Source organism: Vigna angularis, chromosome 5, assembly GCF_016808095.1.
Source record: "Vigna angularis cultivar LongXiaoDou No.4 chromosome 5, ASM1680809v1, whole genome shotgun sequence".
NCBI classification, from domain to species: Eukaryota; Viridiplantae; Streptophyta; class Magnoliopsida; order Fabales; family Fabaceae; genus Vigna; species Vigna angularis.
Window position 1 is genome coordinate 32072646 of NC_068974.1, and position 54909 is coordinate 32127554.

Consider the following 54909-nt stretch of genomic DNA (forward strand, 5'->3'; position numbering starts at 1 on the left):
GTTTAGTAGACGTCCGTCCCCCTTCCACGGACGTCTATAATATTATAAACGTCCAGTTCGACCAAGGACGGACGTCTCGAGTTTCACTTATTTACGAATATGCCACCGATCAATTATATACGTTGGGGCTTTTGTGGACGGACGTCTATGGGGGGACGTTAAAAGCCAATTCTGCACTAGTGGACAAAGATGGAGGATCACTTGTTTCAAGACATAATAATGTTTTCAGAAATTATATTTTCAACAATAAAAATTGTACAACATGGTCACTTGATCAGTCACGAATTGAGCTGTCCAAGTAATTTTGAATTCAATATGAAATGAATAATAAACCGATTGATTAGGCCACAAACAAAATTAGCAATAAAAAAAATTATGTTAATCCTAAGTCAGATTATTATTGTGTGAATCGGTAACTAGATTAGTATTAATTAGAAGCTCATTCTAAAATTTATAAATACAAGTTTAATATTCATGTAGTTGGTTACTTTTATTACATATTTATTATTAAAGTATTCGGACAAACACTAACTTTAACATCAGAGTGCTTTTTGTAGGTAGCTTCCAACCCAACCGGTGGAAAGAAAATTGTCGACTAAATTTAACCTAAACTTAAAGTTTAGAAATTATCTGTGTAAGAAAATCTATCCTCTATCCATAAACCGAAACAAAAATTATATAATTTTTGAGTATTTATGAAAACATATTTGATTAAATAAAATTGATCGAAAATATGATAAAAAGACATAATAGAAAAGAAACATTTTCTTTTAATTTCTAATACTCTAAACATCTGTTACATAAAGTATTTTCCATTTACTCGTGGTATTCTTAGAGATGATGATGAACAACTTAAACCAAACGTTCCTTTATGATTAAAAAAAGAGAGAGGAATGATTCAAAGCAAAAATATAGTGATGGGTGTGACTTTAGGGTTAACTTTAATTAGCTGAAGAAAGGTGTGTGTTAATTGTAGTAATTAATCTGTGCAAGATTAGATTGAAAACTCTTGATAATCATTACGTGGTTGAAGAAGAAAATGTTTGAAGATTTTCTAGTCGAGGCTACACACTTTCTTTGTATCTCACCTCCATTATAAGACTATGTTCTACCCTTTGATTGCGGACAACTATTTTGAACAAACCAACAATACCTTACACACTTCAATCAACTGTCACGAAACAACAAGGCTTCTTCATCGTTTTCGATTTCTAGAATGTGAGTGTTTTTGTGTGTGTGTGTGTGAGTTATTCAAATATTTGGAATTCAAAAATTTCGGCTTAAGAAGCTAAGAATGAATGTTAATGATGTGCTTGGTGACTCTTGAAGAAGAAAACGTTAGGGATGATTGTGCGCGTGGACTGATCAGTTCTATGGGCTACGTTATAATACTGACAAGTCGTCCATCAACATTATTTCTTCCTTTTACATTGATATCCTTTTATTAGTTTGGATTCATTCTTTGCTATACTAATGCAAACATTCCATACCAATAAATTATAAATAAACGTATATTATGATATTTTTTCAAAGATTTTATATAAGACAAAGTTACAATATCCAAGTAGATATAAATCTCACGTTAGTTTTATTTAAATTGATTTACGTTGAAGTTTATTTTAATATAATCTTATAATCATTTAAAAATATATAATAACGAAATTTGTTTTTTAATAGATCTATTAGGTAAATTATTATGGAATCATTCATAAAAATCTACTTTTATATTAAAGACGTGCGTAAGAGACATGTTGAAAATTAACTAGATAAAATCAACTTTATGAATGAAATTAAACTTTACTTTACGTATCGATTTAGTTGGATTGAGTTAAAGTTAAATTACATTTCTTAATGTTTTCAACCAAAATATTAATTTCTTTAAATATTATTATTATTGAAATCTTAATTGTACTTAAGTTTCTTACTTAATAGTATTGTATATATCCTTGAGCGAAATTACCTTAAAAAAAAGTAAGTTAGAAAAAAAATGTAATAAATTTATTTTATTCTAATTTTATAAATAAATATATCATTAGTAAAAATTGTGATGTATTAAAAGGTGTCAATTTGACCTTTTTATGAAAATGAGTTCATTATAAAAATTTGTTTAATTAACAAAGAAATTATATCAGTAATTAATTTGTCGATAAAATTATTAATAATTTATAATTTATAATGTTTATTACTAGTGAATATTTTTGTCAGTAAAATAAGTGTTAAAGTTTTCGGTTTGGACTATGATCATTTTATGGTTAAATTAGTTTATAATAAATTTTTTTAACTCATTGATACTTATGTTTTTGAAAATAAGTTGATAAATTCATCGATGATTTAATTTTTTAAAATTTATTAATATCTTAATTTTTTAAAATCTGTCAATAAATTTGTTGGTGATAGATTTTTTAAAATTTATTGATAAATCCATTAATACATTCGTTTGTAAGATGAGTGTCAAATTTTTTTTCTAATTTAACTAAATGTGTTTACAAATTAATTAAAGACGAGTGAGAAGAAAAGAAAAAGAATGAGAAGGACCAGGAAGAGGAAAAGAAGAAGGTGAAGGCAAGGGGGATAAGAAGACCTAATTACATATTTATGAATGAATTTTACCAATGATTAAAATGTTTTGGTCATTGCTAACGAATATTTATGGACAAATAATTATCAATAGGTTTGTACCAGTTGGTAATTAGTGACAAATTTTTTATTTTTCAATAAAATATATCAATAAGTATACTATCAACAAGTTTTTTTACCGTCTAGTAATTTTTATTTAGCGACTAATTTTTATAATTATTTATGAATTTTATCAATTGATAATTCTAAATTTTTGTTAGTAATTATACAACTTATGAATAATTAATTAACGAAGTTTTCTATAAATAATTATCTTTTTATATTATAATTAGTAAAGATTGTCTTGATAAAAGGTGAATGTCCTTTATCTTAAACAATAAAATCAAATACATTTTAAATATAACTAAATACACTGAAAAAAACATTTTTAACAATGGCTAGATAAAGCTTTTAAAGACGATTTTTTAATTGTAGTTAGATTAGACGCTGTTAAAGAGTTGGGTAATCCAAAAGGTGTTGAACCATCAAATTTTAAAAATGAAGACAATTTTAGATTCTAATCATTGTTAAAAATTTAGGGTTTAAAGTGCAGTGATTGCGTAATTTTCTTGTGGACGATTTATAAAGAATGTATCGGGTTTCACATGACTGCTCATAGAGGTTTGGTGTTGTAAAAGGTCACTGGTGAAGGTACAATGGTACAGTGTGGTGAGAGGAGTTATGAGAAGTGTCTCACATGGTACGAAGGAGCTTTGCAGGATGCAGAGGTTGCACAACGCTATACATCGAAGCTTTGTGAGTTGTAGAATGCGCAATGTGGTATGTAGGGCTTCGCAAGTTGAAAAGGTTCATGTTTGTTTGGTGCGGACACAAACTAATGGTGACAAAAGTGGGCGCTCAGACAAATGGTGACATAAGTAGAATGTGTAGCAGTGGCAACATGACTAGAACATGTAACAACAGGGCACGTGAATACAAACAGTGGCACATTTGGAGGCATGATTCACGACAAAACGAGTGATGACGTTGGATTAGGAAACAATGATAATGTGAACATTGAGGAGAATGGATAACACTACAAACGAGAGAGAAGTTTAAAATGAGAGAAAAAAAGAGAGCATGTAGTTGTAGGAAGAGAAAATATAATTTGAAAAGTTACGCAAGCTTTTTAGTGACAGTTGGAGTAGGGAATCATCATTGTTTCTCAATTGTGCCACTTTTAATGACAGTTGTGTAAAACCATCATTGTTATTTATCTGCTACGGCACTTTTAACAACAGTTGCAAATAAATCGATGTTAAAAAGTTTGTTAGAATTACAAAAATTTCACTACCTTTCATTTGACAGCATTTATTTTTTAACCGTTGTTATTTGACATCGTGGAAGATACTTTTTACACTAGTGATATAATTAATTATAATCAAATTATAACAAATAAGATTAAGTAAATAATAAACAAATAACACAATTTTATAATATAAAATTCAATTTTAAATAATATAAATAAATATTGTTATTATATATTTTTTTATTTGAGATAATTTTATATTATACACTCCTGCCCCTAAAAAAACATGACTTTGGTGGGAGACAGCTCAATCGAAAAATATCTAGGTCACATTTAATCCTCGAAAAGAAAATATATTTTCACATAAAAAAAACGTTACTTGACCTTATAGTTCATAACAATTGTTGTATAAAACGTAAGTTTTAAAATTATTGTAATATTCTTTTTCAAGGTATTATTATTATTTTCATCTGCACCCTTAATAATTTTCCAAATGTTATTGTTCTCTTGTTTATTTTGGAAAACAAGTTAATTCTCTTAAAAAGATACCCAAATTAAGTTTAAGGTTAATTTTGTAAATTTTTATTCTCTTTTACCTAGGGCTGGGCACAGTTAAGTTAAGAAACTTAAATTATAGTTTATCTGTACTGTTTTAAACTTAAAAAACTTAAAACTACTTTTACTAAAAACTAATTATACTGGTTAACAGTTCAGTTTAAAAATACTGAACTATTTCATTTTAAGTACAATTAACTATGGTTTCAGTTTTCCTGTTTCCTTTCTCAATCGTAGGTGTTTCTATTTCCTTTTTCCATCACAATTTCCTGCTGCCGCCATTGTTGTCGAAGACTCGGGTTCTGAGAACACTTCTCGTTGGAAAGAGAAGCAAATATGCAAACCCACGTTTTTCCCTTTCCCTTTCAAAAGAGATTGAAAAACCTTGGCATGGTAGCAGTGGAAGAACGAAGGAGAAGAAGGGGAGCAAAACGATGCCGTTGAGACGGGAGCCGGAGGAGGACGCACCTAAGTTTCAGAAGGAGTCGATGGAGTTGCCGGCGGGGGGAGAGGGTGAGGGCGGGAGGCCGTCACCGAAGAGAGAGTAGTCGAGGAAGGACTGGACGCCGGCGAGGGAGGAGGCGGAGAAGAGGTCGGGGTGGGTGAAGGGGGTGTGGTCGAGGGAGAAGTTGGTAGGGAAGTTGTCAGTGACGAAGATGGTTTTGGCGGCGAGGAGCGTAGGGAGGCAGGCGCGGCGGGGGAGGAGGAGGTGGTCGGAGAAGGGGAGGCGCTGGGAGACCACGTGACAGGGAAACAAGAGAGGATCCAGAGGAGGACAGTCCAGGAAGGCATTGCGTGTGATAAAAAGTGTGGCTTTGAACTTAAGCAGTTTACTAGATTGTACTGCACTAAGTGCACTAAAATTAAGTTCAGATCAGTTTTTCTTAACTACTTTTTAGTTCAATTCAGTTTCTTTGAATTATTATATAGTTAATTATAGTTTGGTTATAATACAGTACATATATTACAATTTGCCCACCCCTACTTTTACCTACTTATTAATGAAATGGATGGAGCATATTACAAACAATATATGCATTTTGGAAAGTAAACTAATTTTAAGTAATTTAATATATTAACTATGTATAATTTCTTTATTTATGTGTCATTTTATATCATGTGGTGAACTTGATAATATTTTTTTATATACTAAAGTAAATGTGTAAAAAGTTACTTTCTATTAAGATGTTGGTAGAACTATGTCATAGTAGATATCATGGTGGGATATTACTGCCGGACATACTATATTAGTTTAATACTACTTGTGCATAATCATATATTGATTATGATTAATTAAATAGTTAGCTCACCCTTTAACTTTTGTTTCTAATTGTCATCCTTATATCACCACATTTTAACTCATATAATTCTACAACTTCTGAAGCTAGAAAAATATTTATAGATAGTTCAAAATATTTTCTTTTTATATATTTTATTTTCGATACATACATATTCGCATTACGTAATATAAATATAGTTATGAACGTAGAGAACTATATATATATACACATACACACACATCATGTTGTAATAGAATTAAATGGTTGAATAAGGTGATAATTTTTTAATGGATTGGAGGGAGAAAAACGTCAACATAATCTTGATTATAAATTATTCTACTTTAGTTTCCAATTGATTCCACATTTAATATATATTATTTTGATTATTTTTAGACATTACAATCATATTATACAAATCTTATTAAAATCAAGTAAAATTATTATGGATATCAAGGCTATTTTTGTGAATATTTATTATAACTACTAGTTAAAATGCAACAACATCATACCAAATAATTTATAGTCGACGTTATTATTGATTAAATTAAAATAAGTTTACACAACTGACATCATCATAACTTTTATGATGTCAATAATAACATAAACAATAATCAGCATGACATATTTCACAGACTACGATTAAAACTCACCATATAACGTTTATTATTTTCTTAAACCCCATAAACGTACCATTTTATGATGTAATAATTTCTTTACATCTAATTTTTTGCAAACAAATTAAGAAAATAAGGATTCTTAAAACATTATGAGAATAATTACAAAGCGAAAGTTGATCTTAATTTTTGAATTTATTTTTATCTCATTGCTAATTAGTTGGGCGGTAGAGAGATTAGGTAAAAACTCTTAAAAAAATGTATCTTTTTGGCATTAGTGGAAGAGTTAGGTAAATAAAGTTGAAATGACTGTGTTGGGGTTCATGACTTGCCAATGAAACCTCTTTGATGATTATAGGGCAAAGGATGAAAAGAAAAAAAGTGAGATATTTTGGCACTTGTTTTCTTTATTTTGTCTTTGTGAAAGTTGAAAATTGAGTTGAAAGGAAAGGTGGACGAGGGTTGATGAATAAGATGAAGGATGATAAGAAGAAGAAGAAAAAATGAAAATAAAAAAAGGTAAATTTGGATATATCATAATCTGCAAAAAGCTTGTCTTCCACTATCACTACCCTTCAAATAAACTAAAAAAATTTGAAAAAGGTGAGAAATGATTCAAAAGGTGGTGTTGTCACGGGAGTGTCACTGGAACATATATAGCCACAAAAAACATAAAGGAAAAAAACAACAACGAAAAGAAACGAAGAAAGAAAGAAAAGAGAGGTATCAAGGTAACCTATTACCGTGCCTAGTATGCGTATTCATCCAACACTTCCTTGTCAGAATCTTCCCACAGTCATAACAATAATAATAACTTTAATAACAAACCCAATTACACACTCTCCTACATATATATATATATATATATATATATATATATATATATATATATATATATATACATATTACCTATTTCTTTTCTTCTCATTTAATTATTCCTTCAATTCTTATTCTTTAAGCTTCTTGGTTGCTTTCTTAGACCATTTATATAAATTTAAAGGTTAAAATGCATTTTTATTTTTTCCCTGTTATAAAGATATTTAGTGTTTTTCTTATTAATAATGAATATAATTTAAAAGGGTGAGTTTGAATAGTATTTTAAAAACTTTTTGTAAATAGTATTTAATATTATTTTATAAGAATTAGATGGTCTTCAACAATTGTTAAATATTTAGGTTTATAGAAAATATTGAATGAAAAACTTGTTTAAAATAAAATGTAGTAAAAAAAATATTTTGTTTTTATATCGATTTAATCTAAATTAAGTTAAGTCTACTTTTTTTCTTAAAATTTTTTATAAAATTTTATTAAAAATGAGTTTAATTATTCATGGTTTACAAATTAATCAACTGGTTAAACAAGTTTTATCATTTCTAATAGGGTTAAATATGTTTTTGATCCCTTAACTTTTAGCGAAAATTGGAATTAATCCCTCTTCAAAACTTTGGCCTAATTTAGTCCCCAAATTTTAGAAATGTGTGAATTTAGTCCTTTTAACTAAATTTTGTTAGGTTTATTTGATGTTTCAAGTGCGTTTCATGATAGTATTTGAGTTGTTTACACCGTTTGACACATTTTTGCTTTAATGTTCACTGAAAAATGCGTTTAAAACCTCAAATAAAGTTAACAAAATTTGGTTAAAAGGACTAAATTCACACATTTCTAAAGTTTGGGGACTAAATTAGTCCAAAGTTTTGAAGAGAGACTAATTCCAATTTTCGCTAAAAGTTAAGGGATCAAAAACATATTTAACCCTTCCTAATATCAACATTAATCCAATTAACTAGAATATTTAACTCCGTTAAGTTAAATTTTACAAACATTTAAATCACTTGTGAATTTAAAATAGCAAAATATTTTTGAAAACTTAAAAGACAAAAGATTATTGTAAAAAAATAAAAATATTTTAAAAAATCTCTTCAAAAATAGATCTTAAAGAATTTAGAAAAAGAAAAATAAATATATATATATATATATATATATATATATATATATATAACTAAAATAATACTAATAATTTGTTGAAATTGCACTTTAAAATTGAAGTAATTTATCGTATTAACTACTCCTATAAGGTATAATTTGAAATGCTAATTCTTGTCATTATCATACAAAAATTGTTTCATAATGCAGAATAAGTGTTTGAAATTCTAAAACAGTCAAAGATTTGTAAGAAAAGAAAAAAGAGGTTAAAAAATAACACGAATTTATGAATAATATATCACCCTAATTCAAACGGTTGATGTTGAATAATATACATACCTGCACATCCATACGACAAATCTGTGGTGAAATTTTGATTAATTAGTATTGATGTTTATGTATGTTTTATAAGCCCCTAATTTCTGGAATTGTTTTATTTTAAATATTTTACTGATCTTAGTTTCTAAACTTTTTGTTCTGTTAATATATTTAGTCTTATTAAAGTGATGACATAACTTATGTGGATTATCATGGTACTATGAGACATGACATCCTTATACGTAGATTTTTTATTTTAGTCTCTTAACTTTTGGTAAAAGTTACTTTAATACTTTAACATTTTGCTAATTTAGTCTTCCACCAAATTTTTAATTATTGCATTTACTCAAGTTTTATGTTTTTCATAAATTTATATATTTTTAATTGAATTTTTATTAAAAAATTTGATTGATCAAGTATTTAAAATTTTTATATTTTTCAACTAAATTTAAATTTCTGTTGTATAATTTTTTTAACTTATGTTGTTATTTTCTTTAAATTTTAAAAAAATGTGAGATTTTGTAATTAATTAATGATCTTGTTATAAATAGTAATAAGAGTCACTTGTCTTCTTAAATTAATTATATTTGTGATTTAAATTAGTTATAAAATTTCACCTTTTTTGTCCTCCTCACTCCATTCAATATTTTTATACATGTATAAATTAATATATACATTTGTTTAATTTTAATATATTAAACATATTTGGCATCCCAACATTTTTACACACTTACAAAATATATTTTAACACTTCAAAATTTTGTTTTGAAGATCCGTCGGGAAGATAAGTAAATAGAATGATAAAATAAAAATTATTGGGTAAACAAAAAAAATTAAATGAAAGAAATTCATTTAAAAATATAAAAAAATTCTAAGTATTTGATTAAAGAATATTTAATTGAAAATATCTAAATTGATGAAACACTAAAACGTAATTAGATCTCTTTATACATGTAATTATTTTAACTAGGTTTTTACTCGTTTATGTAATATTTGGAAGAACGTAGAAGCTTATTGATGAAAGTGAGAGACTGAAATAACATAAAAATGTGAGAAAAAGTTAGAAATAAAGATTGAAAATAGTGGAAAAGAAAAAAAAAAAGATAAGAATGATGATAATGATAGAAGATGAGAATGACGATATGCTTGGATCATAAAACAAAAAGGAGTTATAAAATGAGAGGTAAGCATAAAGATATGCATTATATGGATGTGTGAGGATTTTGTCTAACAAAGATGCTCTTGCAAATCTTGTCGGTAAAAATCATTCAATTGCCTCCACACACACATAATCACTATTAAGTTCTTCCGTTTCGCTTTAAAATACAAATTACGTACAAATTTCCTGTTTTTTTTTGTACGTTTCTTGATAGCTATAGATTTGAATTTTGTACAACGGAATATTCGCCAAGTGTCTTCATACGTAGTCATACGCAACTCTTATACATATTACCTAGAGAGTCAAACATTATAAGTATGAAAACATTCAATCTTTTCGTATATCATTATTGACTTCATATTTAATTATTATTATTATGAAAACATTAAATGTTATATAGCATTATTTACTAAAATAAATATAATTTATTTAAAGAAATCTAGTTTAATTTATTAAATACACATTAAGTTTTGTTATATTTTTTTACAATCTTTTCAAGAGAAATTTATTTAGGAGACAAAATACTAATAAGACATTAATTTAATTTACATAAGAAATTGACATAATTTTGAATAAAATAAGTTTATGAGTTATCTTTCTTTTAACACATTTAACTTATTCTTTTTTTCACTTAGTTAACTTAGACACATACTTAAATTCTAAAAATTTCCTTATATTTTTGGTTATTTTAGGAATAAATAAACAAATTATTAATTCATTCATTCACCATTGAAATAAAATAATTTGAACTTTATTATAGCTTATCCATACAAGTCCTATTGAAACTGTCTTTGTGACATTTTTTACAAGCCAAATAGATCAAATAACGTTGTGCCAACAAATATAATGAAAATTTTCCAACTCTCTTATCTCTAAGGTATTATAAGGCATTAGTTATCGTGTTATGTTGATAATAAACTTGTCCATCATAAGGTAGATTAACACGAAAAAGTTGATCCAACCATAAATTTTAGATTTTAATAAATTTTAACAAATAGTTATGTCTTCTCGTATATATTACAGATTAAAGAAAACAGCATTTGATCTTCTGAAGCTTTGTTTATTATATAAGGAGTCCCCAAATTTTAATTTTATCTTAATTATTCTTAGACTTTGGCATATTTACAAATCTAAGACATTAGACTTTTAGACAGATCAAACTTTTATCTATGTCAAATTAAATTAAAAAAGAGAACCTACCATAACTAAATAAATTGATTTATATTTATTTTTTACTAAACATCACATTCAAATTTATTAAGGTTAAATTTAACTTGTTTCCAACTAGTATAAACGTTTTTTTATCCTTATCTCTATCACATAACTTGTACCAAATTTAACTTGTTTCAAATATTAATTAAAGATTATTTAATAAAAGAAATAAAAATTACGATAAAAAATATGTGATTTCATTAAGGATTTAACGCCGAAATGATATACATTTAAATGTTTATGCGGTTGAAAACTTGAAATTGAGAATTATTTTATGTAAAAAAATAAATAATAAATAAAAATATTAAAAAGAGTTGAAATAATCATAAATGTTTCTTAAGAACTATTTAATTTGATTTAATTGGTTTCTTTATCCCTAGTTTCGTTGCAGTGTGTTAAGTTGGTCCAACCTCTTAAAAAAGTTTTAATTTCATCGGTAAAATTTAACTCAATCAAGTCTCTTCCGTTAAATACGCAGAAATGACATTAATTTTTTTTTCTTTCTCCTTTGCTCTTTTATGCAACACAGCATACCCTCGTTTTTTTGTTTAAAACATGTAAGGATATATTGAAGATAACACTAACAAAAAGAGGAAGGTCTGTTGCGTTGCACAGAGGAATAAATGAAAGAAAAAAAAATTAATGTCGTTTCTGCATATTTAACGAAAGAGATTTGATTGAGACAAATTTTACTAGGTGTGGACAAAATTGAAACTTTTTTAAGAGATTGGACTAACTTGACACACTACAGCAAAACTAGGAACAAAGAAACCAATTAAACCATTTAATTCAATGAAATTGAGGTTTGTATATTTCTTAATATATATATAATACATTATTTGAATGAAATCACACAGAGGAAAAAAAAAACAAACGAAAAAAAATGTGTAATTAAAATTGTGATAAAATAGAAAATACTTTGAAAATTTGAGTGAACTTTATAAATATTGAATAAGTCAAACAATAATTGATAACAAGAATGAAAAATTATGTGAAAAAAAAATAGAAGAAGAAATAAGAGTTTACAAATGAAATAAATAGGTAAAAAAAGGAATCAATGAAAATAAGTTTTTTAGGTTGTCTAATAAACATTGAGTTTTTTAATAATTTAAAACAATGAAAAATACGAGGACAGAGACAGACAAATATATAAATACTCATGTCCATCATTATACCAAGTTTTAAAAAGTCAAGTATTATTCATATCTATATCCATCTCTGGTTAATGTAGAGAATTTGTATCAAAATTGAGACAAATTAGGAAATACATATAGGAATGAATGGTTACAAAACTACAATAACGGTAATTGCTACAAGGACATAAGTCACAATAACAATTACAAAGGAAAATAAAAATTAAAGAAAAGAGAGGAGAACTAGAAAATAGAAAATGTGAAAACTAAATGTTTATTGCAACTATATTTTATATAGTATAAAAATATATGATAATAACTAATTTTGAATTTTCATTACATTTATCCTATCATAACCCCCAAAAGAATTTTCTTAGTTATCAATTAAATTTTACCGATGAAAATTAATTTGTTGGTAAAATAAGATTTATCAACAAATATTACAAATGAATTTTAGAATTTTAATTATGATATATCGATAATTTAGAATTTTAATTATCAATGAAATTTTTTGTCAGTATAGATTTATCAATAAAATTCGTTGATAAATTATAATTTTTATTATTGGCAAATTTTTCTGATAAAATGAGTGTTAAAGTTTTCATTTTGACTTTGTTGATAATTTAACTTTTTTTCAAAATATTTGTTAGTAACTCAACTTTTTAAAATAGATATCAAATTTTCCAGAGGAAGAAATAATGAAGAGGAGAATGAGAATGAGGAGAAGTTAGAGTTGAAGGAGGAAGAGTCATAATTGGAGGAGTGAGAAGGAGGAAAGATGATAGAAAAAGAATAATAATAGTTATACAATAATAATAATAAGAGGATAATTTTAGTTTTGTTTTACAGTAAAGTATCACATAATATAATGTATACAAATGTTACTAATAATATATTTACTAAATAAAACAGTATCATAACATTTTTTAATGATAATTTCGTATGATGATTTGTAAAGAATATTGTTGCAATATCTCTAGTATCGTAATTCAATACAACATTCAATGGTTCTATATCCTGTTAGTTTTTTAATTAGAGGTGTGGTTTTAGTAAGATATATCCAAAAATAAGCTTTTGATTTCCTTTTAATTAGAAGATGGTAGCTAAACGTTGGAAACTGTTTGTAATTGAAAAAAAAACTAAGAATTAAAAGAAAACAATACAAGTAATATATATGAAAAAAATGTTTATAAAATATTAATTTATGGATTGAAAAATATTTGTAAGTTGGTGCAGCCATGATGAATTAGGCACCATATTTTCTCTCCTTAAATTATTGACTTATTGAAGTTAAGGAACACGATGCACATATTTATAAGCACTAGATAACATTATGTCAAGGTCTTTCTTTCCTTTTGTTCGTCATTTATAGTATTTTTCTTTGTTTAGGTATTGACCACTTAATGCCGTCTTAAGGTCAATGTTTCACAAACTCTATGCATACCATCTTAACACTTTGCACAAAAATCTTTCATCAACACAAATACCCTTCACATTATACCAATCGGATTTCAATACATAAACCAATTCATATAAAAAAGTTTTTTTTTTAATTTTTACGAAAAATAATTTTAGTTTGTAGAAAAATCAATTCCATTTTTTTAACTCCTACACAGTCTTTATACATACAAAGAAAAGTTAAATACACGATACATGTATATAAAAGCCTATGCCTTCATGATGAAAAGAATCAAAGTTCAAAGCCTGTAATAAATAAATAAATAAATAAATGGAATATTACTAGTTCTAGAAAATATGACAATATCGTATCCCAAAATTTCATTTGAGTAATTTTTTTTTATAAACTAAACATTTTTTTAGTAGAAAACATATTTACTCGTTATTTATTGAAAGTAACACTCGTTATTTTGGAAATTTTACAAGGTCTACCTTATTGATTGAATTCCTTGTTTAAGATTCAATTTTCTCTCCTTATATTGATTTATTAAGTTTAAATAGTTACTTGGAAGTGCATTTATTGAAGGAATTAAATGTTATTGGAATTTTTTTTAGTTAATTTAATTCCTTGCTAAACTTATTGAAGAGGTTATATATGAATATGATGTTTCTAAAATTGATGACCAAGGCGAATCTTTCCCAATCTGACGACTAGCATTGATTAGAATTCAAAGTTGAGACTATTATAGGATTCTTTCCAATAAATGAGTGAGTTTTAATTTTGCATGTCATTTTCATACCCTCCCATTAGTCTCTCCCTAAAAGAAACAAACAATAAAAGGACAAGAAGGGAAAAAAAAAAGAAAAAGAAAAGAAAAGTAAGGGTTAAAAAATAAAGAAAAAAAGAAAAGGTCCATAAAGACAAACAAAGCCTCCATTCCTTAATCAAACCATATTATAAGTGCAGGCTTTCTACCATAAAGTCTGAACATACACACACATATACATAACATAACATAACCCTTTTCTGAGGAAGAGAGAAGATAATTCTCTAAATCCAACAAGGGTTTGATGGAGTGCAATGTGGAGAACAATAAGAATCTATACCTTCATGCTCCTACTTTCATTGAGTGGCTCAAACCATGTTCTTCTCCTTCATATCTAAATTCCAACACAATATCTACTTCTTCTTCTTCTTCTTCTTCATCTTTTTTTTCTTCTTTTTCCTTCACCCAGCATGACCTTGTTCATGAAACCATCCAATTCTTGCCCATTGAGGCCTCAAAAGATGAAGCCCACCATCAAAGTTTTGAGGTGAAAGAGGAAAAGCTTGAACAAGTCACTGTGGCTTTGCACATTGGTTTGCCTGACAGTGCTAAAAGGCATCATGAGGTTGTTGATGATGATGATGAGAAGATGATTTTCCATGTCAAGGAAGAAGAAGCTTCCTCCAAGAGAAGCTTCCATGGCTGCTCCTTTAACCAAGAGAGAAGGTTCTGGATTCCAACCCCAGCTCAGATCCTCGTTGGACCGATGCAGTTTGCTTGCTCCATATGCAGCAAAACCTTCAATAGGTATAACAACATGCAGGTTAGTTAAATTGCTTCTCAACTTCTCACATATCTTAATTTTGAAACTTGATTTGCCAAGAAAAGTAGAAAAATATTGTTGAAGAAAGTTGCAACTGTGAATTAATTAGAGACAAAAGATCATAATGATGTCTAAGTAAAGTTAACAGATGTTTATGAAGAAGACAAATGAAGAAGCTTTATTATAAAGATGAAGTATGAACAGTACAGGTTGAAAGTTTGATCCATTTTAATTTTTTCATATCTGTGGAGAATTTCTTTGTAGCAGAAGTTAGGAGCTGATCATGTTGATAAGATCACCACCACTATGAGGGAATATAGTTGTTGCACATGCCTGATCTACCTTTGAAACATGATCACAATAATTAATTACGATTTGTTTCAATTAAAACTAAACATACTGATTAACTTATGTGATTCCTCTAATGAGATTTCAAGATTCATTGGGTGGAGAAATGCAAGCTTATTAGTACTATCATGTACTCACTCAAAGACTTTGCACCCCACTTGCGACAAACTTTGTTTCAGATTTTATCATCACCTCAGAAATTGCCTCCAGTTTTATTTCAGAAAAAAAGCACAATACAATTAATTATTACGTCCTTTGCTACTAAAAGACAAAATTTTATTATGTGTAGCATTTCAATGGTGAGTTTAGCTACCTAGCTAGGTATATTCAGAAAAAAGAAGTTATGATGAAGGAGTTCTTTCTGTTCTATAAATAATTGCTGCAACTATGATCATGTTATCATACTTAAAATACAACGATCACTTTCAGAAGAAATTTCTTGTAACATATACATGCATTTCATCGAAACCAAACTCATGAGCAGAGTCAATAATTGTTTTGTTTTCCACAACTACTCTTTAACTTTGTACAGCATTGAGTAGTTTTCCATGGCTTGTGTGCATATATATACCTACTGAATTTGAATTCGCTGCATTTTATCCATACCAAACTGAAGTAGATGCTTTACATGATAATGACAATGATGATAATCATTAAAAAGAGATTAAATAGTCACATAATTTAACTTTAATTAGCATGCTTTAAGAAAAAAATGCACTAGGTGGCGCGTACGTGATGTCCCTCAAGCCTTTCCCCGTCACTTTTAAATTAAAAGCTTCTTTTTCATCAATTCATCTCAAAGGGGAATATTGTAATTATCTTCATATGCATGCATGCTTTTACTTCCTTTCCAATGCATAATCTTCATCCATATATAAGCCAAGGTTGAGAAAGAAATTAACTACTTAAACCTTTGAATTTTTAGTTTTAATTACATTGTATATGTGTGTTTCTATATATATATGTAGAATTTCTGATTTCAAATAGATAGATACAAAAAAATGTTAGACCCATCACTTAAGATTAATGATTATTTGCAGCAATGGCCACAGTTAGGCCACAAAAAGGACTAAAGGACTATACTTGGTCAAATATAGTAGGCTTCATTGTTTTTTGAAACAAGAAATATAAATGTAACTTTTGAACGGTAAAGATTGAACTAGAGAAATAAAAAGAAACTAAAGAAAATAAAAAGTTTTCCAAGAAAGTTTAACTAAGATCAATTAATTAATGAGCATGAATGTGTATGTACTCTAATTATGTGAATTCAATTCAACTGAACTTAATTTTTGTTGATTTGCAGATGCATATGTGGGGTCATGGATCAGAATTTAGGAAAGGACCAGATTCACTGAAAGGAACACAACCAGCAGCAATGTTAAGGTTGCCATGTTACTGCTGCGCGCAGGGTTGCAAGAACAACATCAACCATCCAAGGGCGAAGCCTTTGAAGGACTTCAGAACCCTCCAAACGCACTACAAAAGGAAGCACGGCACAAAGCCTTTTATGTGCAGAAAATGTGGGAAAACATTTGCAGTGAAAGGTGATTGGAGGACTCACGAGAAGAACTGTGGCAAGTTGTGGTACTGCACTTGTGGCTCAGACTTCAAGCACAAAAGATCACTTAAGGACCATATTAGGTCCTTTGGAAAGGGACACAACCCTCATCCTCCCTTTGAAGCTTTTGAGGATGAGAAGGAATGCATCACTGGCTCTGATGAAGATGAGCTCAATGCTCATCATCATGCATGATCTGATTAACATTCTACAGCTTTTCCTCATTACCAAACAAAAAAGTTGCAGACAAATGTGGTGGATGCAGCTATGGTTTTAGAACCTTGAGTAGTGGTAATTGTAGTAGAGAGAGTTTGGTCAGTACCCTTGTGCTCAGTAACAAAAAATTCTCAACAATGCTGAGACATGAAGGCTCAGGGAAAGGTTTGCTACCGAGCACTCGCAGGGTGGTGATGAGCTATCAGTAGAGGTTTGAACTGAATTTGCATGCTTTTGGTTAGCTAATAAGATGGTGCCTCAAGTGATGAAGTAGATGAATTTTCTTGGCATAGTCACAGAGACAAAGTGTTATGTCATGTTTACTTTTCTGTAAAATATGGAGGAAATTTATCCGCTTCATTACTCAATGGTAACCCTCATTCTAGGACTTTATAATACCATGTAAAGTCTTGTTTAAATATTTCTTATGAATTTGCTGTTATATTTGGATAACCACTGTGTTGCAGAATTTTCTTAGTCTTCTGTATGATGTTTTACTGCAGTTTCAACCTTAAACAATGCTAAACGTGAAGCCAGATTAAGACATCTCAGTACAACTTTGAAAATTGATTTTGATCAAGTTGTATATCCTATTATTAATCCAAAAATGACAGATAAACACAGATATAAAATGACTAAATGAAAATTTAGTAATTAAAAGAATGAAAATGATATCAAGAACATACCTTTTCAATTAAATGAAAGTTCATACAATTGTACATCATTTTTATTACGAGTCTAACAATATCTAAATATTTAGTTTTATTCTATTACTTATCATTATATGCCCTGTTTAAAATTACTATAATTTTTTTATTTATGTATATAAATATTTTGTTTCTGATAATTATGCAATGCAGATGTAAAGATGTAAAGATGTACTATGTGAAACATGATATGATGTGATGAACCCAACCATTTTCAGAAAAGAAAACATTCAATTATTATACAGAAGGTAACATTGTCCTAATCCATAAAGGGTTTTGGACAATGTTTGCACCTTTCTTAGGAGTCTAATTATTAACTGCCCTTCATTTAAGGAACACTAGAAAGTGCTTATCTATAATGCATGATCCTTTTCCCCCTTAACATTCCCCTTTACCCTAAATAACTTACGACAATGGAAAAAATAATCACAAAATACTCATAAATTTTAGAGTGGTGACCATTTTGGAGCGATGGTGAAAGCTGATGAAGGTTATTACAAGAACCAATTCACAATTTTAGAGAAGTTCAAAATTATTAACACTAATTTAAATAAAATAGAAAGTAAATTACCAAAAAATATTAAAAAAATCATATTAAATAAAATATTGAGAATTTTTTATTAAATCCTTTTTATTCAAAGTAATATAAACTTTTATTCTAGAGTCCATTTTGGGGGCATGATGACTACCAAATCATCCACCCCCACACGTAGATAGAGATCAATTCTATAATTTAAAAAAAAAAATAGAACTAGATATAATAAATTGGTTTGATTCTTGGTGTGATTGTTGATTAATTTATTATTATTTGGTGAAAAAAAATCCAAAATGGTGATGATCATGCATATGTGTATTTGACAAAGGGATGATGGGTTTGAAGGATCCCCTTTTGTTTTAAAGAGAAAAATAAAAAATTTCTTAACACGTGAGGGAGATAATTAAAGGGAGAGAAATAGAGTTTGAAAATAGAGGGTTTTTGAGGTAGGCTTGACCAAAGCAAAAAGTAGGACCTTAAAAAAAATGGAGTGTGTGTATTTGGTCTTGAAAATAAGGGACCTCCACTAAGTTTTGTCGGGGTAAGAAAACGTTGGAGAAGGGAAAGATCACAATCACAATAATCTTAAAGAGAAATAAATATTTTTAATATATATTATTTAATTTTTTTAATATGGTTTGATATTTAAAAGTTACATTTTCCCTTTAAGTGACTTATGGTAGTTAGGTTAAGTTAATGTTGAATATGGTGATCTTTGGCAATATCTTGCGCAATCAAAGTATCTCCCTCATCCAATGTCCTTTCATCTATCAATATCAAAAGTAGGTTTACAGTTTCATCCATCTTATAATACTTTTCACTTAATATACCTATGAGGAAATTGTTTTCTTTGTTAATTACTTTGTCGTATGTAACTTGTTCACAATGTTTCTTTTTTCTCAAATAATGTGTACATGATTTAGCCAGCTGGACATTTCATTAATTTTTTTCTTATTTTTATAAAATAAGATATTTCAATCTTTATCTATTCTATTAACAAAAGGGATTTTTGTTTTATATAAACAATTTTTTAGGGGTTAAAGTATGTTTTTAGTCGCTAAACTATCAAGCGATTTTGTTTTTAGTCCCTCTTTCAAACTAAGGTATCTTTTGGTCCTTCTTTTTAAGGAAATCATAATTTTTCTTTCTAAAAAACCAATTGCGTTAAAAAGAAGCTGAGCTGGCTAACGATGGAGTGCCACGTCATTTTTTTTAGTGTCAGAAAAAAAGGTGACATGACACTCCATCGTTAGTCAGCTCAATTTCTTTTTAACGCCGTTGATTTTTGAGAACGAAAAATTATGTTTTCCTAAAGGAGAATGACCAAAAAATACCCTAGTTTGAAAGAGAGACTAAAAATAAAGTCAGCTTGATAGTTTAGGAACTACAAACGTATTTAACCATTTTTTAAATTTTAGCTTTTAAATAATCATTATTATAAATATAGTATTAATACAGTTATCTAAAAAAAATTATCATAATAATAAATATATCTAAAAGAACTAAATGTAACCACTAGACAATCAAAAAGATATTTTCTGTTTCGGTAGGATTTTATGGGACCGAGAAACTAACATGTTCTGACGTGTCTTCCTTGCTTTCGAATGCTTGGATCGCCTGCCTTTTTTCAGTATGGACCGCTCGGTCTTTAGTGTGGACCGCTCGGTCTTTAGTGTGGTGTGTGGATCGATCGGTCACCTTCAATCTCCTAATGTTAACCGATCGGTCTCCTTCTTGACGAGGGGGGATGTACCTGCAAAATGCACTCCGACGCTCAAGTTAGGCGTGTTGTTGAAGAGTCTCGACCCTTGGTTGAATATTTAGTGAATGATTATCACTGTTTGAGTATTTGAGAGTAGTGGAGAGTGAATAATGCGTAGGTGGAACGTACCTGGCTTTTGGCCCTGTCAATGTATTTATAAGTGTTTCATAGATCAAATAAAAACCTTACCTGGAGATCCGGTTAGTTACCCATAAACGGCTTTATCAATATCTTCAACCAAATATTTTGTATTTGGTTTATCAAATATCTTTAACCAGATATCTTTAATTATTTTATCATCCACTGGACTATTGGCCCAGTAACCACTTAAGCGCTAGCCCAATTACCATTTGAAGTAGCTTATTAGCGCTGTAGGCCCAATTACGGCCCAAACATTTTGACCAAGTTGACCAATGGCGGATAGACCGATCGGTCTTATTCAATATCCGCTCGGTCCATATTTCGGATAAGCTTCTCGAGGTCATCTTTTAGTGTTACACACTCTTGAGTAGTATGTCCCCGGTTCTGATGATATTGGCAATGCTTCCTTCCATCCGCGTTTCTAGGTGTTTCAACATTTTTTACCGAGAGGAGGTCAACATTAAGGGCTTCATTCAGAATTTCTGCTCTCGACGCATTAAGCGTTGTATAGTGAGTAAATTTGAGCGTTCGGGAAAAATCTTTCGAACGAAGGATCTTTCCTTTCTCGCTACTGCCAGCAGAAGCTTCCTGTTGTTGTTTCCTCATTGAGCTCCTCATGTCCTCCATATGAACAAACTCAACTATCCTTTCCTGAAGTTCCTCTATTGTTTTTGGTGGTTGCGCATATAGTTTTTCGGCAATATATCCTGGCCTCAGACATGAAGGCAGGTTGTTGATGATAAAAGTGTGATTAACATTTTTAACTCGCCGTGCGGTTTCATTGTACCTTTTCATAAAGGCTTTCAAAGTTTCCCCTTTCTCTTGTTTAGTATTTACCAATTTCGCTGGTGTTATCTCCTGTTTCTGATTAGAGGCGTATTGACTTCTAAAGAGGGTTTCTACAGTGGCGAAGCAATCCACTGTATTTGGGGGAAGAGTGTTATACCACTCCAATGCTTCGTCCTTGAGCGATAAGGAGAAGGCTCTGCATATGACCGGATCACTGTCCGTGTAGAACTTCATTGCATTGGTGAAGATCCTAAGATGATTGTCGGGATCCGTTGAGCCATCATACCTCTCTAATACCGGAGGATTCTTCTCTGGCATTGGAGTTTGCATGATGGTCGCCGTAAAAGGGAGTAAGGTGGTTGGCCGAACGGTTTGGATGGGCGAAGGTCCTCTCCTTCCTCGACCGTTCGGGTTGGTGTGTTGGGATGGTTGCCGATTACTACTTCCCTCGTTTCCATTCTCGTGGTTTGAGGCGGACCGCTCGGTATGGACCTGTTCCGCCCTAAGCGTCGCAGTCTCCTCTGCGTGCTTTCGCTGCATCTCTTTTTGTGCTTGGGCCTGCGCCTGTATGGTTCTTGCTTGTGCTTGTATTTGTGCTTGCATCTGCGCTATCAAATCTCTGGTGCTCCTCCATGCTCCTCGTGGTCACCATTGGGTTTGCCGCTCGACCCCACGGTGGGCGCCAAAATGTTTCGATAGGATTTTATGGGACTGAGAAACTAACCTGTTCTGACGTGTCTTCCTTGCTTCCGAATGCTTGGATCGCCTGCCTTTCTTCAGTATGGACCGCTCGGTCTTTAGTATGGATCGCTTGGTCTTTAGTGTGGAGTGTGGATCGCTCTGTCACCTTCAATCTCCTGCTGCTGACCGATCGGTCTCCTTCTTGACGAGGGGGGATGTACCTGCAAAAGACACTCTGACGTTCAAGTTAGGCGTGTTGTTGAAGAGCCTCGGCCCTTGGTTGAATATTTAGTGAATGATTATCACTGTTTGAGTATTTGAGAGTAGTGGAGAATGAATAATGCGTAGGTGGAACGTACCTGGCTTTTGGCCCTATTAATATATTTATAAGTGTTTCATAGATCAAATAAAAACAACCTTACCTGGAGATCCGGTTAGTTACCCATAAACGACTTTATCAATATCTTCAATCAAATATTTTGTATTTGGTTTATCAAATATCTTTAATCAGATATCTTTAATTATTTTATCATTCACTTGACTATTGGCCCAGTAACCACTTAAGCGCTAGTCCAATTACCATTTGAAGTAGCTTATTATCGCTGTAGGCCCAATTACGGTCCAAACCATTTGACCAGGTTGACCAATGACGGATAGACCGATCGACCTTATTCAATAACCGCTCGATCCATATTTCATACGGTACATTTTGTAATATCACCATCCTTACTAGAGAAACTTCAACACCTATCTGTCATCTGTTTACACTAATAAAGTAATAATTGTAAAAAAAACAAACAATGTGCATGTTGATTTAGATGAACCTAGTTGAAGATTATGTTTTATATGAATTTTGGTAAATTTCTAGTTTACTTGACATAATTAAATTATACGATTTTGTTATTTGCATAAATATAATTTTAGTTTGCTTGACATGGATTATATTGCGGAATTTTGTTAATAGAAGATATTTCGTACTAAAAAAAAAATCCAAAAAAACAAAACTAGGACAATTTTCTATAATTTCTTATTTTGGAGTCATGCTCTATAATTCATTCAAAGAAATAAATAATTGAAATTCTAATACTTTAAAAATTATTTCTGTTTCAAATTATTAAATTTTTTTATTTTTTATTAATATAATGTTACTTAGTGTAATGAGAGAATGACTTTAGTGAATATTAAATAATTTTCACTAAAGAAATTTGATAAATAAAATAGATATAAATAAGTTCTATTATTAGAGTAATTGAGTAATGAGAAAAAGAAAAAGAATGAATTTAAAATTATTTGGTAAAAGTGTCGTTAAAAAGGTGAGTGGTGACATTCTTATAAGTAATTAACCCATATTACATTGATAATAAAAATAAATGTTGTTTGTTCTAAATTTAAGGCACAAACTAAACATATTTTTTTCATTTTCATAATGTTTTTTTTTCCTCTTTAGATTTATCCAAAGTTTCTTTGTTTCCTATCACGCTCCATTTTGAAAAACAAAAATAAAATCTTCCACTTACATCTATAATATGAACTCTTCATAAGCCTATTAAAATAATAGTTAAAAGAATAGGTTAAATTTAATTTTATATCACTATTTTTTAATAGTATCGTATTAGTTTTATAAAAAAAAATGTATTTTCTTCATTTTATATAATTAATGATTTTTATCTACGCTCATATTCATTCACATATTATCTCAAATATATATTAAATACTCTTATAAAAGAACTAAAAAAATTACAATAACTCAACGTGATATTATGAAGCATAAAGTATTAAAAGATATGTAGTTTCTTAATTTTAATATCAAATATAAAGAAAAAAAATTATAATTATATAAATTTTAAGATAAAAATTAGATAAATGTTAAGTAATTATAATGAATGATTATATATGTCGACCACTATTCTTCTTTTTTCTTTCTTAAGAATCTAGAAAATATAGTATTAGAGCTTATAAATATTTTTAAAATAATGAGATTGATTATTTTAAAAAAATAATTTACTAATATAAATAGAATTTTTTAAACTCGTCTCATTATTTAAAATACAAACCATTTCTCTAAAACTATTTCTCTTAGTTTTCTCTTCCTTTTTTCTACGAAATCTTACTTCTCGATCATTTGTTTAACGATCAAGAAGTTCTTATGAGATCACGGCTAAATAATATATATTTCTAACCGATGAGTTCTTCGTTTAGACCAAGTAAGTTTCTACCTCTTTTTCCATTTGTTATTTGTTTATGATCATGCTTAGGAAACCCCAACGCATGTATCATTGATGTTCATTTCTTGATTCTTTGCCAATCTATTGTCTTAAAGACTCACTCCGATCACGATTTGGTGATTTTTAGGTGTTTCTTGAGTTAGAAGCAAGAGTTTCGACCTTCTTAGAATTCAGTGGCATCAGTGAAAGGTAAGGGAAACTAGTGTTTTATCTTAGTTAAATTATGATATATGAATTGTTATTTAATGGTGTGTATAACTAATGTATGTTGCTGGTTGTGTTAAAGATTATTGTTATTAAGTATTGAATGTTTGAAATGATGGAAATTGGTTGAATGAGATAGTGTACCTTACTGTTTTCGTTTAGAATTGATTAATTGCATGAATGCTTCTGTTTAAATGCTTGATGGTATCAATTTGGTTAGGAAGTTGAGAAGAAGTGATTTGGACTAAGTTATAAATCGTTTTCTATAGTAAAAATAGAGGTTTGATAGGTGGATTTTAGAATTATTGGTCTAAGGTGAGAATTGGTGGTTAGGACATGTTATTTTGGTCATTTGTAACTTGTTTGGGATGAGAATTAGCTGATATGTGTGTTAAAATGGAGTGGTAGTCATTTTGGAGTATTTGCAAAGTTGTTCAAGTGTATTTTAGGGGTTTGAACTAGTGAGATTTTGAATTTTAAGTTGTGTCAAAATGGTCATTTTGAAGGGTATTGGTACATCATTTTTGACTTGTTAGAGTTCCTAAGTTGATAAAAAATGAGTTAGAACTTGTAGAATTAAATTTTGGTCTCTAAGGTGAGGTTTTAGTTGTTTTTAAGTTAAAATCTTGTTGTAAAATAGTTAAGAACTAGTTTAAGTTGGGTGATACACATTGGTTTAGGTCCATTTTAATTTAGAATATAATCTAGGAGTATTAGAAGTTGAGAAAGATGCATAAGATATGCAGTCTAACTGAGTGAATCTATCCGCTGAGCAAGTAAAACACTTGTAACTGAGCGAGTGGGTTGACAGACACTTTTAGCTGAGCGAGCAGACTTGGTGGTTGAGCAAAAATATAAGATTTTCAACTATAAGTTTTTATATACTTCTTAAGGTGTGTTCAATGTATGAGATTGTTTGAATGCTTGATTTATAATACTTATTGTGAAGTATGAATTGATTTATAATATGAATTGGAAATAAGAATATGCATATGGTTTCAAATGGATTCAATGTAAAGTTGAAGTGATATTAATGGTTTCAAAGTTATGAAAGTTAGTTCCAAGGTGGAAATTCTTGGTGTGGTTTCAAGTCTTGTTAGAATGAATGTAGGTAGCTCAGTCTTGGGGTTATCCTGACACTCTAATGGTCTTCCATTCTCATGTAGAGAAGATTGACACATGTAGTGAGAGTAAGAATGAGGTCTTAGTCTTGGGTGCTTATAGTATGATCCAAGGCTGGAATAGACTAACCTTGTGAGTGTAGTAGATTAAACCCATTGACAATGACTTTGCAAAGCAGTAGAGGTCATCACAAGTGCACAACCTACCATAGCTCGACATTCATTCTAAAGCCGGACAGTCCAGTCTAGGTCATTGCATGTTAAGATGTTTGGTTAGATTTATATTACACTTGATTCATGTATGAAATGTTTTAAGTTTATGATAACTTTTTTTTACATCTAGCTTACCCTTGTTTTTGTCTTTGGTTGTTTGTTTGTGTTTTCTCTTTTGCGATTATCACATAAATGATGTGAGCTTAGGTAGATGGTCTTTTCAGTTGTTTCAGCAAGAGGTGAAGGCGAAATAGATGAGTTGATAAATGGATCTACAAAGATAGGTTTGTTTTCATTTAAGTAATTCTACTATCATATATATATATATATATATATATATATATATATATATATATATATATATATATATATATATATATATATATATATATATATATATATATATATATCTTAGTAGTTTAATACTATTAAAATGAGATGTTACACTTTTTTTTACACTCATTTATTTCTCTTTAATATATAAAAAAATGTCATTAAACTTGAATAAAATTTATAATTTATTTTGTTAATGGATTTGTTTTTAAAAAAATTATCAGTAACAAAAATTACAACTTATCAATTAATTTTACAATCGAAATACACCGTTATTAATGTAAATTCTAATTTATAAATGTATTTTATCAATACATTTTTAATTACGTTAATAAATTTATATTTATTAACAAATTTATTTTCATCAACAAAAATTTATTAGTAATTACCAAAATTCTTATAATAAAGAAAAAAAAGTGTAATTGAGGATCTCACTATTAAAAAATAGCTAAAAATTTAAATAAATTTATTGAATATCAAATACCTTGAATAATTAAGAGAAAATTATAAATTATTTAAAAAAACAATAATTATGTAAATGAAAGGAAATTGAGAATATAACTTTTTTCGTTACCTAATAAATTAAAAAAAAAAACTAAAAATATGAAGACGGTATAAAGATAGGGGTAAATATATAATGGCACTTATTCCCCACAATAATTGAATGAGGTCTATTAACTATACTTTTACTGAAATTTAGCTAATTACATATATTTTTGTATACAAATTTAGACTATAGCAGAGAATTTATTATGATCCCTATCCACAAGTTTTCATAAATCATTTGTCTTGCCTTTTGCGAGTATGCACATTACTTTCATTATAGATAAAAGATTCTCGACTTTAGAATCATTTGATCTGGTCAAACACATAATAAAAAATTGTTCTTGGCTTAAAACATAAGAATAAAATGAGTTTTAGCAAAAAATCATTACCACATAGTTTTTGGATAGCATAAAAAATATTTATATAGATATAACTGAATAAAGTGGATTGGAGGGACTTAAAACTTAAAAAAAAAAAACTATTTCTGTAATTTTCTTTTATTTTTCAAAATTTATTGATCAATGTTATATCACAACCATGACACCATTCACTTTTATTTATACACATTCCATGTCAACTCAATTACTAAAATTATCATCCATTCATCATTAATCATATTTAATAATAATATTTAACCTAATGTATTGACTAACAATATAATAATATGATGAAAGATAAGCAAAATTTATCATTTAGAAATAATTAAAATGTTTGTTTTAAAGTTTTGAAAACACTTTTGGGTTTTCAATTAATTGAATTTTACCTAATAAATAATTTTGAAACTCTCTATGATATTACGAGATTGAATGGTTCAAATTGACATTTATCTTTATTTCTTATGTCTAACATTGAAGACTTTATTCCAAAATATCAACAACTTGAACCAAATTGATCAAATTGAAATATTTTAATTTTTTTTATTTAACGTACAAAAAATCTCTCATTTTGAATTCATTTATTTAAACCAAACAATTTATTCACATACTAAACATTTGAAGCATATTTAAATGTGTAAAATCAATTATTGTGACTAAGTGACTTTGACATCCCGTATCATTTACCTTAAGTAATATATATATAAATATAAAAAAGAAAACTCTTAACTTACTCTTCTAACTTGTTAAAGCTTGTTTAGATTTAAAGTGGAATTTTGAACTTCTCCTATATGAACCAAATAAATAGCATAAACATATATTTATGACCCTATACTAATAGAAATTCATCTTTGTCCTAAAAGAACCATATATGCAAAATCTCTAGTTACATGCAAAACTTTTCAAAATTAAATAATAAAAATGGACCAAAAAACTTATTCTAAAAGGTCATATAGAGAAAATTATTATTAGGATTTGGAAGGTTGAAAAATAATTAGTGTTTGAGAGAGTGGAAAGTAATGTAGGATTTGAGAGGAAAACACTTTATAGTATATTGTAGAATGATTTTGACAAACTTTGAAACACAAGATAGTGTGGCATAGAAATTCGCAGAGGGTATGTGAAAAAAATGAAGTAGAATTTAGCAGAGTGAGAGAGAAAAGAAATTGACTATATATTGGTCATGTATATCATTTATTTTTTCTTTACTTGACAAATATATTTTTTAATTTTATTTATTTATTTCTTTTAATTGTTGTAATTTGACAAGTGACACAATTTACTATTTATACTCTTTCAAGTATATTATTATGTATGTATACATATATTTTTTTAAATTATTACAAAACTAACAAACACCATGTATCCTTAATTATACTTTCGGTGGACTAGGCATTCATCTGTCCTTACTTGATTAGACTTTTTATTGGACTAGATAGCAAGAATGAGAAAACAAGATAAAGAATAATCATTTAAATTAATGAAAAATAGTAAAAACTAAAAAGAAATAGTTGTGTCATAAACTAAAATATATTAATTTAGTACTTTTTTTAAAATAAAATATTATTAAATCTCATACTTTGTTAAAAGTAAATAGGTTGTTATTTCTTGTTCATGTAGTTTTCTCTATAAATTTTATCCCTTCATCATAGAAAATAAATAATGGAAGAGTATCATTATTCTTCTTTGTATTTTCACACTAATTTATTGATCCGAACCTCTAAATATCCATACAAATATTTTTGTATCATATTGTGCATTATAATTTTAGTATTAACTAATAAAGATGAGACTTTTATTTTTTAACCTTTTTCATCAAATTAGTGTAATTTTAATAAACATTATGGACGTGAACAAATTTTTAAAATTTTATGCTTAATTGTGGTTGTAAGACATGATTTTATAATAAAAAATCATGCTTGCAGAACAAAATTTCAGACTTCTTAAAGTAAGACTGTATTGATCATGCAAAAATATTTCTGTTTTACTATTTTGATTTAATTTGAATTGAAATAATACGATTTTAGTGTAATATAAAAGTAACAAATTATAATATTTCTGCGTAACTTTAAATTAAATATCTTATACGACTTTAGTTTACCTTTATACAAATACACTAAAATCATTCTTTTACTTATGAGTTCATTCAAATATTTTACTTCTCACTTCATTCAAATTAAAAAAATTTGCAGAATAAAAAAGTGACGTTGGTTTTAGAAAATTATGTTTTAGAAGTGATAATTTGTTTAGAATGATGAGACTTGATTATTTTAATAATATAAGTTTAAAATATAAATAGAATTATCTCATTATCATAAATTATATCATTTTTTAAAAACTTATTTTTTTAGAGTTTTCTTTTTTTTTAAGTTTTCTCACAGTCTAATCATCTGTTTAAAAATTGAAAACCGTTAAAGTAATCTTTCATGTGTTTGATTTGTTTTGTCTTCATTTGCATGTAAACTATTTGGGGTTGCATGTGATGTTTGAATCTTCTATAAGGCTCTTTGTTGATCAGTAGTCCTATTGATGTGCTTTGGTCGTGTTTATGATGTTCATAAGAGCATTAAGGGTTTCCTGTGCGTTAGAGCTGTTTTAGGATTTCTAGAAGTTGTTTGGTTATCCTCTAGATAAGGGAAGCTAATTACTAATCACTCTGATTAAAGTTTTTTATGCTTTGAGAATTTGAGTTGCATGTTTAAGTTGTGTGATATTGGTTGAATTGTTCATATTTGTGTTTGAGCATGTTGAAAATTTGTGTGTATTACCTGTTATGTGTTGTTTGTAATTGGTTGGATTGGAGCTGAGTTGAGGAACTTAGAGTCTAACTATTTGAGCAAATTGGTATGCACTTTTACGTTGAAAACTATTTTTTGAACAAAGTACTGAGACTTGAATACCAATTTGATAATCTGAATAGGTTCCTATTTTCCTAAATCACAGATGTGGTGCTGAGTACAAGTTTGATTGCACAAGTCTGGAAACATTTTTTCTCAGTTGAGCACTTCTTTTTATTGTTGAGTGACCACTTTTGCGAATGGTCTAGCATTGATCGGTGAGACCATTATTAAACGCCACTTTTCACTATAGATATGAAACAATTTCGTTCCAGGTCACTAAATATTAAAATGGTGTTGCTAAGAAAGACATTTTGCAAGAAAAATGACGTTGAGTGTTAAAACTATTATTGAATGTAACCTTTTGCGAAAACTTTTACATTAAGCTTCAGTATTTGTTTGAAGTGGTTTCACCGTATGTATTTTTAATAGGGATTGTGATGTTTCATTGATTTAAATGTGAGAAAGGAATGAAAAGAAAAAAATTATTTAATAGTTTTAATAATATATGTATTGATATATGAGATTTTAATGTGAGAAAAGCATAAAATCATATTATAAGGATTTTAGTTTGAAAAACCATATTATATTTTTGACTCGGTATAATATTACTTTAGTTATATAAACCTTTATTTATTTATATTATTTATATATATAGTATTATAATTATATTCAGAATAATTATAATAATATTTTATATATTTATTTGCATTATTTGTTATTTATATTAAATGTATGATGTTTTCTTTACTAATTGAATATTTACATGCACAAATTCATTTTAAAAATCTAAAATCGTGTTAAAGTTAATACAATTTTCCATACTTAAATTTTCAAAGTCTGTTGTTTAAACTACACTAATATGAGGGGGAAATCCCTCTTTATCATTATTGTGGTATTTGGTTATGTAGTGTATAATATCCCAAAAATACAGTATAAAACCATACCATAGAATATTCACAGTTAACAATATTATAGTTCAGTTCTGAAAGAGAGTAAGTACGTTTATGGCCGAATGACCTTACAACAATACTTCAGAATTTAAACTTTACAAAATCTACAGTTTAGACCGAACGGTTTCCAAAAACTATGTTTATACTGAACGGTTCTACAAAAATAGAACCAAATCTAACGACCGAACGGTCCTATGGTTCGGCTTTCACTTCCACTTCATCCAGAGCTTCTTCTAGCAACTCTTCTCCTTCTGCTCACATCCATCGGATGATCATTGCAACAGGAAAAGATGACCGAACGGACAATATAGACAAGACAGGAAATAGGGTTAGCTTATGCAATTTAATTAATTCAGTAAAACATATATTTCACATAAATTTGATATACATCAATAAGTTAATCATGAAATCATCCAATCATACATTTCCAACCAAAATTATACATCAAAGCATGCAGTGACCGATCACTTGACTCTGACTGTCTGGACTGTATGAATTCTGTGTAGCTACGACGTTTTTGCACCCGGGTGATGTAATAGTTGAGATACTCTCAACAGCTGCCACCCAAGGTTAGTCCGTTATGCTCAAGTTCACCTTATGGTCTAGGACCTCCTGCCATTCTCTCACATGAGTTACTCTTCTCTACGTGAGAATGAGCAATCACGAAATATCAGGATACACGCCAACTAAGCTTTGTCCACATTCATACTTTACCATTCCAATATCATTCATGAGATATTCCTCCTTGGAATTCTCTTTCACCTCCAAATTACTCAATTCATATCACTCTTCAACATCATTATACTTAACTATCAATTCCATCAAACAGAATGACAAAATAAAATACTAATCATGAACAAGACTAAAAGAGGTATTATCATGTTTATGAACGAGACCGAATGAAATAACACTCCTTAGTAACTAACATGACCGAACGCTATTTACCAGATTAACCACTTCATTGACCCGATTCCTAAGAGTTTAAACCGAACACAACTAAGCCTAGGCCGAATACTAAAACTCTAGGTCGAACACCATATATTGAGACCAAATATTGTTTGACTTGGACTGGACACTCTTAGTTCAAATATACTACACATTGTAATATAAATATCGAGCGCTTGGTTAAAGACCAACCACTACTGGGACCGAGTGCTTGGTTCAAGACCGAGCATTACTGGAACCGAAAACTAATAATACTTAGATTTTAGTCTAAAGATCGAACACTGAAAAAACCGAGTACTAGTCTCAGACCTAATACTATAAAGACCGAACACTCTAGTTAAATAAATAAATAAATATATATATATATATATATATATATATATATATATATATATAACTGACCACGAAAACAACCTATCATCTATTCACATACTGACAACAACTATAATATTGATTACTTAGTTTATTTGAATACCCTGACTATGTTGATGACTAAAATAGAAAACTAAACTCGAATTAAGTATTTAGTGTGGAAACCAACCTACAGAAGACCGAACGGTCATTTACTGAAATTCGCTTCAGAAGGAGAATTCAGTTAAGATCAAACACACCAAAGGAAAACCGAACGGTCACGAATGACTCTCGGTTACAATTTACAAAATTCTGTAGATTACTGCAGAATCACGATCAACTATATTCCTATGCGATTTACACCTTTTCATCAATCATCAATACATCCAACAAACATGCATTATTTCTACAGCAACCAAATCATCAAAAATACATCATTCCAGCCAATAAACAATCATAAAACAAGAATCATAATTAAATTACAAGCTTCCCTTACCTCTTAAACTTAGCCGAAAGCTCACAGTTTGAATAGAATAACTCACCAACAGAAATCTTAGAATCCTACGGTCACTATTTGTGAAACTAAACCAAACAAAAGACCAGAAATGTGTTTAGAATGAGATGATAAACTCATGTAACCAAAACTTGGCTTGCATGTGTTAGAAAACGAACGTTCTAAGAAGAGAAGTAACTCACCGACTTAAAACCACAACTTGATCGGTTTAAATGAAAGCCCTTGACGCCGGGAGAGTTCAAATGTTGCCTGATTGGTGATCGGAAGAAGAAAAAGATGAGAATTTTTAGAGAGAATGAGAGAAGGAAGAGAAAAATGAGGTTCAACAGTTTGGAGAAGAAGAGTACGTACAAAAAGTGGGACCGAATTTTAAAATTTTAATTTATATACCTCATGCTAAAATCGATCGATTTACTCTCTTACAACCACTTTCACTTTCTAATATTTTAAACCCTCTCAATTGACACTTGTCCTCCACTAACTTGAGATTTTGAAGCGTTCTGACATAGTTAGTCATGGAAAATTTCATAGTGAAATAAATATATTTTTCAATTTTATGATGCATCTGAATAAATGGTTGACCCGAAGGGAAGAAGAAGATAGGTTTTTTTGTTGTTGGAAGATGTAGAGAGATTACAACAATGGAGAGGTATGATTGCTGCACAATATTGGAAGTGGTGTAGGTTAGATAAATTGCTGAAGCGGTGGTGATGATTATTGCACTAAAGTCAATTCAATTAATGTTGACAGTGTGTATGTGGGGTGTGCAGTGCAGTGCATGGTCATCGTCATCTCCAATCGAAAGGGATCACAATTCTCTTCTCTATCTTCCTTTCCTAGAAGGAAACAAACCGCAAGAGAGAAAATATCATTAACTGAATAATAAATCGGTAAATATATCTTTAATCAATTAAATAACTTATATGTCCATACAAGAATTTCAATCTTCTTTATTTGAAAATAAAATGGCATAGTCAATGGCACTGTCTTACACCATTTTATTTCATTAAAAAAACAATATAATTAGTTATGTTACACATACTCTCGAGATTTTTGTTTTTTCTTAAGAAAAAAATTGTTATTCTCTTATATTTAGATTTTCAGGTTTATTCTTGCTCTCTATGTTTTCAGTTTTTCTTCAGCATGAGTCTGAGATTGAGCACATCTTGTGCCTCATTCAACTACATCATTACTCAATAGATATTTCTGCTTAGATAAAATCAGAAAGAGTCTGAGATTTGGTCATGGGAAGGCTGTTGATATGGGAAGTTAGAAGAAGATGGATGATGTACTTTAGTTTATATATAGATGTTGGCTCGGTCCAATGGTTATAAATTTGTGCTGTTCATTTGAGTGAATACAATAATCATATAATAATTTTTAAATGTACAGATCTAGAGATACGGGAAGAAACACATTTGAATAGTTTTTAACTTGTTCAATTTATTGAGCTAAGAATTGAGTTCAATAAAGTAATTAATAAAGAAACTCGAATTAATTTCCCATGACTAACACCAACATATATAATATTTAGCCTTTAATAGAGATATTTCTTAGTGGTGAAAAACATTACAAGTTTATATTTGTTAGAAAAAGATACTCGTTCAAAAGTGAAGTTCAGCTATGTGGTTATCTTAATTTGTCTGCATGTTAACTTTTCCTATCCATGAGACATGAAGCAAATATCAACTGCTTTATCTTTTGGGGAATGAGGAAAAATAAAAAAGAAGAGATGTTTATCTTCTTCCTCGAATATACTGCACCGTTTTCTGACGCCAATCCAACCGAATGGTGCGTGGTGACCAGAGTCAAATAAAGGATGGGAAGAAAGAATAACTGATAAGGAATAGAACAAGAAATATAGTAGCATGGTTTTACCACATGTCACCGTTATATGGCCTAGAATGTAAACAGTTGGCTACGTGTAAATAACTAGCAAACGTGGCATGTCGTGGTGACGACAAGAGATTTGATTTTGTTGTGAGAACCGCGAACTCAATGTACGTGGCAGTTCAGGGCTGATGTTGTCTCAGCTCCAACCTATCCTCATGTTCAGGTTAATAGAAATCAAAGCTTATTTAGAGCAGACCACATGCGAGTTTTGAGATTCTAAACTACGTTCTTGTCTTTCGTTCATCGTGAAAAAACTAGAGTCGATTAAGCACCAAGATGAAGGTTTGCTCTGAGTTCTTTCTTTTCCATGAATAAGATCGAGTGGTTTTGTTTTGTAAATTTGATGTGTTGTTAGTGTAGTTCCTTTTTTGGTCTAAGTAGTTAAGGTGCTTTTGGAAATTTTGAAGGTTCAGGAAACGAGGCCCCATGTCCATGCACCTGGGGAAGAAGAGAAGGTTATGACAAGGAAGCAGAAAGCTGAGTCCAAGGCACATGAAGTGGAGCATTCTCCTAAGAAGGCCAAGGTGGAAAATGAAGATGGCCACGTCAACGGAAAAACTGTAGCTGATGTTGCAGAAGAATATGATGAGTTTTGCAAAGCCACAAGTGAGCACCTTCCTTTGGAGCAAATGAAAGAGATTCTGGAGGCCAATGGCCTTGATTCTTCTGGCACTGATCTTGAAATTACACGAAGATGGTTGGTTCTGGTTTATATTAGACTATTTCTTCAAAGTGGATTTTCATCTTTAATGTAATGACTCGTTACAATCGCCGCATTTCTTAACAGCCAAGACTTGCTGTTTTATGGTCCATTGGACAAGTGCTCTGTTTGCAATGGGAGTTTGGAGTTTGATGGCAGACGTTATGTTTGCAGAGGATTCTACAGTGAGTGGGCTAGTTGCATTTTCAGCACCAGAAACCCTCCAAGGAAACAGGAACCCATCAAGCTACCTGATTCTCTTCAGAACTCTGTGCCTTCAGATGTGACATTCTCCTTACTTTTCATTTTGTTTTTCCTTCGTTTTGTATTTCATTTTTGTTGCTTGTAACCTAAGATTTTGTCCTTTATGTTGGCTTGTTTTCCTATGTCTTTGCCATAGTTGCTAAAGAAGTATCAGGACCCAAGTCACAGGCCTCACAGGGATCTAGGCCTAGCTGAAAAACCCTTTACCGGGATGATGATATCTCTGATGGGTCGTCTTACTAGGACACATGTATGTATCACTCTCACTGTTGTTGCATTAATACCCTCTACCGATTGGATTTTGACATTCTGTTTTTGGCTACCAAGCATTATTGGAAAACAGTTATTGAAAAGCAAGGAGGGAAAGTGGCAAACTCTATACTTGGTAATATAATATAAGAATTGATTTTGTCATCCTTTTGTTGCCAGGAATAACCATAACCTGGCTTGTTAAATTTTGCAGGGGCTACCTGTTTGGTAGCTTCACCCGCTGAGCGAGAACGTGGTGGGACATCCAAACTTGCAGAAGCCATGTGAGCGTAGTTTAAGTTTATAGGCAACGTTTTTCCTTTGTCGTAATCCTTATTTATGAGTGTGATAATATCTTGGTTTTGTTTGGTTAAATTTTATGAACATTATGAGCAGTAGTCTGTCCATGAACACCATTGGATTGCCATTAGAAAAATGATCCCATAAATAAGTGTTCATAAAACCCAGAGTTATAGAGTGGCTAATGTGCCACATTGGTAATAATACTATAGAGCACTCCTAGTTGATTCTGAAGGTATTTTATTGTAGGGAGAGAAGTATACCAGTGGTTAGGGAGGCTTGGCTGGTTGACAGCATTGAAAAGCAAGAACCACAGCCTTTGGAAGCTTACGATCTTGTCTCTGATCTTTCTGTGGATGGCAAGGGAATTCCCTGGGACAAACAGGATCCTGGGGAGGAGGCTATTGAATCACTCTCAGCAGAAGTAATTAATTTCTTCTTGCATACCTATTTTTTTATTAAATTGAATTCATGAATAACACATCGAGCACCCTTTTATTTGTGTTTGATTAAATTTGTCCCAAACAGCTCAAACTTTATGGGAAGAGAGGGGTCTACAAAGATACCAAGTTGCAGGAACAAGGGGGAAAGATATTTGAAAAAGATGGGATATTATACAACTGTGCCTTTTCCCTTTGCGACCAAGGACGCGGACTGAACGAGTACCATTATGAACACTAAAATCACTTCTAGTCCATATTGACATATATAGGATAACTGACCTAAGTTGTTGGTGTTAATTTGTGGCAGCTACTGTATCATGCAACTGATCGTTGTTCCAGAAAATCGTTTGCATATGTACTTTAAGAAAGGGAGAGTTGGCGATGATCCAAATGCAGAGGAGCGATTGGAAGAGTGGGACAACGAAGGCAGTTGTCTGAAAGAGTTTGCGAGACTCTTCGAGGAAATAACAGGAAATGAGTTTGAACCTTGGGAAAGAGAGAAAAAGTTCCAGAAGAAGCCATTGAAGTTCTATCCCATTGATATGGTACAATACATATTTATTCTCTACCAAATTATTTGCCCATGCCTCCTCTTTTGGCTAACACAGGACTATGAAATTGAATAGGATGATGGAGTTGAAGTTAGACACGGAGCCCTAGGTCTTCGGCAGCTGGGGATAGCAGTAACACACTGTAAACTTGAGCCTTTGGTTGCAAATTTTATGAAAGTTTTGTGCAGCAAGGAGATATACAAGTAACCACAGTATCTGATCATTATAATGCATGGGATTATTACGAAGTTTAAAAATAACCTACACTGTTTTCAGGTATGCATTGATGGAGATGGGTTACGACTCTCCGGACCTTCCAATAGGAATGGTAACAAATCTTCATCTGAAAAGATGTATGTACATGTGCAACTGTTTTTTCCTACTTCTGTAATGTCACTCAAGAAACGTTACTGACAATTGAACCTTATCAGGTGAGGACGTTCTCTTAGAATTCATAGGAAAGGTGAAATCATTGAAAGAAACTGGGCCCAAGGCTGAGGCTGTTTGGACTGATTTTAGCCAAAGATGGTTCACGCTTATGCATTCCACAAGGCCTTTCAATTTTAGAGATTATCAAGAGATTGCAGACCATGTAAGCACAGTTGGTCACTACCTGAATTGGTTCAATTGGACCACTAACTACAACGGGTAATCTCTTATTTTCCTAGGCTGCAGCTGCCTTGGAGGGGGCAAGAGACATAACCCTCGCTTCTCACCTCATAGGAGACATGACTGGCTCAACCATCGATGACCCATTATCGGAGACATACAAGAAATTGGGTTGCTCAATTACTCCCCTGGACAAAAGTTCAAATGATTATCAGATGATTGTGAAATATCTTGAAAATACTTATGAGCCAGTTAAAGTTGGTGACATTGTAAGATTCCAACTTTTGCATTGTGTGTTTAACGAAATCATTCGCATATCTTCTTGTGTTCACTTCCAATGAACTTCAGGAGTACGGGGTGTCAGTGGAAAACATTTTTTCGGTGCAAACAGGTGGCTGCCCGTCCTATGAAGACATAGTTAAACTGCCAAATAAAGTTCTTTTATGGTGTGGTAAGATACTCAAGCATTTCCTTAAAATTGAAAGTGGGGAAAACTAAGTCTTACTTTATTAGGTTGGTTCTTCTTAATGACTGTACAAATTCTATTATGCAAGGAACACGAAGCTCAAACCTTTTGAGGCACTTGCACAAAGGATTCTTGGAAGCAATATGCTCACTGCCGGTTCCGGGTTATATGGTATTAGAAATGAAAATCGTTATTCACATTTAATGTTTGGAAGCATTCACTCATCCCTTGTTACGTACTTTTGGCAACAGTTTGGCAAAGCTATAGTCTGTTCCGATGCTGCAGCAGAGGCTGCACGGTATGGTTTTACTGCTGTTGACAGGCCAGAAGGGTTCTTGGTTTTGGCCATTGCTTCCCTAGGGAAAGAGGTTACCGAGTTTAAAAGCCCACCCGAGGTATCCAAAATGGACTTCTTATCTTCATTCACTAAGAGCATTTATTAATTTGTTTTCGACATCACCAACTCGGAACAATTTTTTTGTTTTCAACATCATTGACACAGGATACTTCGTCTTTGGAGGAAAAGAAGCTTGGAGTGAAGGGACTGGGGAAGAAGAAAACAGATGAATCAGAACACTTTGTTTGGAAAGATGATATAAAAGTTCCTTGCGGTAAACTAGTCGCCTCAGATCATCAAGATAGCCCCCTGGAATATAACGAATATGCTGTCTACGATCCTAAGCAGGTAGATTACCCGTTTTCTTCAAAAGAGTAGACCAGATTAACAATCCTAAAACATTTTTTATTATTCTTACATCTGTGAACTTTTTGCTTACCAGGCACGCATAAGCTACTTGGTGGGAGTGAAATATGAAGAGAAGGGGGTGGAGATTGACACGGCCGAGTAACAGAGAGCTTGAAAGGAAAGCTTTTTTGCAATGCGCAAGTTGAATGCTACCATCTTGCCTGAAAGGTGTACCAGTGGTTTATCTAGTCAGGGAAAGATCTTATCTATGTCATTTTGATGTATATTTACATGTGACAAAATCGGCTGTATGTTGTGTCACATTTTGATGTAAGTCAATGACCAGTAACTTATGGTAAGTAAATACTTTGCTCTACTCATGACGGCAATAGAGTGGAATTACTATTTACATCATACAGCATGTCGTTAAGTCTTAGTCGACTACTCTTCAGTCGGTTTGAATGAGATCATGAGTATATTAAATGGTATAATTATGTCCTTTGTATAACTTGACTGTCATGATCAATGATCAATGACAATTATGATTAAAAAATGGATCTAACCTAGAGCATTATAGTCACAAAACCAACATGGATATTCTTGAAAGTTTGTACCTCCAAATAGCATTTGGCCACACAGAAAGCTTGTATGAAACATACCAAGCGAAATGCACCCAAGTGACCAGACGCTCTGCATATTTAAAATTTTAAGAGTTAAAAATGCAAAATAACAGCAATCTATAACCAAATTAACAAGGCTGCACACTAAACCTTATAAGAGGCATGCCGATCAATGATAATTTAGCTTCATAAGCCAGTATTTTGCGAAGTTTTTAAAATACCATTTCAGCATCCAATAAAGTGCTTGTGACCTTTTCTGCGCAAAGGACGGGAAAATTATCAAGTTAAGGATAAAACAGGCAGATGATCCCTGTTAGCGAATACGCCTATTCCTTGATATAGCCCGCATCTTTTACCAAATCACTTGTTTAAAGGCCATGATGTTTTACATAGATGCTAGAAAATCATTTTGGTCCAATTCGAAGGCATGCACTCCAGTTAGTAAGCTAGTGATCACAACCGGAGAAACAACGTTACCCAATTAAAGAGAGTCCAAGAAAAGAGTCCTGAACAAACACAAGTTATATATGGACATGCTTAATCATCATTTACGGGTCAAAGCTGTATTGATCTAACCAAAATTTACACTTGGTGTTGCCTTGAGGCTTCATTTGGGACAGTACAACGCAAAAACAAATCTTGAATCAGTATTTTGCTTTCCACTATATGTGCATCTCACAATATTACAATAACAGAACAGCAACTAATAGATGCCCTCTACCACTTGCAGGAGCAGTTCAACATCCATCAATGATACATGACAACAGGAGGAACCTTAAACCTGTCCTCAAGGAAGGGAATTGGCCTGTGTCCATCAACAAGGTCCCTATAAAACGCATACTCAGCCTCATAATCATGCAAATGAAGCTCAGCCTTCTGGTTAGTGTGGTAATGATGCTTGGCAGAAGCCGATTTCCCAAACCCAAAAATGCTAACCCTATCACAAATACCCAAAGCCAGCATCACAGCTTGCATCCCAGAAGAGTAATGAAAAAGAGCCCCATCGTGATCCCCACCCCACTTCTCCAAGCCCTTCCCACTCTCTTCCACGAACCTCTTCAAGGAATAATACTTCACAATCCTTGCACACAACACATCAAACCTAGGATCAGTGACCAATAAAGGAGCCTTGTGAGAAGCATTGCACGCAGTGTAATCCAAGAAATGCACGGCCTGGCAAATATACATAACAATCGGAACGTGGTCACCATAGGGGTGACAAAAACACCCTGCCCTTCTAGCACACAAATGTAGAATGTTACTATTCATAAATGAAATGCTAGTTTTCTTCCCAACCTTGGTCTCAAAGTGATCAACCCTAGCATTGTTCAACCTTATCACAACCTCGTGTGCATCAATTTCACTTCCATAATCCCTATTCAGCAAAATCCCACTGTTCCCAACAACAGCACAAGAAGAATATCTATTTTTGCCCTTGGTTACTACTTTGTTGTGTGAATCAATTGGAAGCTTGACTGACCGAGTCAACTCGGACATGATACCGGGTTGGAATCGTCGCTTCCTGAACCAATCATGAAGAACCTTCCGGAAGTCAAGCCAGTACCGGTAAAAAAGGGGCGACCGGAGCGTCGCCGGGATGTTGGCGGCGGTTCCGCTGCGGTCGTGGTGAATAAATCTACGCCAGGAGACGAATGTACGGTGGCGCGCATGGCTGCCGAAGTTTCCGTCGAGGAGGTTCTGGATCTCCTGCTTGAACTTCTCTTCGCCGATCTCCACCGCGGCGTGGTGGAGGAGCGTGTCGTTGAGCTGCGGCGGCGGAGGGTTGCGGATCCGGACGCGGTACTCGAGCTCGATGGAGAGGATGCCGCGGCGGAGGACCACGCGTGAAGTGAGCGTGGCGGCGAAGACTAGGAGGAGGAGGAGCGCGAAGAGAGGCCGAACCGTGCGTTTCATCGGAAGAGTGTAGAAATTAGGTTTCACAGTTGCTATATGTGGAAAAGAAGAAAACGGATCGATGATTTGTTTGATGGTTTCGGTTTCAGATCCATCTTTTTCTTCTGTGTCATTATGCATGGATGAACAAAAAGAAGAAGAATGAAATAAAGTAGAAGATCTTTTGGGTTTTGTTAGAGTTGATGATAAAAAATGGAGAATGTAATGTAGAAGTCGAAACTGTTGTAGGGTCAAGAAGCGATTTCATTCATCATTGCAGTGTTGAACATTGGAATAGAAAGTGAGAATAGAGTTCTGAAATTGAAGGCATTTTCAAGCAGTGAAATGGGAGAGAAGAACATTGTGTGAGTGTGATTCATGTAATTAAGAGAGTGAAGGATGAAGAACCAAACCAACCCAAAACAAAAACAAAACCCTAGTAAGAATCAAGATTATTAAAATGTGTGTGTGGTGTGAGAGAAGGAAATGGGACATTAAAAAGACATGTTTCTGGGTGAAGTCTAGTGGCCACTAAAGAGAATGATAGTGTGCTTTGCAAGTGAGTGATAATGGAGAAAAAGAGATGAGGATTGGTGGGTCCATGTGTTGCATTCATTGATTATAGCCTCATAGATCTACCATTCTAGCTATGCATGGATTGAACATAGTAGATACTTAGGTAAATCACCAAGAAAATGTTCATATGATTGGATTTTGAATTTGGTTAATGTAGAATTTAGCCATAGATCTCCTTATCAATGTAAATGTTTTATTATATAATTGCATCATTTATGAAAACCTATGTCATTTGCAATTGTTCATATGTTGCCAAAAGTGATAATTTCCAATTGGGTTAACAATTTTGGCACCACAAAAATGAGTGATGAAGAAAGAGAAAGGTTAACGTGTGCAACGGTTGGAGATGAAAGCGAAGTGAATATGAAGGTTAGATCTAAGGTGACAAACCAATATCTACTTTCTATTTTCTCTTTTATATCAGAATTCTTTACTTAATTTAATGTTTCAACCCACTTTTAGGTAAAGAATATAAGGAATAAAATTACTTTTCTTTTAACTTACTATAATTTATTTTATGCAATAATTTATTGGGGTCCTTTAGATTATTGTTTAAACAGGTTTCAAAAAGTACTAATTTTAAGTTCTCAATGCATGCATCAAGTTGTTCTAATTTTTCTTTCGTTTTAATTTTAAATTGTAAAAATATTTAGCTTTAGTTTTCAAATAAGTTTTACTTTTATGCACAGGCTTTTATAGTCCTTTTAATATTGTTCACTTAAAATATATTTTAATTTGATTTAATGTATTTTTTTTTATAAATGGAATAAATTTACTTCTTTTATTCTTATTTCTCTTAACTAATTGGATTTATCTAAAAAAATAGCAATTTATTCGTATTTGCGTAATTGAACTGACAGATTGACTAGAAAAGGTGTATTCAATTTATCCTGACAAAATAGCAATTCTCTTGACAAACTGAATTTGTTTGGAATAACAATAACTTAAGAGAAATTTTTTTTAGTAGGTTTTGCTCATTGGAATTCAATTTCTCAAAAAATTATTTTTAAGAAAACATGTTTCTTATATTAATATTTATCATGTATTTGTCAATCATTTCTTGTACTAATGAAAATATTATTCACAAGAAATAAAAATATTAAAAAATCAGGAAACGATATAAAATATAAATTAATGAAGTTTAAAACTAACTACAGTTAGACAGAATTCAATATGTCATAAAAGTGTTAGAAAACTAATTTTATATCGTTTTATGTTGTGCTAGTACTTGAAACTATTTCTAAATTTTTATATAATAAAAATATTTATTAAACTCTAAATCTCAAATATCGTATTTGAGAAACTCGATAGAATTAATGAGTAATAACTATTTCAAATAAAATAGTAATAAAATGTTTTAATTTATTAATTAAATGTGATGATCCTAGAAAGTATTAAAATTGATAAGTGTTTTAAAATAATAAAACCGAATATTTTAATTTTAAAATAATTCAATAATATAAATAAAATTTCTTAAACTCGTTTTATTATCTAAATATTCATCATCTCTAAAACTTTTTCTCTGAGTTCTTTGTTTCTTTTTTCTAAAGTTTTAACTCCTCGATTATTCTTTGACTATCAAGAGGTGGTTAGGAGATCACCCTAGTGTAATCTCCATTATCTATCGATCAATTTATGGTTTAGAGTAAGTAAGTTTATACTCTTTTTCCTTTAATTCTTTGTCTAAGATCATGCTTAGGAAACCCCTTCGCATGTGTCGATTTCGTTCCTTTCATGGCTCTTTGTTAATTTGAGGTTCTAAGGACTCACTCCAATCAAAATTCGGTGATTTATAGGTGTTCCTAGAGTTCCTTGTACCTGAAGCAACTATTGTGTGTTCTTAGAGCTTGGTAGTTCTCCTTAGGTAAGGGAAGCTAGTCTTTGTTGTGTAAAATTAGTCTTTGATAGTGTTAGAGTGTAAAATTAGTAGATGTTAAATGATTATGCTTAAAATGCTAGTTAAGGTGAATTGTTGTTGTGTAAGTATTGTACAAGTGTTTGATCATATGATGATGGTTGTCCTTGAATGTTTCTGTGCTAAACTAAAAAATTGTATGATGAATGTTGTGGTTGAGATGTTTGGTGGTGTTAAATTTGGTTAAATGTTGAAGAGAGATGAGCAAGGTTGTACTGTTAGTCATTTTTGGTTATGAAAAGGAGGTTTTGGTATATGAAGTTTAAGTTAAGGGTTAAAAGGAGAAAACTGAATTCTAGAATCTATTGTGAGGTAATTTGAGACTTGTTAGGGTGATGAACTAGTTAAAATCTGATCTAGGAATAGGTAGTAGTACATTGGGGTATTATCAGATGATTTCAAGTGCTAGTCGGGGTTTTGAGTAGTGAGATTTTGTTTGAGATGTTATGTGGCATTTAGGTGTGGTTGGGGTTTGCCTTTGAGTCAATTGTGACTTGTCCAGACCCCTAAGTTTCTCAAATATGAACTAGAACTAGTGAAATTCAATTATGGTCTATAAAGTGAGGTTTTGGTTAAGTTGAGTTAGAATATCGTTGTATAATGAGTTTAAAACTAGTTTATTTTGGTTTATACACTTTTGGTTAGGTTTATTGTAGCTTAAAATTCCATCTAAGAGTGTTAAAAGTTGGTAAAATTTCATAGGATAGGTCATGGAGAGGTTTCAGGATGCTAATTCTACAGTTTTGATGCTGCATAATTATGCAGCAAGGCTAGGTGAGCAAGGAGAGCTCATTAGGCGAGTATATGAGAGCTTTGGCAGTGAGTTCCATTGACTAGGCAAGCCAACTCGTTGGGCTTGTGAGACTTGTTGTTTTCCTTTCGTTGGGCAAGCAGAGTTTGCTCGCTAGGCGAGTCTATGCTCGTTAGGCAACCAGTTTCTGGTGCTGGGCGAGTGATTCTGAGTCTTATTTGGTGTTTGGTTTCCTTTCTCTATAATGCATGGTTTTAAATGTTATAATTGTTTATGTTATGATTTGTGGTGTGGTTTGGAACATATGTTTGGATGGAATTGAGGTTATAAGAGTTCTAAGGAGAATTCTTAATGTTAGTATTTGTTGGTATGAATGCAGAGAGCTCAGTCTTCGAAGTTATCGTGACACTCTAATGATAATTCATTCTCGATTAGAGAAGAGTGATACATGTGGTGAGAGTAGTAAAAAATTTTATTCTAGGTGCTTCTAGTATTGCCTTAGACGCGGTATAGACTAACCTTGTGAGTGTGGTAAGATGAAACTCATTAGCAATAGTTCTACAGAGCAGTAAAGTTCACCCCAAATGCATGACCCCCATAGCTTGATATTCATACTAAATCTAAATAAGTTCAAGTCTAGGTCAAAGGCATGATTAGGATATTTGAATTATTTTGTGTGAAACATAATATATGTATGAAATCTTGATATGCTATGATTAGGTTTGTATCACTAGCTTACCCTGTGTGTTTTGTTCTTGGTTTGAGTGTTCTTATGCATTGTTTTTCATGACGATGATCATTTGGTGGGTGTAAGCAAAGGATTATGAGATTTATGTAAAGCAAGTTATGGATGGATGAGCAACAAATTTTTAGTTTCTTTTAGACTAGCTGGGATGTATGTAGTTTTTGTCTTGTTAGATTGTATGTATAAAATTAAATTTGTAGTTATGTTTTGTATATCTATAAAACAACTTTTTATATCTCTTGTTGTTAACTATTTTATCTTATTAAATATGTGATACTTACTCCATAATATATATTATGTGAATGCGATGTTACATTTAAAATTTAATTTATTTTTCCAAATCTTCATTCTTTTAAGTACGAGATTATTCAAAAAGAAAACAAGTATATAATATAGATAAAATATTAAGATAATTAAAATAATTTAATATTAGTAAAATTATACACATTTACAATTTTTTAAAGAAGGATAAAATAGTATTTTTTGTGTACTTTTTTTTAAAAAGGAAGAAAGTAAAAAAAAAATAGTATTAAATTAATATAAAAAATTTGTATACGTCATGTATCATTTCACATTTAATATAAAAATGAAAATAAAAATATATAATATAAAATAATATATCAATCATATATAGTTAATATTCAATATCATAAGAGTGGTTTCTACCTCTCACTATTCGTCTTTTTTTTTTAATTAAAAGATTTTTTTAATCAATGAAATCTAATTATAACTTTAATGGATCACATGAGTGGTTATTAAATGGTTGTTGTATGAATGATAATGTCTTTATCTATATGTATAAGATGAGTATCGAGTCACAAAATCATTAGGAGATATAATATTTAGATTTTATAAATAATGTTCTAAATGATGTACGTTAAGATAAAATGAGGCTAATTATATATTTGATAGAAGTTTCTATATGACATTATATATGAAGTAAGGGTATTTTATGGAATAAACATATATGAAATTATTTTCATCTTGATGTGTGTTATGAATTCGAATGAAATATGTGGTTTTGATGTTTACATACAAGTTTAACTGTTGGTTTTGCAGAGAAGTTGTCAAATCTAAATTATTGATTTTTATTTAACTTGATAATATTAAATGACAGTTTTTTTATAATTCATATGTGTTTTTGTTTAATAGTTGTGAGAATTGTGTCCCATGTAAGGAAATGGTAGTGTATATCTCAGATAACATCATGCACAAACTTAGGAAAAATGTTATATTTTATATTGAAAGTTATAATTACATTTTTTTAATATATAGGTATATATTTGATTTAATATATATATATATATATATATATATATTTTATTTCAGTTTTATTCTCTAAATAAGTTTATAGTAAATATGTGTAGTGTAACATTCCAAAATACAGTAATAACCATAAATTAGAATTAATTACATTTAATAGTAAAACCATACCGTCTTTATCCTAAGATTCCAAGATCAAAAGCCGAACGGCTTAAAGTACAGAACTACAAATACAAAACACAGATACACTGCAAATTCAGAACGAACGGTTTTACAAAACATTAACCGAACGTTCAATTATCTAAACTGAAAGACTAATAACTAAAAACTTAACGAGCGCTCTAAGGCTCGGCTTTAACTTCTACTTCAACCAGATTAGCGTTTTCCAAATTTTCTTCTTCCAGCATTTCTTCAAGTGACGCACCTCCATCTGCTCACATCCACACGGATGATCATTGCAAAGACAAGACGAACGTACAAAGACAACAGACAACACAAGGAAAACGAAGGGTAAGCTTATGTAATTTAATTTATACATCAATATATAAAATAAACATTTCAATCCACACAAGCACATAGTTCAACATATAACCTCATACGAAATATATATATATATATATACTAGACCGACCGTCCGGACTGTATGAATCTGTGTAGCTACAGGCGTCCTTGCACCCGAGTGATGTAGTAATTGGGATACACTCAACAGCTGCCACTCGAGGTTAGTCCGTTCTTACGTCGCCCATGTTAACTTATGGACTAAGGACCTCCTGTCGTTCCCACACATGACCTACCCCCTCTACGTGAGGATGAGTACTCACGGAACATCAGGATGGACAGCCAGCATTAGCATAGCCACAGTCATACTTTACCAAATCCAATATTCAATACATATGAGTCGTTCCTCCTTGGAACGCTCGTCCAAAATCCATAATAATATAACAATTCCATATCATGTTCATCCTTTAGAATCTAGTACTTCGTTCTCATTTTCAACTTTAGTTTACAATACCTAAAATAACGGACGTTCAGCCCTCTGAAGGACGAGGACGAACGTTAAAGGCGCGACTTAGAAAAACTCATTGTCACTCAGAATAAGACGACCCATGATTATTTGACGAACATCATTGCTACTCGAATCAGTTAGATGAACTGACTCTTAGAACGATAAAATCAATATTCAGAATAAGTTAAGTACGAAACCTCTATGCCGAATCCAATTGGATAAAGGTACAAAAGATGAGTAATTGACTAAAATGAAGAGAAGAAAGGATTCATTTAAAGAGATCGACTGTCAGTCAATGACCGAACGCGATAATACCCGTTTACTAAAATATTTGGACGAACACTATTTACACACGTTTGGTAATCAAATGAAATGACGAGCGTTCAGTATAAGACCGAACACAACTTAAGACGAACGCTAGGTGTAAGACCGAGCGCTACCTATTTCGAAAGCTAAGTATAAGACCGAGCGTTTCTTATTTCGAACGCTAGGTATAAGACCGAGCATTACTAGTTTTTAAGGTATAAGGGTTTTAAATGTATTATGGCTTTAGTTCAGATATATAGATTCCACTAGACTGAACCAAACGTTCAACCTAGTACCTCACAGGAGGACGCTCGTTCTCGATCAGAATCCTTCCCAAGTGGAAGAATTCCATTTTTAAACTATTAACTAGGAAACCGAACGGTAGAGGACCGTTCGATGACGAGCGTACATTTTCATAGTAAGAATGTCCTATTGCAGATTTTCATCTATTTCAAAACTCAAATTTCAACATTTCATCTCATACTTTATAATTTTATCCCAATATCAATTTACAGACTTTACATGATTTCACATTATTCATTCTTACATATCAACCATCGCATATCAAAATCATTCATTATCACAGCGATCGTTCATACATAATCAATCAGCATTTATCTCATACATTCAGTCAAGATCAGAATTCATACAACATACAGTATTAATTAAATCAAATAAGCTTCCCTTACTCGGATTGTTGACTGAAACGTTCTATACGTAAGAATTGAGACTCGTCCAACTATCGTTTTCTACCCGTAACGATCGCTTACTCTTCCAATCAAATCTAACCACAAGAGAGTCGATATACTTAGACTACACACTTGCATGCAACCAAAACTTAGTTTTTCAGGAAAACCTAAGAACGAACAACTAAGGGAAAACTTACCAGCTTTAGCTTCTAAAACTGTTGGGTTCAACTTGAAGCTCACGGCTTAGAGAACGCTCCTACGGTTTCTGAAAGTTGAACGGAGGAAGGAGTGGTGAGTTACAGTAGAGAGAAGATAGGGTTTTCTAGAGAGAAGGTGGAGAAGAAGGAAGGTCAGAGATTTGTGAGGAAGAAGGTGCATGCAGAGAGTGGGAAGAAGTGTTTTCAGAAAAAATTAGTTTTCTTCCCAATGTCAAACGGACGTGCACTCTCATACAGACACCTGTTTTCCACTACTGATTCAGAAGGTTCCAAATTGACACTTGGCAGACGTGCGTCAGAGTGTGTGAGTGCGTTTTTAATGTTACTGAGCGTGTGGCGTAGTGCATTTATGAGAGCAACCAGGTGACTCAGCAGTGCATTTAATTGGATTAGACAGATTGCTTACGGTTAATTTTCCAAGGTCTCACATGTAGAAACTTTTACATCTTAATTATAATATCATCTTAAAATTCATTAATTACTTGTCATTATATAAATTTTATTAAAAAAAATTACATTTCATAAAATATAGATACACTATACTTATTATGAATTGTTTTAAAATAAATATATAAAGATAAAAAATTAATTCACTTATATTATTTTTAATAAATAAAATTCAAAAATAAAATATTAATTTACTTATATTATTCTTTATAAATATAAATAAAAGTCAAACTAACTAAGTGTAGACATTTTCTCCAACCATGTTTCTAAACATAAATGTTATAATAAAAAAGAGGAAGTTTTATGTTTATTAAAGGAAAAAATTGTGTTGTGAGCGTATTAAAGGAAGTTTTATATTTAAGAGAACTAAAACAGTAAAATGTATTTAAATTATTTTTTTTCAATGAGCGTATTAAAATAAATTGTGAATCAAATTTAAAGAAATTGATGATTCATTTTTAAAGCTTTTTTTTTTCATTATGACAAATGATCTCAATATTCTAACATAAAGTTCTTGAGATAATACTATCAAACTCAAACTGCACCGAAAGTATTGTTTAATTAAGTAAAAATTCTGAACTGCCAAACTTCAAAAGGGCACTTTGTCACGATTGAGACTAATAACTGACACTTTGTCACGACTGAGACTACTCAAACTTTTTTTCACACACATATATATAAACATATAAATAATTATTGTATAAATAAAAATAATTAGTTTTAATTTTAATATATTTTTACAAATTTAATATCTTCAAAATTATTGTACATTTATTTTAAAATAACACAATTATACCAATTGATGTAAAAAAACACCATTATATTCACATTCAACTATTATCTCTACGACTTGTAATAAATAATGATAATGTTAGTAATTGGGCTTTCAGACTTGCGGTCCAGCCCATCTTACTTTTTTCCTTTTATTTTACTTATTTGTACTGACTGTAACACATCATCATACTTTCAATAATATCTTGCATTCTGGATTCTTCTCTCGAACTTGCAATTACTTTTCTCTCTGCCTTCTACTTTACTGTGCACATCTCAGTTTGCCTCCATCCTCTGGTTTCTCTACGCTAGGGTTGGTTTGCAGGAGCTCACTCTTCAGGTATGGCTTTCTTGCTTCACTCATCAATTGGTTGGTACTGCAAGTGTATCAGTTCTTCCTCATCTTGTACATTTCGTCTATAATCTTGATATGGTATCATAGCTATTCTTTTGAAGAGCTCTGTTGCGTTACTCTGCTTCCTCTTCTCCCTTTCTTGTACCTTTTTCCTTCTTTCTTTTTCTCGCTTCAGTCATGGCAGAAGACAGCTTCGTCCACAATTACCTGTATCTCCATCCCGGCGAGAACCCAACGACGGCTCTTGTTTCATCGGTTCTTGATGATACGAATTACCATTCTTGGAGTCGCTCTATGTTAACTGCTCTTAGCGCCAAGAACAAGATCGAGTTCGTTCTTGGTAATATTCGTCCACCGGACAAAGACAAGCCAGAGTATGCCGCTTGGAATCGCGAAAATAATATGGTCGTCTCTTGGATCGTCCACTAGGTTTTCATCTCCATCAGACAAAGCATCATTTGGATGAGTAAAGCCGCGGGGATCTGGAACGACCTAAAGAATAGATTTTCTCAAGGAAGTCTCTCTCGGATTTTCAACCTTCAACTTGACATTGCGGGCCTTCATCAAGGTGACCTTACCGTTTCTGAGTACTTCACTAAACTTTGCATTCTTTGGGATGAGATCAAAAATTTCCGTCCTGAGCCCCTTTGCACTTGTAAACCCTAATGCGACTGTCAAGTCCTAATTGTTGTGAAACAAAGGAAGCAAGAAGACCAAGTCATGCAATTTTTACGGGGACTGAATGATCAATTCGCTAATGTCACCTCACACGTGCTTCTCTTAGATCCTATTTCGGACATCACTAGGGTTTTTTCTTTGGTGGCACAACAAGAACGACAACTGTCCAGTGGAAATCTGATTGTTGTAGTCAAGACTCAGGACACTGGTACTGCCACCGCTTCCACCTCTTCCATCGTCTGTAATTATTGTGGAAAGCATGGGCACAATGAAGTTGTCTGCTACTGCAAGAACGGGTTTCCTAACCAAGACAAAGGATTCAAAAGCACACCGACTGGCAGAAAGCATTGCACTCATTGCAACAAAAGCGGTCATATTGTTGAGGTTTGCTATAAGAAGCACGGCTATCCTCCTAGACATAAGCTCTATAACAAGCATGCCCAGATTCATCATACGTCTGCTCAAGAAGACAATGCAACTGTCAAAGATAATAATCCTGGCAGTGCTGATGACATACGCCTCACATCTCAACAATTTCAAGTTCTGACAGAGCTCTTCAAAAACCACAATTTAAATGGTGCCTCTACTTCTGCTCAAATTCATCACATTGGCTCTGCTTCAACCAACCAACCTTTTCTAGGTAATATCAGTCCTACTTCTACTTCCAAACATAATAAACATAATTGGATCCTTGATTTTGGAGCAACAGACCATATAAGTATTTCTCTACGAAATTTTTCTTCATATAAAAGAATCAAACATATTCCTATTGCTTTACCTAATGGTGATATCGTTCGTTCTGAGTATTCTGGAACTGTTATCTTTAAAAATAATATTCACCTTCTGAACGTCCTTTATGTTCCACAATTTTCTTTTAATTTTATTTCTTTATCTCAGTTGATTTCTTTTAATAACTATGAATTAACCTTTTCCTCTCATGGTTGTACTATACAGGATATTCAAACCAGAAAGAAGATTTTTATAGCTAAACTCATTGGTGGCTTGTACATTTTAGACTCTTCCTTCAACATGCTTACTTTTGTTGTTCAGTTTGCGAACAATGTTGTAAATAAAACTAGCCTATGGCATCTTAGATTAGGACATCCCTCTGACATTAGATTGAATTCTTTGAAACTTAAATACCCTTTCATTGTTCATAATTCTACATACATATGTGATACTTGCCACCGTGCTAAACAAAGAAAGTTACCTTTCTCTGATAGTACTTCTAAAACTTTGAAACTTTTTTATCTTCTTCACATTGATATATGGGGTCCCTGCAACATTCTTTCTATGCGTGGTTTCATATATCTTCTAACTATTGTTGATGACTTTTCTCGTTACACCTGGTTAATACCTATGACTGACAAATCTATTGTTAGAAAAACTATCACTGATTTTATCACAAACATAGAAAACCAGTTTTCTACTACTATCAAAACCATACGTACCGACAATGGTATTGAGTTTGCTATGCATAATCTTTTCTCCATTAAAGGTATCAACCATCAAACAACTTGTAATGAAACCCCTCAACAAAATGGCATAGTTGAACGCAAACACCAACATTTGTTAAATGTCACTCACTCTCTCTTGTTTCAAGCTAATTTGCCCACTACTTTTTGGTGTTTTGATGCTGAACATGCTACTTTATTGATCAATTGCATGCATACCCCTTACTTAATGATGCTACTCCACATGAAAAATTATTTGGGAATCTGTATGATATTTCTGCTTTGCGTGTTTTTGGTTGTTTATGTTATATTAGCACTTTGACTGCTCACAGGAAGAAACTTGATGCAAGGGCTAATCTTGGCATTTTCCTTGGCTTCCAACAACGCACCAAAGGTTATCGGTTCCTTAACTTACAAAACCATAAGATTGACATGTCTCGCAATGTATTGTTTCATGAAAATTGTTTTCCTTATACTTCTATCAACAATTCTGGTTCTAACTCTCTTTCTTTGCCTATTCCTCATAATTACAGTCATAACTATGATGATATTGATTTTCCTAGTACTAATGTTTATATGCCTGCTGCTACTGATACTAATGTTGCTAGTGATATTGTCACCAGTACCAATGACACCACAGACATTACCAATGCTTCTGATACTCCCCTAGCTAACACATACATATACACTGATGATGTATCCAATATAGATGAGCATGTTGACATTGTTAGGCGATCTACTAGGACCAAACGTCCTCCTACTTATCTTTCAGATTTTCACACTAATCACATTACTAGATATTTATTATTAATTTTCTCTCTTATGACAGGTTATCCTCTTATTTCAGGCACACCATCCTCTCTATTTCATCTACCACTGAACCTCGCACCTACAAGGAAGCATCTAAAATACCTCAGTGGACTCAAGCTATGCAAGACGAACTCAACGCCTTAACCAACAACAACACCTGGACCATCACTAACCTTCCTCCTGGCAAAACTGCTATAGGATGTCGTTGGATATACAAAGTCAAACACAAGTCTAATGGATCCATTGATCGTTTTAAAGCCCGCCTTGTTGCTAAGGGATACACCCAACTTGAAGGATTAGACTACCTCGAGACCTTTGCCCCTGTTGCTAAATTAACTACTCTACGTATTCTTCTCGCCATTGTTGTCAACAATGCTTTTCTTCATGGTGACCTACATGAAGAAGTTTATATGGAAATTCCTCCTGGCCTCAACCATCACAACCCCAATCAAGTGTGTAAACTTCAACGATCTTTATATGGGCTCAAACAATCTGGACGACAATGGTATGATAAACTTTCCACTTTTCTTTTATCTAACAATTACACTAGATCTAATGTTGATCATTCCCTTTTCTTGAAACATGATACTTGCTACACCACTGCCATTTTGATCTACGTTGATGACATTGTTCTTGCGGGCAACAACGCCACTTTGATACAACAAATCACTACTTCTCTTGATAGCCTTTTTCACATCAAAAACTTGGGTGACCTCACCTACTTTCTCGGGTTGGAAGTTGCTAGAAATAGTTCTGGAATCCACCTCTGTCAACGCAAGTATCCCTCGACCTACTTACTGAAGCTGGAATGCTCCATTGCGCCCCTATGCCGACCCCTATGGCTCACTCTTAACGTCTTACTAGTCAAGGCGACCTCCTCAATGATGAAGATGCCTCATCCTACAGAAGACTCATTGGCCGCTTCATCTACATTACCAATACCAGACCCGATATCACTTTCTCTATCAATAATCTCAGCCAATTTGTTTCTTCTCCTACCACCTTACATCAACAAGCTGCTCACTGCATTTTCAATACCTCAAGGGAAGTCCCGACAATGGCATCCTCCTCCAAAGCAATAACACCAATCAGCTCAAAGCATATAGTGATTCTGACTAGGCCATCTGTCCCGAATCTAGAACATCTATCACTGGTTACTCCATTTATTACGGCAACTCTATCATTTCTTGGAAATCTAAAAAGCAGCAAACTGTTTCCAGAAGCTCTTTCGAAGCTGAATATCGGGCTCTAGCTGCTGTCACCTGTGAACTACAATGGTTGACCTACGTTCTTCATAACCTTCGTATTATCACCACTCAACCTGCCATAGTCTACTGTGACAATCGCTCTGCCATCCAAATTGCTTCTAATCAAGTCTTCCACGAACACACCAAACATATTGAAATCGACTGTCATATTGTTCAGGACAAGCTCAACACTGGCCTCCTAAAGCTGCTCCTAATTTCTACCATTGAACAAGCTGTTGACCTCTTCACTAAATCTCTTGCCCCTGTAGTTTTTAAGTATCTTCATTCCAAACTGGGAATGACAAACATCTACTCCCAGCTTGAGGGGGATGATAATGTTAATAGTTGGCCCTTCAGGCTTGCGGCCCAACCCATCTTACTTTTTCGCTTTTATTTTACTTACTTGTAGTGACTGTAACACATCATCATACTTTCAATAATATATTGCATTCTGAATTCTTCTCTCGAACTTGCAACTACTTTTCTCTGTGCCTTATACTTCATTATGCGCATCTCAGTTTGCCTCCATCCTCCGGTTTCTCTGCGCTAGGGTTGGTTTACAGGAGCTCACTCTTCAGGTATGACTTTCTTGCTTCACTCATCAA

General features: G+C 31.8%; 3 protein-coding genes across 3 annotated transcripts; 2 read left to right on the forward strand and 1 right to left on the reverse strand.

Moving 5' to 3' along the window:
- Positions 1-14435: 14435 nt before the first annotated feature.
- Positions 14436-17646, forward strand: LOC108339855 (zinc finger protein WIP3). The gene is made up of 2 exons (XM_017577073.2): positions 14436-15047; positions 16699-17646. Exons 1-2 carry the CDS (start codon positions 14529-14531, stop codon positions 17146-17148), a joined length of 969 nt encoding a protein of 322 aa, XP_017432562.1. The 5' UTR covers positions 14436-14528; the 3' UTR covers positions 17149-17646.
- A 16765-nt stretch (positions 17647-34411) lies between these two features.
- Positions 34412-38974, forward strand: LOC108340446 (protein ADP-ribosyltransferase PARP3). Its single transcript, XM_017577841.2, has 18 exons — positions 34412-34575; positions 34701-34990; positions 35081-35276; positions 35394-35507; positions 35585-35642; positions 35721-35790; positions 36056-36230; positions 36335-36468; positions 36557-36794; positions 36876-37003; positions 37077-37153; positions 37232-37392; positions 37469-37678; positions 37758-37860; positions 37964-38046; positions 38127-38270; positions 38378-38560; positions 38655-38974. The coding sequence occupies exons 1-18, from the start codon at positions 34570-34572 to the stop codon at positions 38721-38723; spliced, it is 2439 nt and encodes an 812-aa protein (XP_017433330.2). The 5' UTR covers positions 34412-34569; the 3' UTR covers positions 38724-38974.
- A 753-nt stretch (positions 38975-39727) lies between these two features.
- On the reverse strand, positions 39728-41759 carry LOC108340447 (beta-1,6-galactosyltransferase GALT29A). Its single transcript, XM_017577842.2, has one exon. It carries the CDS (start codon positions 41212-41214, stop codon positions 39928-39930), a length of 1287 nt encoding a protein of 428 aa, XP_017433331.1. The 5' UTR covers positions 41215-41759; the 3' UTR covers positions 39728-39927.
- Positions 41760-54909: the final 13150 nt, after the last annotated feature.

Coding starts and splice junctions, on each gene's coding strand:
- LOC108340447 (XM_017577842.2), bottom strand. CDS start 41,214: ATGCATAATGACACAGAAGAAAAAGATGGATCTGAAACCGAAACCATC.
- LOC108339855 (XM_017577073.2), top strand. CDS start 14,529: ATGGAGTGCAATGTGGAGAACAATAAGAATCTATACCTTCATGCTCCT. Junction 15,048..16,698: donor ATAGGTATAACAACATGCAG/GTTAGTTAAATT, acceptor GTTGATTTGCAG/ATGCATATGTGGGGTCATGG.
- LOC108340446 (XM_017577841.2), top strand. Junction 35,508..35,584: donor GTCGTCTTACTAGGACACAT/GTATGTATCACT, acceptor TTGGCTACCAAG/CATTATTGGAAAACAGTTAT. Junction 37,861..37,963: donor TAAAGTTCTTTTATGGTGTG/GTAAGATACTCA, acceptor CTATTATGCAAG/GAACACGAAGCTCAAACCTT.